At 31.8% G+C, this 72,089-nt stretch overlaps 4 protein-coding genes across 5 annotated transcripts; 1 reads left to right on the plus strand and 3 right to left on the minus strand.

Annotated features, from left to right (window-relative positions):
* Window positions 1-1,577: 1,577 nt before the first annotated feature.
* Window positions 1,578-10,308, minus strand: LOC134251241 (potassium voltage-gated channel protein Shaw-like). 2 transcript variants are annotated; one of them, XM_062733629.1, is made up of 4 exons: window positions 8,727-10,308; window positions 6,802-7,723; window positions 6,297-6,494; window positions 1,578-1,920 (listed from the first exon to the last, which is right to left on the minus strand). In XM_062733629.1, exons 1-4 carry the CDS (start codon window positions 9,309-9,311, stop codon window positions 1,862-1,864), a joined length of 1,764 nt encoding a protein of 587 aa, XP_062589613.1. In that variant the 5' UTR covers window positions 9,312-10,308; the 3' UTR covers window positions 1,578-1,861. The 2 variants fall into 2 exon arrangements, with proteins under 2 accessions (XP_062589613.1, XP_062589612.1); XM_062733628.1 differs by having other exon boundaries at window positions 6,796-7,723; window positions 8,727-10,304.
* A 2,729-nt stretch (window positions 10,309-13,037) lies between these two features.
* Window positions 13,038-31,376, minus strand: LOC134251240 (glutathione hydrolase 1 proenzyme-like). The gene is made up of 13 exons (XM_062733627.1): window positions 31,250-31,376; window positions 29,053-29,316; window positions 28,794-28,891; window positions 24,614-24,730; window positions 23,277-23,481; window positions 22,577-22,737; window positions 21,955-22,107; window positions 20,797-20,930; window positions 20,521-20,711; window positions 20,334-20,424; window positions 19,514-19,657; window positions 14,619-14,732; window positions 13,038-13,799 (listed from the first exon to the last, which is right to left on the minus strand). Exons 1-13 carry the CDS (start codon window positions 31,285-31,287, stop codon window positions 13,623-13,625), a joined length of 1,887 nt encoding a protein of 628 aa, XP_062589611.1. The 5' UTR covers window positions 31,288-31,376; the 3' UTR covers window positions 13,038-13,622.
* A 5,374-nt stretch (window positions 31,377-36,750) lies between these two features.
* LOC134251243 (lysozyme-like) lies at window positions 36,751-41,637 on the minus strand. The gene is made up of 4 exons (XM_062733631.1): window positions 41,573-41,637; window positions 37,846-37,883; window positions 37,262-37,376; window positions 36,751-37,094 (listed from the first exon to the last, which is right to left on the minus strand). The coding sequence occupies exons 1-4, from the start codon at window positions 41,619-41,621 to the stop codon at window positions 36,889-36,891; spliced, it is 408 nt and encodes a 135-aa protein (XP_062589615.1). The 5' UTR covers window positions 41,622-41,637; the 3' UTR covers window positions 36,751-36,888.
* Window positions 41,638-54,294: 12,657 nt separating this feature from the next.
* Window positions 54,295-63,633, plus strand: LOC134251242 (peroxisome proliferator-activated receptor delta-like). Its single transcript, XM_062733630.1, has 8 exons — window positions 54,295-54,351; window positions 59,990-60,292; window positions 60,405-60,506; window positions 60,801-60,945; window positions 61,052-61,233; window positions 61,514-61,711; window positions 61,852-62,050; window positions 63,128-63,633. Exons 2-8 carry the CDS (start codon window positions 59,993-59,995, stop codon window positions 63,373-63,375), a joined length of 1,374 nt encoding a protein of 457 aa, XP_062589614.1. The 5' UTR covers window positions 54,295-54,351; window positions 59,990-59,992; the 3' UTR covers window positions 63,376-63,633.
* The last annotated feature ends 8,456 nt before the right edge of the window (window positions 63,634-72,089 follow it).

The following is a 72,089-nucleotide window of genomic DNA, read 5'->3' on the forward strand; positions in this document are numbered from 1 at the left end:
GTAATGATCGAGAAATAACGAATAATCCGTCGTCAATTCAGGGTGTAAATAAAGGACTAACAATTAGAATGGAAAACGTTAGTCGGCATTTGATACAATGATAAACTGAATTTGCTGACAAGGTCGTTGTATCGACCAAAGAAATTACAAAATAATATGACTTTAAACGAGACTGCTGATGTTCTTGTCTTATCAACTTGTTTGTCAAAAATTTACCTCATTTTAGAAATTGTACATACGTTGAGCATGCTCCTGCGTATCGAATCAACTGAGATATATTAACTACGTATTCATTTGATGAATTTATACTGCTGCATAAGATATGGAAGTTACTTACGATTGAAAAGTTAAAATAATCACGTTTATAATTAAGTTTGGTTGTTAGATTACCATTAACGTCTACCATTAACGTCTTTTCAAGTAAAATATCAAAAAATGAAACAGATGTGTCAGAGTCTGTGGTATCTTTTATCTCAAGCTCACTGGGATATATCGTATCCACATAAGAATGGAAACAACCATTGTCAATTGACAATGCGTCGTCGATATATCAAAATGTCGAGTTGAAGGCCACAGCAAGTATTTTCATCACTTCAAGTGTAAGATTTTGGACAAAATCTGCTTCATATGAATACAAAAATAGGTCTGCTAATAACGGGGCGCAAGTGGAACCTATTCGATTCCAGTAGATTGTAGGAATACCTGCTGAAGAAAACCACATAGATATTGTCAATCAGAAACTCTTGAAAGCATCTTTTTGTCAACTTCAGAGTTTTTGTGTGTACAATCAGAATCTTTTTTCAGCAAAATAATTTTGTAAATGACAAATGTAAGGAAATTTTAGAGTTCTATTTTTATTGAAAAAGCAGCTGTCTTTGATTTAAAAAAGCATGTTCTTTAATTTATCGCGGGGAATGGTTGTGTATAAAGTTAAAAAGTCGTACTTTTTTACGCTGTTGATTTTGGTAAAATCTTATGGTTTCAAAATTTTCCCAAAGTTCCTTGGAATTTTAAAGTATTCACATCTGACTTACACCACTTCTCGAATATATTGTTTAACAGTACTTCTGAAGTTTCTCCTTCACTACTGTTAATATTTTAGTGAGGAGTACAGAAAGAGGCTTGGTTGAACATTTGCTGGAACCCGCTATGTATCTTTGTTTGTAAGGTTTTTATGATTTTTTTTTCATAGAAGATCAAGATTGTCATATCTATTAGAATGATAAAAATAGTTTTCACACTGATTCGCCTATTGTACATTTGTACAATGTGTTTATTGTTTATTTTTTCAATTATATCTCGAAGTGGTCATACTGTATATTTTGATTATCCCAATCAAGAGAAATAAACAGAAAAATGCTTCTAGAAAGGCTTTCTCTCAGAATATGCTGTTTCAGGATTGTATTAATTTTTCTAACGACATAAAGTTAATTATTTTACATTCAAAAATATAAAGCTGTGATATAAATCTTTGCTAAAAATAATTTATGCTTTTAGGGAAAAAAAAGAGTCAATTATTTTTAATCAAATCTACCGCAGTTGAGTTGATGTAACTGGATAAAAAAACACTGAGGAGATATGATTTATGTGCTGTAACATAAACTTTATTCTGAAGTGGATAGTATATTTACATTATTATCACAGACAGCGAAATTAGTGCGGAAAACAAAGTAATGATTATTCGGACGATGACGGCAATTATCAATACAAGATTTGTAATTATAATTTAGATGGCATGTCTATTGTGCCACGATCAAATCCACCTGCTAACAATTTGTGCAACTCCAGTATTCCGTATGGATTTGACGTTGTCACGTGACCAAGTACAATCCCTGACAAGCAATTATGACGTCAGAGTTGATCAGAAAACAGTTATGGAACGCCGCTTCGATGCAGGTGTCATTCGCAGAGATCCAGTTCCTAAAACATCAATATTTACAAGGTTATCAATGTAAGTAATGCAGATTCAGTTTAGTATTATAGTCACCAGTTCTGACCATATCTATTTTTATACGTTTGATATACATAATTAAACTATAAAAATATCAAATCATTAGAAATTCATTGATTTTATTTTATTCCGAAATGTGTCAAAGTTTCTGTGTGTAACAATTCTACATGTCATCTACAAGAAAAAAAAATTACAGCATGCATACATGTATTACTTTTGTTGCAGAGATCTTTTTGGAATGATATAATTGTTCTCGCGTTTCAAGGGTGGTCAATGGAAAACCGATTATGCTGATGATTTATTAACAGTGTGTAGATATTCAGCTCTAAAAACAGGCGGATAACACCTAATGCATTCCCAAATACCCAGGTAATGGCCCTAACCAATGTGAAGCATCTTGTAAAACAATCAACTCCTGATGTTTCGCGACTAGCTATTTGTAAACATGAAGGAAAAACCCTGCTGGAGAAGGGATCTTTTATGTCCATTGTTATGTACACAGGAAACTGAACATTCATTCCAATATTCCTCCAGATCTGGCATATTGAATTCCGTGAACATATTCCTGCACTTTATCGCACCTTAAGAAATGCCGCTATATTGTTTATATGCCTCGTGAGAACATATTGTTTCAAGACAATCCCCCCAAAACGAGCTTGATGAAAGTTATATGGATCTAATTTCTAGCTTAGCATTCAGTATGATCTTCCGTATGATCTGATCAGATCTATTTTTAAGAGCCCATGATAATTAATGTAAAATGACTTATCTTCTAATCTTTCCTTTTTTTTTTTGCTGTGCGCTGCATTTACTATCTTACGTTGTGTTTTGCTAGAAAACTTTCCGGAAATGAGTAAAGAAAGGTTTTATGACGTCACAGGAGGCACTTTGAAAAAACATTTAAATAAAACAAATGTGTGCGAGAGAGATGTAAAGGCGTTTGCTTTGTTAATGAAAAACAAATTGCTTGTACGTAACGTACACTATGAACCATTCCAAAAATTCAGTCAATGCCATTTTCTGCACTCTCGAATGACAGAGAGCTATTCGCATTATTTGATTCCTCTGCTTTACCTGAATTATATAACAAAAATTTCTTAATTCCTTCTTAGGGTGTACTTTAGTCAGACAATCATGCCAACTAAACAGCTATCAGACAACACTGCTCAACAGATTTCACAGGAACATATATATGAGTTTTGAGAATTAAAAAATCAGGCTCAAATACGAATTATTCCTGACTTAAGATTTGTCCTTCTTGGTAGGGAGGCTATATTTAACACTCAGTTTTGGGGGAAAAAATATATATTTCTTTTGTTTAACTCTTTTTATTGAGCCTTGACTTCTTCACGAGTTTAGCTGTACATATCTCTCACTTATGGACGTAATCGCCAATCTTAATATTGTTTGATCGTGATAAAATAATCATATTTATGCAATACCGAGTAAACCAATTCCAAAAAATAGAAACATCAATGCACAAGTCAATGCATCAGAATTTAAACCAAAAATGCACGTAAAACAGTGGGATAAAATGTAAATTCTAGATTACATGCAAGGTAAGAAAAGTAAACGTAGGCCTTGAGTTCCAGGTGTGCAATCAGGTGTAACGAATATGAAGTCTTTATATACCCTGTGCTTATATCGAAGAAAGGAAAAATAATATGGCGTATGGCTATTTACGAGTCGTGTTCAGTTTTAAATATGAAATAAAGTTTTAAAGCGAAGTATTTTCTGATAAAAAGTTCGATTTCTGAACGTGTAGATGAGATTATAAAAAAAAAAAAAAAGAAAATTCAACGAATTTATTTTTTGGAGGATGATCTCTTTTTAGAATTAACGAATAAAACAGTAATCTGTATTTATTTTGTTTGCGACACGATAATGCACCAAATTACTTCTTAAGAAAAGGATGACTTCGTTTTTACAAATTAATCTTAAATAATTTTTTTTTTATTATTATTAAATTGCCCCAAAGGTTCTTATTATTTTTGTTCATATATTTACGCTCCAGACACAAAATAACTTTATCGCCCTCCCTTCCTATTAAATGTAAATGTATTTGTAGTTTTTCATTAGTTTATTTCAATCAGTCAATTCTAGCGCTATTTAAAATGTATTGTTTCTGCATAAATATGACTGTCTTAAAACCATGTCTCATCCTGAACCTACATTTTGTTTTATCTAAGACATTGATATTCCTGATGTTATTGGTAAATTTTAAGCTTACATTAATTCATACTTGTACATGTTGCAAGTTATTTACATCACAGATTACAAGCTGCTAAATTGCTAAAAGAATAATAATTATTCTAAAGTAATTGTATATTTCTTACTAGTTTATCAATATGACTGATTGAAAGCCGATATGCAATAATTCAATCAATACTTAGTTCAGTCAAAAAAGGGTAAATCCCACCAACATACCGAATTCGTTCAATAGATGATTTTCCTGTGCTTTTCGTTAAGAATTTTTATTTTGCGTGTTCTTTAAAGCTGTCAAAGATCCAATCATTTCGAAAGACGCCACATCAAGAAAATGAATAAAAGTAAAAATTGTCATTTTGTTTGTCGTTTTCATTATCCTCAAATGCTTCGGGCCTAAAATTGGACACAATAATTTGTAAGAAATTGATGAGAGTTTAGAGAAACTGGGCTTTTGTGTTCACTAATTTCATTTGATGGCCTGCGTTGCTTCTTGCAATTCAATAAGAAGCCTGCGTTTATAGTTTTCCAAAATAATTCTTTTTTAACATGATTTTTAGCCCTCTTGCAATATGGTTTTAATTGAAAAAAAAATGTGAATTTGAAAAATTTGCAGACATGTTATTTCTTTTTTTTTTTAAAAAAAGATAACGAATGGATCTCTCGGTTTGGGCAAAAACGTTTTAAAATTTTAACGCAATTTAAGTCAGTTACCATGATCCGATATGTTTTGTTTATTATACAAAACATATCGGATCATGGTAACTGAATTGCCATAATCAATTTTTGAAGGGAGGATCTCCTTGCAAATAATTTTTATGACATTGTCATACAGATGACCCCAGTTTTTCCATCGCAAACCTTCCTTATTTGTGTAGTATATCAGAAATATTTCATTATATATCACCTTCTAATGGTGTTTATGTCTTCCAGTTTTTTTACCTCTCAAGAACTTCCTCTGAGCATGTTCAATTTTTAACCGAGGCATGATACTCACTGATAAGTTGATGTTGGAAGGATTTCAAATACCCCGTTTAAGGCCGGTATTTCGTAAATTCTGTAGTCATTATAATGACCGTGGTAACAGATACAACTTATCATTGAGTCGTATTTTGGCTGATTTGTTTCATGTTATTATGCCTTTCCTTTTATCCTGAATTTGACAACGGAATGTTCCATCTACCAGATCAATACAAAGAGCACACGTGGATGTGACTGGACAACAGGGGATGCTTACTCCTCCTAGGCACCTGATCCCATGTCTGGAATTTCCAGGGGTCCAAGTATTAAGTACTTTAAATACAAGTATTTATATTGTTAATAGATTTTTAAAAATCGATTACTGTTCATTAACCTTCAACATTCTTTTACCTTAGCCAAAACCGTATTTTTTTTAATATCATAAGACATATTTTATGGCAAAAAGTGAACGCTACAATTGTATCACTTTCTATACCTTTATACATGTACATGTCCTTTTATCAAAATATAAATGTTCTTCAAGTGGAGAAGGGATATTGTTGTTCGAAATACTCGTCAAAATGAGAAGTGATTAGAGGAAAAAGCAAAATGAATCAATTTTTTTCTTTTCGGAACAAAAATTATATTTGATGAATTTGATAAAAAATGCAGGAATAAAAAAAAATCCTTGTTTGTTTTGACCATCCAAGGTAAACATCAACTTCTTCAAATCTTAAAATAAACAAAGTGAAATTCCCAAGAGATCTTCAGCCCAGAGTAAGACAAGACCACTTAAAAAGTTTAGGAAAAAGTGTGATCTATTGCAGAAAGCATAAACAATTTATCCACACAGAAATGAAAATACTTAGGTGTCACTGATAGGTGAAAGTGTATATATAAACTTTCAATAGGTGTTAGTGATAGAACCAAATGAAAACTCAGATTAAATATCTTTGGGTGCTGTTGAATCCATTCAAATTAATGGAAAAAAAGAATTGTTCGGATGGACATAAATCACCACCCAGAACTGAACTAGGTTATCATAGTAATCTAGACGATAAATCGGAAATAAGCATGTACCTTTTTAGAAAAATGATTTATTCTAAGATGATGATTACCGTTTACTTGTTTACGTTTAATTATAAAAAAAACTTAACAAAGAGATGTACGCAACTCTTACCAGAGCGATTAAGTCTGTGCATCGGTGGGGTTGCAACCTCTAAACTACTACAACGTCGACCAGGAATCTCATTGATGTTCGACAACTTCCGTTTTTGTCCAGGTGACCCGGAACTGGCAGGTGACGTGTTTCCGGGTGGGTTTTCATCTGTAAATATTACGCTAATACCGGTCTGTTCTTTCACACTTTGAGGGGACTCTGAATAACAATACATGCATATAAAGTACTTTGAAGAAAGAAAAAAAATAAAAAGTACAGAAAGAATAGTCAGAAACATGCAGTTTCGAACAATAAAATTAAAGAAAAGACATGCTTTGAAATTTAAAAGCAAAATTTAGTTTAGAGTTTTACATGCAATCATAAAAATGAAATTATGGTTGAAAAATGTTCTTTCTGAAAACCTTCTTTATTAAACAATATACAAATGCAGCAAAATTGCTCTTAATTCTTCATCTTGTGCGGAAAGACCGGAATTGGATGGAAGAGTAAATTAAGTTACCCGTACTATTGCAGCTGCCCAGGGCACTGTCGTTACTATTCCGTCGAGATTCTTTACTGGAATCCCCGCCCGAGGACCCGCTACACTCCACTGGAGTCAAAGTACCAAAGGAACTCTCTTTCAGAACATTAGCGGCCCCGACTAAAACGTTCTTATTTTTCTTCGGTAGTTTCATTTTGGCTTGTGCATGTGAATAATATAGTGTAAAATTGCTTACGATAATCGGAACCGGAAGGGATAGCATTAGCAGACCGCATACTGCGCATGCACAGCCAATTATATAGCCTGTCATTGTTTTTGGCACTATATCGCCATATCCCAGCGTTGTCATTGTTTCAACCGCCCAGTAGAAACTAATTGGAATGTCAGAGAAGCTATTTAAACTGTCTTCTTGAATCTGTTCAGCAAAGTAAATCAGCACACCGAATATCAAAACTCCAATTATGAGAACCAGGAATAATAAAAGCAGCTCTTTGGCACTGGCTCGAATTGTGTGTCCAAGAATTTTCAGACCGCTGAAATAGCGTGTTAATTTAAGAATACGGAAAATTCGGATGAAACGCAAAGCATTTATAAACAATCCAGTATCAGTCATTACAAAATCCGGTGATATGCAATTCGCAATAATGAGAGTGTAGAAAGGAATAACGGAAAACAGTTCGATCCAGTTATAAAAGTCTTTGATAAACTTTGATTTGTTTGGACAAGAAATGAATCGGACAGTCACTTCAAAGGTAAAAAACACCATACACATGTACTCCAACACAACAAATATGATGTGGGGACGGGAATTCCGGACCTGTTCGACTATGGTTCTGGGTTTTACGGAACTGTTTCCGGAAATGTCGTAGCGGAACTTGGAGTGGGTTTCCAGACAGAATGATGCGATGGACAGTATAATGAAAAATACGGAAATGATGGCAAATATCTGAAACAAGAGAAAATAGAATAAGAGAGAAACATTGGCAATGAAACTATAAACATGTCGTATACATGTATATCTGAAGGGTTATGCAGAATAATAAAAACAGTACAATGACGAATTTCTGGAACAAGATTAATGCTTTTCAACTATTCTTAAATATGCTAAACATTTGCTAAGATTCTTTTTGTGTATAGGAACTCGAGCTTATCCCCAAATACTACACAATCTTTTGTATTTAATTTGTATGCACATTAATCTTTAAAAAAATCTGACATTAGTTTTATGTATTCTATAATGAACTAACGAGGTAGATCAAAACTGTATGTGCTTAAACTGTGAGTTTTGTATATAATGCATGACAAGGTTACCCACCTACATATGATGAAAGAAATAAACAGACAGGGCGTTATATTAAGAAACATTACCAAACCTCAAACATTCTCAGAAGAATACCGGTAATTAGACGTACATATCGCTGTTGGAGAAAATTTTATTGCTCATATATTTCGCTAAACACAATGCCTAATAAATAACTTATCTAACAAAGAGGTAGATGTAAGTAAAATTCTATTTAAAAGCCTGGCATTGCTTTCAAGTTTTGCATACAACTTTCTTCAATTTTTTCACGTTATGAATTTCATTCGACATCTCTCCCTTCTGTCTAATGATTTAGAATGCATGTTATTTAAAGAGAAAAATATCTTTTATAATTTTCAGCGTGCTTTTTTTTTTTAGCTTAAAAACCTTTCTTTGTAAATATAAAGGCATTTGTATCAGCAAATACTCAAAAGCATCATGGTTAAATGCGCTGATCACAAAACTATTACGGTATGAAAAACAGCATTCTGTAGCATACCTAGGAAATGTTTTCCAATTCTATATACCAAATAGTCTGGAGACATTTTACGAATGCAGAACTATGGCAGGGTAAAATTAGAAGTTGCTATTTATTCAATTATTTTTTTGTTTAGGCTGTTTAATTTTTGAAAGCTTAAATTATACATACACGTGATAAGCTGTTGGCTCTGGGTTCGTCTACAATATTCCAGATCCGAATTTTCCATCTTTCCCAAACGGATTTCTTCACCTCAACGAAATCCTCGGAAATTCCGAATCTTTCCCTCATCGCCGACTCTTCCTCATCGTCACTCTCCGTCCCGGGGTCATGACCCTCGAACTCTGCCAGAGTCTGCTGGGCGTCCCTATGGGCTCGATAAGTGTTCCAACAACATGGTTCTATCTGGTTCTCGTCCAGACCCCAGTAAGCGAGCTCTTCCTCGAACGCCGGGCCACACACGTCCATTGGAATGTGGAGTTTCCCTGTCCGGTAGTAATTCAGTATCATATGAAACATTCCGGAATGTCTGTCGAAGAAAAACTCTCCCGTAATCGGGTCGTACTCCGGTGTGTTTCCGGTGGAGTCCGACAGCCATGATAGTCGGGTATCTGGAATGCTTTTCAAGGTGGTTTTATAGGTTTCGAACTTGACACCTCCTACATTGAGCACAATCTTATTTTCATTCCTCCTTGATTGTGGAATCGGAATAATGGAAGTTTTTGGAGCAAAGATCGAACGTCTAAAGCTTTCCATTTAAAACTAAATCTAAAGTAAAGAATCATCTGATATTAACGAGTCAGAGAAATAGAGCAAAACTCGCACTGTAGCATCGGTAATAACATGGTCTGATAGATGGATGGCGATGTACCAATGACGTCTCAGCTTACTTCTTGGAAAGCAGATGCCCGATACATATTAACACGAATACTGTCAATACACGTCTCTTTGCATATACTTATATACCAATCGCAGATGCAAACACCGACAGCCCAATCCCACCAACCACAAATACTTTTAGGCAGTTCGCACTGAAGATGGAAAGTTGTTGAAAAAACACTGCAAGTATATATTACAACGATTAAAATGTTGGCATATCTTATAAACAGTTTATACTGTGTAAATACGAATCAGATCAGGCTCTTTATACAAGTAAAATTTCTCGATATCATCAGAATCGAAGTGAGCTCTCGTTTATAATCCTCTTGCATCTGTGTTAAGCCGGGGCACTGGAAACAAAAATAGAAAAATATACGGCAGTTTATAAGAACTCCATGAAACCGTTTATGTTTACAAACTTTGTGAGTTTAGAGAGTTCGATATTCTTCTTGTGTAATTAATATATTTATATGTATACAAGCAGGAATAGGATGTCTATCCTCTGTAAAGCTCCACGTAGATTTGTTTTCTGGCGACAAACACAGAATCCTCAGCGATATAGATCAATTAACGGAAACTGTTCACATTTAATTATACAATATGCACCTGCGATTTGTGTAAATATTAAGTAACGGAATCCGGGAAGGTTGAGGAGCTTATTAATAATTAAGTCTGATTAATGATGAATCTTATCTTGTAGGAAGACTTGTTTTATCTCTGATTTTCCAATTAAGATCGACGGAGTGACGTGATCTGCTGGTCTGTTGTGAACAAAGCCGCTGTCAATTGTCCGTTTATGTTTAAACAGAAGGAAAGATGTTCAAATAATCTTCACTGCTCACTACAAAGCGCGCGCTTTTCTTGTGACCACGTGGGAAAAACATCATCCGGTTAGGGAGGAACAAGGAATGGGGTTCTGGAACAGATAGAGTACAAACAAATTACCCCTCTGACATGCCTATCAGCAGTTTTACTGAGAGCTTTCAAACCCTGTCAGGGTTTCGTTTCTCCTTGTACCAATAAATTCAGGGTCGTTACTGGAAGGAAATCACAATATAATCTGTCTACACATTATTTTCACAAGATAAGCTCATGTTGAGCTGATAAAAGGAATCTTAAATTCGGTTCAGATTTTATTGAAATTGACATGCACAACTCTTAAGAAATAGATTTAAGCATTTCAGAAGTTAATTTCCTTCCGACTTCTGTTAACAATGGATATAAAAATTATAAATAAAGCGTCCTTTTTAATGTTTACATTTCGCTTTATTTGTTTGACTGTATTATTTATATATACCGGTATATAAACACCACCCACATAGGTTAACTTTTTTGTGAACTCTTGCAGAAATATTTTAATATTCGTAAATCTGTATACGTGCTTTGTTAATATTAATATGAAATATGGAGAAAACGATCAGTTATCAAGCGCAGAAGTTCAATTCGTTGAAACAATACATATCAGAATCAGATAAAACACAGACCTCTAAGAATATAACATTAGATGGGATCAGATGCCATTGATGAATAAGCACCCCCACCCTCCTGTGCTCTCTTTCGTGATCGAGAAAATGGAAAAAAAAATCATAGGCTGTTCAGTGAGGACATGTATATATTGGCCTAACAATTTGTATGAAAAAATGAAAAGGCATTTAATTTATGACAGATGATTGTATTTGCTGTCAAGGCCATTGTATCGATAATAGCATTTGCAAAATTTTGACTTTAGATTGATGTTTGATTGTTGATATTTGCTATGTGTTGACTTGTTTCATCAACTTGTTTGTCAATAAATTGAATTGTGCAGCCAAATAAATTTTATGTTATTTTATTTAACAAACTAATCAAAATTGTTCCGTGTTTTGTTCTATATTTATTATTTATTTTGCATGTCTGTTAGGGAACTTCGTTGATTTGGAATGCCAAACTCTTCTTATGTCTTACTTTCATTGATTCATAAAATCGCCGATTTATCTATAATGTACACTTTCAAAATCTTATGATAACAATTCCTGTAACTGACATAGTTTTTAGTCTGTGAAATTCACACCAAAAAGGTTATAGAGGAGATAAGTAAAGAAACGATAACCGATATCTGAGATTACCTAGATTGCGTAATTCTACACATCAGACTTTAAAGTTTACAAATACACGATTAAGATTCGTATATTTTTATAGGGCGTTGACATTGCTAGCTAATATTGCCCTCAAATAAACCTCAATTTTCAGACAGACTTTCAATTCTTTGATGAAACATTCGAACTCGAGAAAACGTCATAGGTCTTTGATGACGTTTCTCTTCAAGGTTGTAAGGTCATGGTGTCGATACGTTAGCGCAAGTGTAAGCAGTGAATTATTAAAAAGCACCGTCTTAAAGATCTGAAATCTACTAAATCTTCAGATAACGGGGGCCAATTGTGCGAGCACGCCATTCCCATAAACTGTCAAATCAGCCGCTCAGAATCAGGATATTGAGGTAGATTGTGTTGTTTCCGTAATTCTGTATTCTGATTGATAACCAGTAAAGTACATACTGCGAGATAATCCAGCTCTTTGATCCAGCACTCAACGTCAGCAGACAAATCTCTCACTCACACAAAGGCAAAGGACGTATAGGGTCTGGAATTGGACTATTATTTTGTAATACAAAACAAAGATAATTTTGACTCCCGCAAGATAATCGTTAGAAGAAAGTGAAAATAATCGTTGATGCTTCTTAAATTCTTGAAGGAGTTTTGGGTAAACGACTCGTTTCATATGAGGAAAAAGAAAGCATATCTTAAGTGTTTTTGCTATTTAATAAAATGAAGACTAGAACGCTGAAAACCATAAAGAGGAAGAAAATATAATATTCTTAACACAATTTGTTCAAAACGATATTGCTTCTTAAATAATAAATATTCAACAGATTATTCTGAAAGTTTACGAAAGTATATGTATGAAATATATATGGAGATAACTTAAACAGTATCAAAGCTCAAACGTCCATTAAACAATACAAAATAGGAACAGAGCAAACACGGACCTCCAAAACATCAAAGGTGGGATCAGGTCACCGGTCACCGTGTGTTCCTAATCATGATCATAATTTAAAGAAAAATCTGTGGACAGAATGCAGTGTGTAAATAATGGACTAACGATAAGTATGAAAACGTCAGGCAGCATTTGACTCAATGATAAACTGTATTTGCTGACAATGGCATTATTTCGACCATAGAACTTACGAAATAATGACTTAAAACGAGAATGCTAATGAGTCAAAAAGGTATATTGGCCAGTGTTTTAGATAATATCAAAAATATGTAAAAATTGGCCATCAACTTCGCCAGGTTAGATAAAATACTGGCTAGAAACAATATAGCAGTTTCGGACAAAAAAGTTTTAGAAGTTCACATCTCGATGGAGTGAATAATCTGTAGTTTGAAATTCATCTCTGTACCTATAATTTTTGAACATGCAAAGATACAGGGATTTACACGGGACCAACATGTAAAGATATTTCAAAGACATGCCAGAAACCCGACCATTACCCTAAGGGTCACTAAAATTTATTAACTTTCACATCTTTTAATGAATATATCTTTGTAAATAAAGAAGTGAAAAGGCTTGTTTGGCAGGCATTTTAATCACTAATTTAAAAATTGGCACATGATAATATTCTTTGATCATTCTTTTCTTGTATTTCAGCGAAACGTAGGACATCTCAAGTAATTTCTTCTTGCATTGATATTAAGATATAATGTTGTTTATAATCTAATATGATTAGTATTGAAGAAAACCACACATATTCATATGTCATCAATGATTTAATTCATATAAAAAGAAATTAAGGTGAGAATGGAATACTCAATAATTGTTGCACTCGTTACAGTAAAAAAATAACTACGACAGTGGATAAAAATTATGCATGCATATAAATATTTTTTTTATTAAAATTCATTCCATATTTTTGCAATCTTTCTCCGACATGTAAAGACCAATATCCTTTACATGTAATAAGATAACACAGAGATAAGTAGTGCAGTTAATTCCTGTTTGTTTTTCAAAACTGAAATTCTTGTAGGAAATTCTTTTATCCAATTAAGACATCAACTGCTTCATGAATATAAAATTCTTTTGTTTCCTCTTCTTTTGTGTCGCGTCTTGAATTTTATTTCCCTTGAAATTGAATTAACCGCAAACTATTTATTAAATTAATGTCGTATTTTGTACAAAGCTAGCCCACCCAGGAAGTTTCCTGATGTCTGCAAAAGCAAAAACTTGTCCCGTTACCGGACACCGCTCTACCCCCTCCGCAACTGCCATGTATCTGTCTCGCTCCTTTACTTCATGACCGTACTTATTTTTCAGCTCCGACAAAATATCCTGCAAAAAAACAAAGAATTTTTTGCCAGAGAATGTTTGCAATATATATAATTATATTTATGATCAACCAAAATTTATTGGTTGTACTTATTACATTTATATAGGATTGCAATATAATTAATTTGTTTTGAGCTTAAAAACTTTTTGAATTCCAAATTAACAAATGCGAAAGAACCCGTTTCTTTCAGATATATGAGGTATAATAATATTTTATTGCTTCAACTTAAATTAAACCCGTTTTATCTTTGACACTTTCGCCGAATAAAAATGTTTTCACACTTTAGTAATTGAGGTCACATACTTGGAGGAATGCTACAGAATGGAATATGAAAATGAATAATTGGCTCCCTTTCTTACAAATACATTTATAAATGAATTCCTTCTCTTTGGAGTGCAACATCAGGCAACATATGCCAGGTACATCTAAGCTGTTATAACAAGGAGCGCGATAAGAACAGATACATTGGTCTTATTAATTCGTTCTTCTTCTACCTGCCGGCTTCAATTTGTCAGAGATTTGTTATTGGTTGTTACTATGATGCAAAACCTGTTATCCTAGTTATAGAAAAACTCAGTTTTCCAGGAAACACGAATAGGCTACGTATTTATGACATCTAATGACACGTCTTGCCGAATCCAGCTTACAAACAACATGGATTCATTATGATTAAAATTTCTGTTGTCATTTTTATTCACCGTTGCTGGTTTTACAGTTTTGCCAATTTTTAAGTAGCAGAGGAATCGCTCATACTGAATGGGTAGCAGATGTTTTGATAGATCATTGCTTTTGTATGAATAAAGTCAGCATTAAGCACCCACCTGTGGAAAACCAAACTCGTACTTTAAGACGTCAGGCGAAAAGTGATGGTGGAATCGCTTTTTTCGTATTGCCTCTTCAATTGTTTCTCCAAATAATAAAACTCTGGCAGATATCTGTAATTGAAAATTGTATTTAAGAGTCAGAAAAAGTTGAAAAAACTCAACGTAACATGCTTTTGAAAGGAATGAAAAAACATCATATGGCATGAAACGATTTTCAGATGAAAAACTCGCCTAGCGCTAATGTTCATATCCTTCATTTAACAAAGACAACAGATGATGATAATCTTGTGTGATATGATAACGTACGCCCATATTTTGATCTTCAAAGGAGAAATTTTTATTTACGATTTAATCAATTGATAATCAAAGTTTTATGCATTGACACCCTGTTGGTCTTGTACTAGTATCTACATATATTACCAGTGGTTTTAAATTCCATGATTTCAACAAAAGTTATAATTAACACGGTCATTTGTATTCTGTAAAAGTTTGTAGTATAATTGTGCTGAAGAATATGGTCTTCAAGAGCGCTCATTTAGAAAGGAAACTTAGCATAAAAGTTCATGTTTTCCTCTTCAGGCCAGTAAATGTCAAATTAGTATGTTAAAAGTCACTTCGAAAATAATGACCACCATGCTGTTGAAGTGATGGAACATTTAGACATGTACTCAGTACAAATTTATTTTACATGTTTATCATACAGAAGAATTATATAAGATAAGCTTTGGCTTGGTCATTGGCCAGGCTTTCTTCAGTGTACATGTATATAACTCTCAAACACTTCGAAACTATTTTATTTAAGAAATCAAAGGGATAGTGTGAGCAAATCAAGTATGATTTACAAAATCTATGACTTAAAATAAGGTTAAGCAACATGAAACAGCTAAACACAAACGAAACCTTTAAAACTTTACCAATCTTTGTAAAATATATAATCAGTGCAAAAGAAAATCAATGTTCATTTTTGAGGATGTTGTTTTTTGCTGTTAATGAATGTTTAACGACTTTTTAAAATATTTTTATTGATTGGTGGATGTGCAAGTTTCATTATAATCAATTGTTAATATTTGTAAATCAGTGTTCAGTGTTTTAATTGGCAAATGAAATCAGCACATTATCAATCTAGTAATGAAAGACAGCTCATTTATGAGCAACATATAATATGGATGTAAAATATTAAGTATTTTTCGACTCTTCTATATTCTAGCGTACCCTTTACAATGTTAAAAAGAAAAGTCAAGGTAATATTTTTTCGTAAATATTGAAATTTTAGTTCTTGCTTTCAAGTAAACGCTTCATTTGACTGTTTCAAAACCATGTTGAAAGTCTTACAACTTGTAGTGTATGCATATTTTAACCAGTCGACTGATGTGAATTTGAAATCTGTCAAATAATTCCGAAGTGTTTAAGAAAACTTGGAAAAACAGGAAAACGACGAAGACAAAGACTTTCGATGTCTATACCGTTAGCTATATAAAAGTAATGCCATGAATTGTACCTAATATAAACTTTAAATATAGCCATATATTTGATGACTTACACCCCTGACATATCAGTGCCCAACTCAACCACAACTACCGAAAGGCATTTCATTTTGAAATAGCCTGTTCTTTCGACGATGTTGTAAATGCCCAAAGAAGACCCTGACTCATGAAACATCTATGAAAACGGCTTTAAATTACATGCTGACACGACGTCCCAAGTAAGTAAAAAATTTGGTCAGTTACATTTATCGATTTTCTTCCCTAAAGTATTTCTACTGGATAAGGAAATCGAAAATAATTGGCATAGAATATAAGGATCAATGCCAAAGCTCTTTCGCTGGTCCTCAGACCACTGGCAATAGAGTTTAAATCACAAATTCAAATGAGAATAAGTTTAAATATAATGTAGAAAATAAAAAAAAATATCGTGTTTGAATATCCTATAAAATCTGTAGCAAGCAATTAACAACAAACATTTGCTTTTATATTTCGACTTGAAATATTGAAAAAAAAGACACTACAAAGTATGTCACGCCGGTTTCATGTATGTTTTACTGTCTTATAGAATATAATGACCATTTATGACTAATTTATATGACAAATAAGACGACTCCAGCTAGTCCATCATCAGCTTTCCTTATTTATGTAGTATTATTCCGCTTTCACCTGCATTCAGAGTTTATGTCTCCCATCTTATCCGATATTCAAATGTATGATCTGAATATGGCCAGTTCTTTGTTAACTTCTCATTCTCTCCCACTCTATCTCATAAATCTTTGCTATAAATATGATTATTACAATAGATACGATACTTGATATTACAACTTGTTTCCATTAAAACGCTTCCATATATAGATTTTTGCAACGCCAAATTAACATTTATTCAAATATTTGAACATATCTTCAAATAATTGTACATATGTTAATTGAACCTTCAAATGAATTAAAGATATGTGTAATGAAACAAATATAGAGATAATGAACAGCATTTGTAATCAAACCTATCTTTAAACATTAAATCTGTGCTAGGTTCAAATAAATTTTACCTATCTTTAATTGAATTATATCTATCTTCAATTCAGTTGAAGATAGGGTCAAATGAAATATACATATCGTCAATTCTTTTGAAGATGGGTAGAATTGATTTAAAGATAGGTATATGTACAATTGAATTAAAGATAGGCACAGTTGATGCGTAGATTGGTACAATTGATTTGAAGATAGATTCAATTGTATCTAGGTTCATTTTTTTCCTGTTATTGAATATAAAGAAAGGTCCCCTTGACAGCGACTTGAACACAGAGAGAACAGTTCAAAGTATTTTTGGAAGTACTAGTAGTTGTTATTGTCAGTATCTTTATGAATAAAGATAGGTTCAATTCAATTGCTCCTATCTTTAAATCAATTATTTCTATCTTTAATTCATAGGATTGGTACCTATCTTCAAATCAGTTGAACCTATTTTCAACTCAATTATTCCTATCTTCAAATTAATTGTACCTATCTTCAAATGAATTAAAGATAGGTATAATTAAATTCAACCTATCTTTAATATATTTAAAGATAGGTATAATGGATTTGAAGATAGGTATACAAATTTGAAAATATGTTAGTTTGGTGTTCCATACAGATGCTCTCTGAACATACGCTGTATGAGTGTACGTTTTTGCTAGAATTAGTAATATGACCTTCTGTATATTATTAAAACGAATACTTATTGCCTGACGTCACGTCAATATTTCCTAGGTGCGAAGCTAAGAGGTCAGAGTTAGCCAAAGTTAGCCAGCAAAATTTTGTGCATGCTGATTATCATCGGAATTTGTTACCTGCGTTTCAACAACAACAGTTAGCAGAAAAATAACCATAATTCTGATACAACATATTGATGTATTTATTTAAGAAATAAGGTATCATTTTTTGAGTTTTATTGAGATGTAAAACAGGTTGGTCACGTGATGGGCTTTATGGAAGATTTGTTCAAACCCGTTTTACAAAAAACCTTTTACTTATATTTACATTTGTGACTTATACATACTTTAAATTTGCCTTATTGTTACTTTTAACGTGCGAAATGCGTTATTTTTCAAACCCAAATGTATGTAATCCATAAATCGACCTTTATGACGTCACACAGAGATTACGTCAAACGTTTATCCAAACGCACATCTATGACCTCTTGACCCCGTACCTGTATTTATACAGTTATAAAAACGCTTGCTTTCGGTAGTGTTATATAAAGGAAAACACTTGCAAATGTAAATATTTCCTTTAGTTTTTTTGCATGCAGCTATTTATTTCATGCAAGTTCCTATACGGACATGTCCGTTTGACCTTTTTCATTTGTCTTCTAGGTAAGGGGTGTCACAATCACTTCGAGCCAAAAGGTCACGTGTAAGTTTTTGCGCCCTTTCCCTGGACTATTCTACTGAATGGAAATGAAAACTGCATGAATTATATAAAATCTGTTCTTTTTGGCGGAATCTTGATCGAGCTTTGAAAAAAACATATCGGTGATATTGTGAAGTGAGTTAGAAGTTACATCTTTAAAGTAATAAAACACGAGAGAGAAGAGAGAGAGAGAGAGAGAGAGAAGAGAGAGAGAGACTGGCCAAATATAAATCTGATCATACCCCCCCTCCAGATGTTTCCTCCTAAAAAAAAAACAAAATTTAGACTTAAAGAGGCACCGTGACGCACAACGTGGAAAATTGACCAATGTATAATCTTTGCACGACCCGTGTGAATTTTGTTCAAATCCTAAAGGTATAAGATTTCAGAAAATTACAGGTTTCTGATCCTAAAAATTCTAATTTTAAGGAGAAAAATAAAAGTAAAAATAATTTCAGTATGCCCCATAACGATAATATTGCTTTAAACTTCTTGTACAAATTAAGTTTCATTAGCATATGACCTCGCGTTCCTACAAAACAACGCTTGTCAACGGAATTTTGGGACCACCCTCGTACATGTACTCTATACTCATAGTTCAAATGTTATCCACATTCATGTACATGTACTGTACATTCCATATTTTTAAATTTGAAATACAAACAACATATATATTTTATATAAAATTTGTTCTTTTTCCATTGCTCTGATACAGACAACACACAACTTAAAATGAATGCATGACGTTTTGCGCAACATCTTCCTTAAATTTACTCTAGTGAAATAATTTACCCCCTCCCAATGTAAACGTTTATAACTTATAATGCTTATAGGTTCTATAGATATTGATGGCGTTAGTCAGGCAAGCTTTTTGAAAACCTATTACTTGTCACATTGAAAAATAACGTCGACTCGTCAATTTCAATAACGTTTGAAAACTGCAGAATGCATATGAAATTATGCAGTTGTTTACTATTAAGATGAGAGAGTATCTTTTTGTTCAGTTAACCTATGAATTACCTGGGCAACGGTGGTTGTAATCCTTGAACCTCCAGCAGCACCAATCACCAAACGAACTTTCCCGCTCTTTTTGTTAATAAATATGGCGGGGACCATGGAGGATAGTGGCTGTTTTCCTGGTTTTACCGAGTTCACTTTAGAAACCTTTTAAATCATAAAGATATAAAAATCCTTAAATGTAAAATTGACTGCTGTATTGCTTTGATGTTTTCATAAAGATTGTAAGTTAAAACATATATTTATAAAAAAATGTTTCGATTTAGAAAAGTCGTAGAACACTAGAAGCTTGTTGATGACTGAGGCTTAATTATAAAACTTTTTTTCAGATATTGCTGAAAGTTGGAGTCGCTTTACATTTTTCAGTTTATTACTTAAATTATGTTGGACAAAAATTAGACACTGACATAATTCTGGGTCTTAGATTTGAGATTTTCTTCAAACGTAATGATCATGGAGGAATTACAGATATCTGAATAGTTGTAAATATGCAGCCTGTAAATCTTACTAACACAAAAAGGTCAGAGGTATGAGACAAAGTTGTAGTACATATAATTATATAATATTTTAACGATTTTCAATTTCTAATCTTGTTACAGTTGTCTTCCTTGAAAAAATAAAACTTTTCAAAAGTACAAATATTTTAACTGACAAATTGAAATGATTTGTTTTGTAATGTCGATCCGCCTTTTCTTTCTCAAATGAAAAAAATATTTATACTTAAATTTATCTGAATAGGGGGAGGAGTCTTAAAAATTAACATGGGTTTAAAGGACACTTGTCTACCTAGATAAATATTTATTTTTATATTTTAAAATTTTACCTCCTGCTGTGCCGTGCGTTTTATGGAGAAATCACACATTTCATTGTTCCAAATTATGCCCGTTGTATTTGACATGAACATTGAACCAAAGCTGGATTAAATAAAAAGCCATTAACATTAATTATGATTATATCACGAGAGAGAGAGAGAGAGAGAGAGAGAGAGAGAGAGAGAGAGAGAGACTTACTAAAAATCTATTGTGCTAGTAGCTGACATCGCATCCCCATTTGGCGCTAAAATAGACACGTGACTGGTCCCTTGATCGTCATGTGATGTCATGGTAATGTTTGTGTAATAAGACTGAGGATGTGTTCTTTTTCTGTCTATAATTTTTGTAATGTTTGAGGCCAGTGCATTTGATACCAGACGAGCTACTATCTGTGTAAATAAAAATTTATATTCTTATATTTCTTATAAATAAATGCTTATTAAATGATTCAGTGTACACTTTCATATTATTTACATTTTTGACTTGCGGTTCAAAATCACCATCTCCGAGCAAAGGTCGTAACGAGTAGGCAAATTTTGTAGCTTCTATCATCAAATGGTAGACCTTAGCAGGATCTTTTGTCATAGCACTTTTAGACAATTTCAGTTCTGAAAATTTCTACAAAGGATTAGTAAAAATAAACTTCATTTCAATGTATTCAATGAAACATATGGCGATAACAAATAGTATTCAAGATCAAAAATCCATTAAACAATACAAAATAGGAACAGAGCAATCACGGACCTCCAAAACATCAAAGGTGGAATAAGGTGCCCTGGAGGAGTGAGCATCCCCTGCCAGCATGTCACACCCTCCATGTACTCGTTGCTATGATCGGGAAATAACTGAAAGATCCGTCGTCAATTCAATGTATATATAATGGACCAACAATTAGTATGAAAAACGTCAGTCAGCAATTGACTCAATGATACATTTTGTAAATTGTTTTTGCTCACAAGGTCTTTGTATCGACAAGAGAACTTACCAAATTATGACTTTAAACGAGACTGTTGATAGTACTCTTTCATCAACTTGTTTATCAACAATTTACCTCAATTTAGAAATTGTTCATACAAAGAGCATGCTCTTGCGTATCGACTCAACCGAGATATATAAAATCTGTATGCAGGTGATGAAGGTATATTGCTGTATAAGTAAGGGAAGTTGACGATTGTAAAGATAAAGTCATTACTTTTATCATAGAGCTAGGTTGTTAGATTACCATTTACGTCTTTTCAAGTTATATATCCAAATATGAAACAGATGTGTCAGACTCTGTGGTATCTTTTATCTCAAGCTCACCAGGATATATCGTATCAACATAAGAATGGATAGTACCATTGTTTATTGGCAATACGTCGTCGATATATCTAAATGTCGAGTTGAAGGTCACTGAAAGTATTTTCTTCCTTTCACGCATAAGATTTTGGACAAATTCTTCAATTATGCACAATACGAAATAATAGAATAAGATTTTAACTCAGTGTGAAGTTTAAATTAGGATACCCCTTGAATGGTGCTGATGGTCATTTATGTTGTCGAATATAGTCCCTCTACTTTATTGAAAACTTCCATTTAAGAATCAGTAGAGGATAACGTTAAGATTTCTTTACTTTCAGTGATTTATAGTACCTTTGAATATGTTCATGAGAAGAGCCAGTATAGGCCCTCCGCTTGGGTCGGGGACCGTGTGTAGAATCCACTGTCCCAGGTCCACTGAGAGAGACGGACCCTCCTTGGCATGGTAGGTCTGTAAATCACCTTTCTCCCAGAACTTCATGGAAACTGAAATCATGAAATACTTTTTGTTATTAATTACAGGTTGTAACTTAGCCTATAAATGTAAGCTACACTCTATTGATATTCGACTAGAAAAACACATTTCAAAAATCCTTTGCTCACATCAGAGTTACACTGAAATAAAATGCAATATTTTGCTTTTTTAAATTTATAAATATGTGAAATATTTTAAGTAATTTTTAACAAAAATGAACATTTTAAGGAAAAGAATGCATTGTCTAATTTAAAACGGGTTCTTTTTCTTACACCATTCAGACTCCTGGGCTAAAAAACTTTTCACGTAAGCTCTCACTTTTGATCTCAGTCTCACTTTTACAAACGGAATACTAGTACATAGTGGAAATTTGAGACTGAGATTAAATTGATCTCGTCTTATAGTCCCGGGGCCAGATTCTATCATCATGGATGGTAAGTCGGAATACTGATCTTCCTCAGTATAGGTTCTTTATTTTACCTTTATCATTGATCTCCTTGACGACGACGTCTGTTAGTGAGCTGTTGTAGAGGTAATCAGCTCCCCTCTCTCCAACCTTCTCCAGGAAGTCTGCCAGTCTGCTGTTCCTTATTATGGATCCTTCTGGTACTATGTTTCCTTCCTGGTCACAAAACACATCACTTTGAAAAAAAAAGAATTTAAAAAAGTATACCATAATAAACTGTGGTTACATAACATGACAGAACATTTTATTACGACATTGTTTCAAATTAAAAAAGAAAGAATTTAAAAAGTCATTTTTTTTCTTTTCAAAAAGTAACCATATTGATTGATGTTAATAAATATGGAAGGTATTGAGGAATTAAAAAGCTGATAAGTTTTAAACTAAATCAAGCGTTGGAAATGCAAGATTTGTGGCTTTCTTATCCAATACACCATATTTATCTGAAAAATGACATATCTATTTTCTCGGACAATATTGAATCCTCTACTTTACATTTATAAAGCAATGTCCAAAAGACTACATTTATATGACTGAAAATGCCTAAAACTTTTGAGGTAATGGATGGAACATGGTTATTAAATACTAGTAATTCAAGCAACGAAGAAAAAAAAACCCTAAACAAACAAATGTTTTGGAGTTCAATCTGTCAAGGTATTTGAATCATTGCCTTTTGACTATATATTCAATGTATATTGCTTCATGAAGAATATATACCAGAGAGGTGCATGGTCCTGCAGATTTATGTTGAATGAATTTTTCATGTAGGACAGAGCTTTGTGGACACTGTTGGCGAGGTAGAATCCGTGTCTGGCCAGATGAACAGCTGGTGTGAGGAGGTCCTTCCAAGGTAAACGGCCGTATTTTCTGTGTAACGTCCAATACGCCCTTAGTTCTCCAGGAACTGCTATGTAGAGTCCGCCTAGAGAATGATAATTATCACTTGAAGTGTAACTTTTCTGATAAACAGAAACAATTTACAGACTACAGCTAACATAGAAAGAGCGGGGTTTTCTAAGGACCTTAATTGCACCTGTACGAGTATATAAATCAAAATTGTTAAAATTTAGATGAAAAGTAATCAATTAATATATGACCTCTTGTACTGCTTACTAATAGTTTTTTTTCTTGAAAAACGATCTACTCTTCTTGTTTTTTGCTAGTCTATACATTGTGAGCTCAGGGTCCGACGTCATAAAACTTTGAGAATTCTCAAGAAAAAATCTCAACTCAACTCTTGAAAATTACTCAGCTGAGAATTTGAGAATAAAAGGGTATAAGGTATTCTTATTTTTCCCAACTTTTTTATGACGGTCGCTGACTGAGAATTTTGGATTTGAAAAAAATTCTCAGACTCGAGAGCATTCTCAGACTTAAGCATGTTTTATAACGGCGGACCCTGATATTGTGTCATTAATGATAAATACCTCAATTTCAGTTAAGTTTTTCAAGATACTGTAAATCACTTTTATTCGCGAGAACTTTATATTTTTGCATTATATCGCGAATCTGTATGCTCTCGCGTAAATGTGTAATGGTAAGGATAATATGCAACAAAACCGTTACTGGCAAATATTTTGTCTCGCTTATAAATACCATATACATTATAGCTCGCTTGCGAAAATAAAGTGTCACGAAAATATAGTGATCTACAGTATCAAATAATGCAAAATTTTGAACCAAAAAGTATAAAAAGTACTTATATATATATATATATATATATATATATATATATATATATATATATATATATATATATATATATATATATATATATATATATATATATATATATATTGAAGAATAGTTACTAGAAAAAAGTGCAAGAGATTTCGAGGAATGTACCAAAATATACATAATTTCTGCAAAAAGCAAGAGATTTCAATCTCACATAATGATATATAAGATATTATCTGAAAATTGATAAATGTTAAATCAACACAAGCATAATATGTAAGGCAAAAATAAATTTCATTGGATCTGAGTGTTATTGAATCATATTGACATACATTTTTATTTTGCAATGATGATATGATTACGAAAAAAGTTCTTACCAAGGCACCCAGATTTGTTGACGTAAATATCGCTATGGATGTTTTTGGGCGCCCTCTCGCGGCCGCTGATATACACAGATTTTTGTGATTTGGCATCGTAGTATACAATGAATAACCCTGAATGCAATTAAAAAATTGAAAATGTTAGAAAACTGCTTAATTTTGCTAATTTTTATAAACATTTGAAAGTAAACAAAAATGCAAAATAAATTTATCGTATTCATTTATTTTGTTCAATGAATTATAAAAAAAGTGTTCTTTTGCCACTGGTTACTATTTCTATTTTTAAACTAAATAAAAAATGAAGTATTTTCATAAACATTTTACTGAAAAAAATCAAAGAATTTGTTAAAAAAACATATTCAAAAGAAAAGATTCCTTTAACCACTAACTTTTATATTACTTTGAATGGTCACCGATTTTTATAAAACTTTGCTATAATTACTACGTAAAACATCAATGCTTTACAAAATGGTGTCTTTGTGTCTTTTTTGACATAATAATAGCAAGAAAAGTTTGAAAAATTCTTATCCTTTGTACATGTTACAAGGACCATTGTTAGTTGCTTATATTTTTACGCAAATGAATTTATTAACATGGATAAACTGAATTATTACGTTTGAACAATCTGATTCCATGGTGACATACATGTATGAAATTGTTATTTCCCAAATATGTTTATCATGCATGAAATATATGGAGATAACGAACAGTATTCAAGCTCAAAGTCAATAAAACAATACAAAATAGGAGCAGAGCAAACACGGACCTCCAAAACATCAGAGGTGGGATCAGCTGCCATGGAGGAGTGAGCATCCCCTGCTGACCAGTCACACCCGCCGTGTACTCCTTGTCATGATCGTGAAATATCGGAAAAATCCGTCGTCAATTCAGTGTGTAAATAATGTCAATGATTTACTTCGTGTTAGAAATTATACCTACGTAGAGCATGCATTTGCCTATCAAATCGATTGAGAGATATAAACTCCAGATGCAGGTGATGAAAATATATTGCTGCATAAGTAAGGTAAGTTGACGATTGAAAAGTTAAAGTCATCACGTTTATCATGAAGATTGGTTGTTAGATTATAATTTACGTCTTCTTCAATTAAAATATCCAAATATGAAACAGATGTGTCAGACTCTGTGGTATCTTATATCAAGCTCACCAGAATATATCGTGTAAGACATTAGGGATTCAACTTTTGAAAACAGTCATTGCTACTTCCTTTCATTGTTTGATACACTCGTCACCAACTTGAGGTCATTGACATGTTTAAAAAAATAATCTCAAAATTTAAAATATGTTGCAATATTATCCACAAAACTAAATAATCAAATTTTGCCTGATTTGAGTTTACGGTATCAAAGACTTTCATCATAGAGAGCTTAGAAAAATTATCAGACAATGCCCGCCTAAGTTCCTATATAAATGTTTAAACCAGTACAGACTGTCGCCTTAAAAAAACAATTTTTAACATTGGTTACATGTAGAAAACTGATTTGTTACTATATTGCAATTCATGCTGGTAAACAATATTATTACGCATAAACAAAAGACACATTACATTGTAAGTCATTTTTGTCCAGGTGGCGTTAGTAAGGGTAAAATTCCTTTGTATTTTTGTTTATGCATCATGCAAAGAAAGGCAATCCAACCCCTCTATGTGTTGATTGATCAAATGATGAGAAACACATTTTCTTGGGAAAAATCTTGTCTGCATATGGGATTATCATATTCATTGAGTGACAAGAAAATTGATCAAGTGTATGTTAGATCTATCAACAATATGTTATATCTAAGAAAAATTCCTCGGTAACAAAAGACACGATTCAAGGACGATCGAGTTATTCAGTGCAAAATTTAGAGAAAAGGTTTGGTATTAGAAGAGTCATTATTTATAAAACAATCCTCTGACAATTTTTTGGAAAAGATTTTTACAAAATCTTTTCTCAAAGCTGCAATTTATTGCAATGAATGGAAACATGTTTTAAATGTGAGTCAGAGAGCACAAATAATGATGCAAAACCTACACAGAGTTTACATCTAAGAAATTATAAGGATTTCACGTACTTGAGTTTTCCTCATTTTAATAAATATTATCCATTGTATCAGGAAAGAAATTCATGCCTTTCATCATCTATTTTTGCAAATAATGACACATTTAGGCAAGATGTGCATTCAATTGCATGATAGATTTCAGTTTACATGGGTCGTTCAATAAATATCGCAAGATACAGTTTAATATAATAAACAAAGAAATATAAATTTTAATTATATATTTTACTGTTAAAAATACTTTTAAGGTACTATTCACAAAAAACTCCATGATTTTTCCTATTGCGTCTGCAAGAAATCTTTAAGGTTAGCATGTTCTTTACAACTTTCTACTGTTTAAAATGTTTTTTGGGCATACCTTAAGATGAGTATGCCGAGGTTTTTTGGTCATGAATTCTAAAAATTAGGACACGTGTTAAAGGTAACAGGGAATTCTTTGAGGGATTTAAAATTTAAAAAAATCTGTTTTCCGTACTTTTCTTATTTTCATATGACCTTTTGCAGAATTTATGACACGACTCATGTACCTCAAAATATTAGGTTCCAGTACAAGTTTTCTTCCTATCAATTTAATTATGTTCAAAGAGTGCCGTAAAAATTGTAGACTCTTGGAATCCTGGGCTGTTTTACAAAATAACTCACGCCTGATATCTAAATTTGATTCTGCAGTAACTTTCTTATTTATATTAAATAAAAAAAATGGTTTAAATATTTTAAAAGGTAAGTAAAAAAACTTTTATTTGCTAACAACTTTTTAAACAAAATCATTAATTTATCAAACGTGTACAACCAACAGAACATTTTTGGTCTTAATCGTAGGTTCTTTTGTAAAACAGGCCCCTGTATCATCGGAATAAGGTATGAATAAGTCCAGAAAGTCTCTCCAATTTTTTGTTTACTCAGATAGGGTAAGATAGGCTTAGAAAATTTCTCTCTTGTCGGACTGTCAAATGGACCCACTGATATAGGTCAGACGTATATACATAAAGCTTACTGACAACATACCATTCAACCATACACACAGAATCCATCAGAAATATATGCAAAATTACGGGAATACATCAAGGAGATGCTTGTTGATGGAGCTTTTAGACCATCCTAGAATCCATACATAGTAATGATCAGAAAAATAGATTGTAAGTTATTTTCTCTTGACAAATTTTAAATGTTTTCATCAATTAGATTACAGAAATTAGAGTTATGAATCTAAAGGTTAATAGGTTAACAATCTCAAGAGCCACATTTCTGTAATTTATAAAGGAATCAAAATCTACATCAAACCTCAAAATCAAGGACATGATTACAAGAATATATAGCATACATTATCGAATATATACGTACATAATTACAAAATAGACTTTCTGCCATTCACGAGAAATTTACCTTCAAGTATTAACCCTTTTTGCTACATCTGCATACATCCAAAACACTTTTTGCAAAACTTTCAAATAAATATAAGCATACATTCATACCTTATCTGCAAAAAGCATGAAAATCTTTTGTAAATGAACACTATGGAGTCGCGAATCAAAGCCAGTAAAAGTTTCACCAAAAAAAGGAAAAATGATTATAAAATTCAAATAATTGTTCAAGCTTTAACAAATTTAATATATTCATGTCAAAATCACAATTTATGTGTTTTATAAATCAAATTTACAGGTCTGATTTATTCCTATATTCAGTGTCTGATAGAAGACCGTTTTATGAGCGGCAACTGATTCCATATTCTTGATAATTTATGTAATGACACGGCATCTAGTGTTAAGGTGTTGACATGATTTAATATATTATACCATAAACGTCATGAATTGAATATATTTGAATATATTTCGGATAGGAGACACATTCACTTCTCCTAAAGAGAAAGAAATAAAAGACGGAAATCAATAATATATGATATGGTTTAAGACCATTTTATCCAAAATATTTTTTTTCTATTTTTAAATACATATTTGAAAGGTGAAGACTTTGAGTAAGAAACAAATCAATAAGACTTTTTTTCTCCCTTGATATCTTTGACATACCTATGGTTAGTATGTATAAAACATAAAAGTTAAACAAGTTAAGGGTGGAGGGGGCAAAAAGTAGGAACTCTTCAAGTATTCTATTATGTACAGTTACCTCCTCCTACTCCCATGCTGTGAGGTGTAACGACGCCATTACAAAGAAGCGTTGCTATAGCAGCGTCAGCAGCAGAACCCCCACGAAGCAGAAAATCCCTGCAGCACAAAAAAATCTCAACTTATATTTCAGCAGTAAGTTGCTTATTCACAAAAAAGTGAAAAATTAAGCTTTTAAAATAAATTTTAATGAAAAAAAATTAAAACGGGTTATTTTTACATCGAAAGTTTTATAATTATTTTTTTTTTATAAACCCTACCTGCCTATGTTGGAGCACGCCACATTGTCGCTGACCACAGCACCAGTATTGATGCGCAGTTTCCTACTTTTGTAACTTGTTTTTGTTCTAAAATCGGTAGTTTCCTGAGAACTTTCATCAGAACCTTTAGTTGCTAACCAGATGACAACAATGTACGCAACCAACACATTGAGAATGAGAAATCCAATAAATTTCTTTGAATAGCACACTCCAGTCTTTTTCTTTGGTTTTTTGTCCGTAGAATGTGACTCTTCAGCCATGATACTAAATGTTAAATAACCATATTTCTATTACTTTATTAAAAGAGTGCATATTACCGAAAATAAAAAAGCCATTCCTAAATATAGATTTAGGAGGTTTAATCAAAATTGTTCTTCAATGTGTTTTGCTTGACCAGTATGAAAATAGCCTTGAAATGACTATGGACATAAAAGTCAAAGGCTCTTTAAAATCTAGTCAAAAACTTTTGTACTGGTAACTTTTTTAAGTTTAAGTAAAAGATTATAACAACATTTACTACTTTATTAAGCTTTCACATTTCGCATGCATTAGAAAGTAAAAACCAAACTTTGAATGAAATGTGTGGAGATAACGAACAGTATTCATACTCAAAAGTTCATTAAAACATCAGCGGTCACACCCGCCGTGTGCTCCGTGTCATGATCGGGAAATAACAGAAAAATCCGTAGACATTTCAATGTGTAAATAATGGACTAACAATGAGTATGAAAAACTTCGGTCAGTGTTTGACTTAATGATCGATAGATTCTATTTGCAATTGTATTGACCATTGAACTTAGGAAATAATGACTTTAAATGAGACTGCTGATATTCTTGTTTCTTCAACTTGTTCTTCAATAACTTACCTCATTTTAGAGATATTATTCATACACAGAGCATGTTCTTGTTTATCAAATCAACTGGGAGATATAGACCTAAACATAAAATTCGACACAGAATCTTTTCTGCATTTTTAAAAAACATCAATGCAGATTTTAGAAGCCTTAGCCTATCTTATGTATTATTGTTAAGGTACTAAAGCTTAAAAGGTGAAATCTTCTGAAGTAAAAGTATTGTGTTCTAGTTATGCTACAGAAAAAATGCTAGTACATTTAAGTTCAGAATTGTTCTGAAAGTTTTTTTGTGCATAAATTAAATCTTAATAGAAGTGTTGGAATACACAGAATATTTTTGCCGAGACAACTGTCTCAAGTGTTTGAACTCATTTTCCAAGTCAAATGGAAAAGTATAATGTAACTATTTACCAGGAAGAAGGGAAAATACGAAAACTTGTAAAAATCAACGAACTTTTCATTTTAAAACTGAAATTATAAACGAAGTAAGTACACATGTTTCCATGGTGATTAACTGAATTTTCTGGCTTGATCTATATACAAATATTTTATACAAGTTCGCATGGTTGATACATCAACATTGTCATAAAAATCAATTAGTAAAGAAGAATGTCAATTGACGTTCTTCATTCATGGCTGTAAATTAACAAATTGAATTGTCTACTCGATCATCTTAAGGAGAACACAGCGGATGGGACCGGGCGACAGGAGATGCTTTCTTCTGTATGGCACCTGATTCTTCCTTTGATATTTAAGGGTCCGCGTTTCTGCTGCTCCCAATTTGTATCGTTTCAATGAAGAAATAGCTTATTAATGTTCCTTATCTTTACATCATATTTTACATCATTCTCATCTTGAGAAAACGTTTCTATATAATTACTTCAACCCTGATAAAAATATTACAACACGAAATGTTGAGGATTTAATGCAAATAACAATGCCAAAATAAAAGTTTAAAATTGTAATTCAGCACGCACATATTATTGACAGTTTGATGACCTCCTTCCTAGCCAATATAATCAACATTATTAGTTTTTTAATTGTAAAAATAAACCCATCTTTACACAAATCCAAATCTTTTTTCTATTTTAATATGGTCCATAAACGATAAATCTCTTTCTATTAAAAAGTGTCATTAACTCTTTTGAAATAACTTGAAACCTTTAGAAACAAATACAAAGTTCGTTGACAAACACAAAATGTAAAATAAAAAACCAAACAATTTCAACGGAATCTCAAAAATGTTGATCGTAGTAAATAAAGGTAAACCTCAGTATAATGCTTCAAAAACATATTTTGGACAATCACTATCTACAATATAAAGTTTTCTTTAAATCACTTACTAGTTTTCACCGTTGGAATCTTTTCCAATAGCTGCCATGTCCAATAAACAACTTATGTTACAAGTGTTACAAAGGGCCAACAGACACAATGCGATGCGGACGAAAATTGCGCAGGAAGATTTAGATTTCACCCGACACCTGACCATACAGCGACCTTGTTTATCCTAAGATATGCAAAGCTGGTACAAAGACACAACAGATTAATTTCTCGTCATGTTCTGACAGCATTTCTTTTTGTGCAGGATGAATACATTCCAAAATCAGACCATCACAATGGCACGTTAACTGCACGTCATTGTATGAAATACTATACTTGATTTTGAATAGACAACTAGATGCAATTTTAAGATCTTTAAAAAGTGTTAAATCTGGATATTTAGCAGAAATATTAAAATTTCAAACTACGTAGGCAGTACTTCTTAAATGTATTGAACATTTGTTTGTTTGCATCGTAACTCGTAACTTAGAATTGAATATTTATATCTGAAAAACAATAAAAGTGAAAACTTTTCAAGTAATGATTGAATATTTTAAATAGATTTCTTTCATTGAATAAGCCATTTCATAACATTTTAAAAATATTTTATATTAAAGATCATCAGAACAAAGGAAACCCATGACCGAGTTTCATGTATAGCAATAAATGTAACGTCCTACGAGATGTTTTGCCTTAGAATGGACTTTATAAATGGGCCGCTTTTCTATAAATCGTTGTTAATTTGACATCTGCCGCTGACTTTTATCCTTATAGTGACTATTTTTCAAAAACGGGGCTAAGTTATGTTCGGAAAACATGTACTTGATACATTGTACGAGTTTATAGGCTAAAGAGTTTAAGAAAAGGGAAGGTACCATTTGAAGTTCTTGTTAAGTAGCAATTCCAACGTTATTTCATCATATCTAATCTTTGAATTGTTTAAATAAGAATAAAAATGCAACCATGTCGATGTGTATTATTACTTGTTGAAATGTCTGTAAAACTACATTTATGAATTGATTATTTATAACATGCATAATCTGTGATATGGTACTTTGCTTTGATTTTAATTATTTCAATAGATAAAATACGTGTTACATGTATAAAACTTATAATAAAGCTGCCATTCATTCATTTATCATTTATTTCCTCTTTAAAGAGATACAGAATTAAGAATTAAGTTAATCAACACATTAATCTATGTACAATTCAAATGATATTTTCAAATAAATGATAAGCATAAGTGAAAAAAAGAGATACAAATGTCACATTTGCTCTATACAAGTCATGTGCGCGAGAGCACTGCACATAGCCGTTGGTATTGTGCACATGCACGAACTAACAGTTTCGAGTTTAGAATCCTAAAGTTTCTTTCCTGAGGTAAAGGTAAAACGGTTAGTGGTTCGCGCCCCAGGACAACCAGAAAAAGATCCATCTCACAAAGGCCACACAGTCTGCTCCAAGGCCAATATGAAATGAATTGACAATTGTGTTCCACCATTCATTGTGGCAGTCAGAGAGAGCACCGCAGGACAACGTTATGTGACAGAAAATGTCCTCATATGTGGAATTGCACAGATGACAGGTTGAAAGACATAGGTATTTCGTTGATACAATTAACTTGCAAGTGAACTTAAAGTTTCGAATATCACTTGCGTTATCCGCGAATGACCAGATGTTACAAGGTTTGTTATGTTGAAAGACGGAGTTGAAACGTTCAAAGTCGGGATCCATGAGCATTCGTACTTGTCGCTGTTGAATGTGGAAGTCGTTGATCGCGGAGCGAACAATAGTTTTCCAAGAATATTTATGCGGGAAGGTACCTGTGGTCATCCAGGTAAGCAGGTAAGTGTGTATGTTGTATTTCCTGAGAATATCGATGATATCTGGAATAAAGCCCCTTGGATCTGCAGCCAGCTGTGTCAGGAAGGAGAAAAGTCTTGAGATGAAGATTTGTTTTGAGAGGCACAGAGTGCTCATGTTGCATAGTCTTCCTAAAAACAACAGTTTTCTGGCGTCGATTTCGGCATGGATGGGGAGTATACCCATAAGCTGTTCACACATGTCAGATCGAGTGAGCTTGGGCAGATTTAGGACGGCTTTGCAAACCCCATGTTGAAAGGTGCTTAAACGCCTGTGATCCTCTTGAGTTAAACAGGTCCACAATTCACATCCGTAGAGTACAGATGGAAGGACAATCGTTTTATAGAGATGAGTCATAGTAAGAGGATTAACACACGAGATATCGATGTCAGATAGGCCATAGAAGGATTTCCACCCTTTGTTGCATGCGTTCAAGATGCGGTCTTTTGTTTTTGCTTTGTCATTTATGATAATACCCAAATGATTGTATTTTTGGCCGTATGGTATTTCAGAAATCCCAAGAAGTATTGGTTTATCCGGAGAACTACTGTGTTTTGAACGGAATTTTAGAACGCAGGATTTTGATACGTTGAATGTAAAGCGCCATTTGCATGCATATGCGTAAGCTATATCCATCATGGACTGAAGATTTGCTGGGGATATGGCGATGCAGGAAATATCGTCAGCTAGAGTAGGACTCGCGTATTTGGGATCCAGAACGCATTTTAGTGATGTTGAGTTGCAGTGTTCTAGTTCGTCTAAAAGTTCGTTGACAAAAACAAGGTACAAAAATGTCGACAAGACGCTACCTTGCCTGACCCCTTGATGAACATCAAACCATCTGGATTGTTTTTGATTTACGATAACGGCACTTACAGTATTGCAGTGGCAGTCGTCGATAATCTGCCATAATTTGCCTTTAATACCTAGGTTATGGAGTTTGTACATCAGTCCCTGTCTCCAGACTGTATCGAAAGCTTTACTTGTGTCCAAAAAACTGATATATGTGTTGCTGCCTTGTTCAAGATTATGGTTCAATGTTTCATGAAGATTGAATGAAGCAGTTATACATCCTAAATGTTTTTGGAAACCTTGTTGTTGTATATTGAGGAAGGTATATATTGGTTGTTTCTAAGGTAGATATTCTATTAGACAGAATTTTCTCAAACAGTTTGTAAATACAAGGCAGAAGAGCAACAGGCCTGTAGCTATTGCAAGAATTTTTGGGTTTATCACCACCTTTGTATATGGGGACAATCAATCCTTGTTTCCACGTAGAAGGAACAGTTCCTAACGTCATAATCGCATTGTAAAGCTTACAGAGGCATTTTGTGATAAGGTCGCTAGCGAACGCAATGTGCTCGTTTGTTACGCCATCAATGCCTGGAGCTTTGCGCATTTTAAGAGAAGAGATTGCACTTATTACATCATTTTGTGTAATATCATTTTCACTGGAAGATTCAGAAACACTTGTTTTTATGCGTGCATAATGACTCTCGATGACGTGTTTAAAGCGATTGTCAAAATGATCGTCTTCCAATGGGCGGTAAATCTCTTCATAAAATTCTGCAAAAGCATTTGCTACGCCGTCGGGATCGTTGTGGGTTGTACCACTGGCGTCGCAAATTTCTGGATATATTCTAGAAGGTCGAGGTCGCCTTTGTTTGACAAGACGCCAAAATAAACGTATGTCCATTTCCGCTGCTTCATCCAGATCTCGGTGAACAGATAAACAATAAAAGTGAAAACTTTTCAAGTAATGAATGAATATTTTAAATAGATTTCTTTCATTGAATAAGCCATTTCATAACATTTTAAAAATATTTTATATTAAAGATCATCAGAACAAAGAAACCCATGACCGAGTTTCATGTATAGCAATAAATGTAATGTCATACCTATCGGTCCCTCGTTGAGATGTTTTGCCTTAGAATGGACTTTATAAATGGGCCGCTTTTCTATAAATCGTTGTTAATTTGACATCTGCCGCTGACTTTTATCCTTATAGTGACTATTTTTCAAAAACGGGGCTAAGTTATGTTCGGAGAACATGTACTTGATACATTGTACGAGTTTATAGGCTAAAGAGTTTAAGAAAAGGGAAGGTACCATTTGAAGTTCTTGTTAAGTAGCAATTCCAACGTTATTTCATCATATCTAATCTTTGAATTGTTTAAATAAGAATAAAAATGCAACCATGTCGATGTGTATTATTACTTGTTGAAATGTCTGTAAAACTACATTTATGAATTGATTATTCATAACATGCATAATCTGTGATATGGTACTTTGCTTTGATTTTAATTATTTCAATAGATAAAATACGTGTTACATGTATAAAACTTATAATAAAGCTGCCAACAGTGGAAAACCATGCATCATCTTACCACTTTAATGAGAATTTTTACAGAACTTAAACATACATAAATTTTAAGCACTCAGTGAGATTGTGTAACACATATTTTAATTGAATTTGAAAAAAAATATGGATGCAGAGGGTATGTTTTATGAATTCAGCTTCATTTTTTAATGTAAATCACTTTCTTTTAAAATACCTCTTATTTAACTGGAGTAGTATACGTACAAAATGAATATAAAAAGAAAACTGTAATAGTATTCTACGTTAAATTCATTTTTACAAATTTAAGATTTAATCAGTTATCAATTCATATTCCTGGATTTTCCGACATAACTTAACAGAAAAGGATAGGTGAGTAATAGATATCCGTGACCTATTTAACCTATTAATAGCCTTGAAATGATCATCAAACATATCTGTTGTCCCTGAAGACCTCATTTTTCAGCATACTGATGCATTATCTTTGACATTATTGTAACGTCATTATTTATGTTTACAGTATTTAGCAGATTTGTCACCTTTTTCATGCAAATGAGATTTAAATTAATGAGAAACTGTAATCATTCTTTTCATCGGCTAAGAGAATGTAACTCATTCTTTGGATCATACAAAACAGGTAGAACATTCACTGAGAATTACTTCTAACGATACTTTTCAGATCAAATACTAGTACAACTTTCGACATCACATATTGATCATAACTATTGGCATCTTGAATGTAAAAAACCAAAATTAAAGGTGAAGAATCTCTTTAATGCACGGAAATATACTGTATATATTATAAATTATTTGAATATTATATTTTTTTTAGGAAAAAAATAATGTACTTTTCACACCTTAAGAATACATGTATAATTAATTTTTACTCATATTGAGACAACTAACAGTTCGGTGGCCATGGAGAGCTGTATTTTTATACAGGTACTCTACATCAAAGCAGCACCAAGTGCGACACGGGACTTCGGTTTAAATGGTCTGATCCGAAGAGACGGTCTCCACGTCCCACTGTTATATTCGAACCGATGAAGAAAGGAAACACTCCTTACTTCGCGATTGTAGAGAGAAAGCTTTAACCACTATGTTACTTTCATAAATATATATTGTACTAGCAGATCTATTGCAACTTCGAAATCTGACAGTCTTTGGGGAAGAAGATTTATAAAGACAGTTTTCTGTATCTTTAAAATTGGTAAGACTTCTGAGCTTTACTGTGGTTAGAAAATGTTTTAAAATCTAGCACACTTTCCAATCGGATATTTAACACTGAAGCATAATGAACTTATGGTGAACAACAACAAACAATTACAGGCATATTTTCAAATATATTTTCTTAAATTACCAATCGGTAAATAACATACAATGCATTTGTTTGTATGTTTTCTGTTCTTCAAATATGCAATTTTCTCGGTGCCGTTGGAAGAAAAGAAACTAGAGAAGGCTTTAGCTGTTTACTGTACATCCTTCCCGCTTAACATCGTTCCAATAGGTTTTGGTACTCGATTTTCTACACCCCGAAGGCCCGCCGTTATGGAGTCTAGCATAACTCTCGCAGTTGCCATTGCAGCCACGAGAGCCACCGTAACGGTCCATGTAGGAACGCACACATCCAGCGGCACAGTTGTAATCATTGGCACATTCCTTCCAACCTATCAAGAAAAACCTGGAAATGCCATCAAAGAATTTGGAATTACATGTACATACACATTGTTATTAATATATGTACGCACAAACACCCTTCATCCTCACACACACACTCTCTCAAATACACCCTTAGGCCTACACCTTCACACAATCTCTTAACCATTCTTCTTACTTCTCCAAGGTCGACCACAGTCAATCCAGTAATCTTTTTTGATTTGAAAATAACCACAGGATACCGAGTTGACGTCCCAGTTACAACCAATAGCTCGACAGCCGCTTGATTCAACCTGAAGGTATTATAAGGTTTATTGTTTACTGATGATTACATATCAATTTAAGTAATTGTTGATTAACATTTTGGTAAGCCTTATTAACGAGGCGTTCCTCGACTATATATTTTTATCTCTTGGTATTATATAAAAATTATTCATGATTACCATATGCATTCTCTTGTGATTCCTAACTTCTAGTCCATACGTTTTTTATAAAATAACTACACCAAAAAATTGTGAAAATGACAAAAGATAACCCTTAAGGATAATTTAAAGTAATATGATAATTTTATCATTTCTATAATATTCAAATTTTATTTTATATTTTATTTAATAATCTAATAATAATTTAATAAGATTTTATTTAATAAATAATATTAAAATTTCTAAAAAAAAAAAAAAAAAAAATATATATTTGTCTTTACGTGTAGTGAATTTAGTTAGTGAATGGTGTTGGAGAAAAACAGAGCTAACTAATACTTACCTTACAAATGCATCTCAAGCAGTCGTTAGATATGCCACCTGTTTAAAAGTTATGTGAAATATATTCTATTCAACTTATTTAGAATAAATTTTTCTAAAAATGCATCATTTTTTTCAAATTAAGGTAAGATGACCCCCCCCTCCTCCCCAAAAATGAGAGAGAGAGAGAGAGAGAAAAACGAATCATCTTCCATCTTGTATATGTTTAATTCCTAGACATTTAAAGGCACGTAATTTAATGATATATTTATCTAATACATTTAGTTTTTCATATGCCCCTCATAAGTGTCGACCATTTGCGGAATCTATGCAATACAATGTCTAATATTTATTGCACTTTAATATAATTATCGCAACCATTTCAATGCATTACATTTCTTTATTCTATTTCACAACTTTTCTATTCCCAATTAAATTTTATAAATTTAGGAAAATTCAATATTATACCATAGATTTAATCTTAAATTTTATGTCAAACAAAACCAATTAACTAATTTATATTTTATGTAATGGGAATAAGTTATACATAATTGTACCATAGTTAGGTGTGATTTCTTTTGTTAAAAGTGTGGGTTTTCTGTACATAACCCACACTTTTCTATTACTCCGCCCATCAAGTCGGGACAAAAGAACTATTTATAAAACGATCATGCACGGTTTTTAAATGAAACAATCATACGGGCTTGTTATACCAAATTTAGGAGAGTAAAAAGGAGTAAAAAAAATTTCAATTGTATACAGTATTTTGTAATAAATAACAGTTTAAAACGGTTATTAATACTTTAACTTTAGTTAAAAGTGAAGAAAAAAACCCTTCAGAAATCGCTTTATTTTTTAAACTTTTTAAATAGTGTAATGACCAGGTTGACATTAGCTTAGTAGATTCCAATATATCGTTCTTTTGATAACCAGCAAAGGAAACACGGAACATACTTGACGTAAAAACAAGTGTACACTACTGTACTTAAATAACCTTTTCGATTGCGGACTAGCCGATCAAAGATCTAATTTTCATTAAATTGAAATATACATAACCTCTAACAAACATTTCAATCTACGTACCACTCTGCACGGCAAAGTTTGTATCAGGTTTACAAAAATTTAAGTTAAACCAAGTTGATAATAAATTAAAATTACTAGTATGTAATTTTGACGATTGAAATTTACGAGAAAATTATCATATCAATTTAACATATATCATTAAAAACCAAACTCTCTATTTTTTTTTAATTACATAAATCAAACTTTTTAAACAGGTCTAAATATGTTTAATTTTTATGTCGCTTTCGTGGCCCAGTGGTTAAAGCGCCTGCCCTAGAGTCACGAAGTAAGGAGTTGAATCCCACTGTGGGACGTGGAGACATATAAGTATAAACAGAGGTCCCGTGTCGCAGAAGGTGTTGACTGGAAGATCCCTCACTGCTCAATGACCTTGAGTGCCGTGTATAGGGCAAAATTTGTAGCAAAATTTGAAAAGTATTGTATACAAATCACTTACCCTATATTCCATTGACGTGGTCAGAAGGACACGAAGGAGCGTAAAATCATATAAAATCCAAATGCATCTTTGAAACCGAACACTTGATGTTTCAATCACGCGAACCAGTCCGACCGACTCCTAAGCTGACTTACATATGAATGATTTTTGAAAACTATGGTACAAGTCATTTACCCCATATCACACTGTTGATTATGTGTAGATACCCGATGGGCGTGGTCATAATGACAACTCGGGAGCTACGCTCCCTCGTGTCATTATGACCACGCCCATCGGGTATCTACACATAACCAACAGTATGATATGGGGTAACTACTACTTGTACCATAGTTAGGTGTGATTTCTTTTGTTAAAAGTGTGGGTTTTCTGTACATAACCCACACTTTTCTATAACTCCGCCCATCGGGTCAGGACAAAAGAACTATTCATAAAACGATCATGCACGGTTTTTAAATGAAACAATCATACGGGCTTGTTATACCAAATTTAGGAGAGTAAAAGGAGCCTGTAAAAATTTTCAAGTGTATACATCATTTAGTAATAAATAACAGTTAAAAACGGCCATTAATACTTTAACTATAGTTAAAAGTTAAGAAAAAAAACTTCAGAGATCGCTTGATTTTTTAAACATTTTTTTTAGATAGTGTATTGACCAGGGTGACGTTAGTTTAGTAGATTCCAATATATCGTTCTTTTGATAACCAACAAAGGAAACACGGTACATACTTGACGTAAAAACAAGTGTACACTACTGTACTTAAATAACCTTTTTGATTGCGGATGAAGCCGATCAAAGATCTAATTATCATTAAATTGAAATATACATAATCCATAAAGAAAACAACATTTCAATCAACGTACCACTCTGCACGGCAAAGTTTGTATCAGGTTTACAAAAATTGAAGTTAAACCAAGTTCATAATAAATTTAAATTACTAGTATGTAATTTTGACGATTGAAATTTACGAGAAAAAAATCATATCAAATTAACATATATCATTGAAACCAAACTAGTTATTTTTTCAATTACATAAATCAAACTTTTTAAACGGCGAAGATATGTTTAATTTTTATGTCGCTTGCGTGGCCCAGTGGTAAACGTCTGCCCTAGAGTCACGAAGTAAGGAGTTGAATCCCACTGTGGGACGTGGAGTATAAACAGTATAAACAGAGGTCCCGTGTCGCAGAAGGTGTTGACAGGAAGAAGATCCCTCACTGCTCAATGACCCTCATTGCCGAGTATAGGGCAAAGAGGTAGAGCCACTTTGGGCCATATTTGGCCCTGAGAATTTCTGAAAAATCAGAACTGATCAGTTTAGGTTGCAAATGTAGTATTTATCACTTGGAGTGTTGGTGACCACGTATCTATTAATTGTGACGTAATTTTCCATCTAGTCAATGCATTATGACGTCATGAAATGCGTCATTTTCCTAATATCCTGTAAATTCCTTTGAAAATGACCTAAAGTTGAAGCTTTTTTTCAGTATTTCATATAGAGCACAACCTCTGATCCAAAATATGCCAATACATAATGAAAGCTCTGTTTCTGAAGATCAAAAAACATGTTTTATTTTTTGGATCGTGGGCTGTGCTCATATTTTAATTCTTTGCTGAAGGTAGTCAAATACGCATGTTTTCTGCAAATTTCAAGAACATTGCAATTTTTCAAACCTGTTTTCCAATAACTGGATTCTCAAAAACGAAATTTTTTTATAGGAAATGAGAGCACCAAGTGTCTATTTTCTTTTGATATATGAAATGGGAAAGAAGGTGATAGTTAATTTATTGATATACGTACAGGGCCATTTTATGCATAAGATGGCTCATGCTCTTTGAAAATTATTGTATACAAATCACTTACCCTATATTCGATGGACATTGTCAGAAGGACAGGAAGGAGCGTAAAGTCTTATAAAATCCAAATGCATCTTTGAAACCAAACACTTAATGTTTCAATTGCGAACTAGTCCGACCGATTCCTAAGCTGACTTACATATGAATGATTTTTGAAAACTATGGTACAAGTCATTTACTCCATATCACACTGTTGATTATGTGTAGATACCCGATGGGCGTGGTCATAATGACAACTCGGGAGCTACGCTCCCTCGTGTCATTATGACCACGCCCATCGGGTATCTACACATAATCAACAGTGTGATATGGGGTAACTACTACATAATAAATAAATAATACATTATTTATAACAAAAAAAAAAAAAAAACTCACCGTTTGCTACGGATGCCAAAACTGCACAAGACACAAGAAAGACAATCATTCTGCTAGTCTATTGTCGTTATTACCTCTTTCATGAAAAGACTCTCTGTTTTATAGGTTTAGTTCTGGATTAGTCATGTCTTCATCCTTGACGCAGTTACAGCTGTGACGCAATCTGTCACAAATCCACGAAAAACAATAATAATTATGTAATTTTTAAAAGATCTATATGTACATGTATATTTTGAATTGTTTTCATGATTCAAAATTGACAGATATTTTGCAATTAGGTAGTGGGTTTCAGTTCAACATGTTGCAAAATCGAGTGGGTTGCACATCACTGTGTAAATGCAATGTAGAATCAACAAAGGTAGTGTTTAAGGTACTTCGATCCTCAGGTTATGAAAATCAGGCATCCACTAATTGAAAATGCTCTCAAAAATGTCTCTGAATTCTCAAAGTAATGTGTTTTTACCCAAGATAATTCTTCAAACTTCATCTAAAAAATTAATCATATTATATCGGGAAATTCATTAAATCTCAAAAAATTTTCAGGAAATGCAAATAAAAACACACACCATGCATTTTCCAATCAAGCTTTGATCAACAAATACATTTAGAATTAAAAATCATCTAGGCTTTTGAAGAAATTGCTTAATTTTAATACGTATAAGGTATTTAAGTTTCTTCTGTTTACTCTGCTCATTTTACTGAACATAGAATTAAAGATTTTCCTATCATTGTAGAACACCACAAATTACTTCTAATTTCATATCATGTCAACAAAAATGGGTATTTATGATTAGATTAAAAAGATACTCAATTTCTTTCAATATGTAATTTTACAATACTTTAATAAATTATTTAACCTTCTAAATCTGTCAAAGACGTGCAGCTAATTTGGGGTTTGAATGGCAAAGAAGAACACCGAGTTGTTCCTATCCAGAAGTTAACGAAGTAACCTGTATCAGGTAAGCCAATATCTGATCTACTACAATATCTATAGAATTTGCAACGGAATTAAAAATCATGAATTAATGAAATCATGAATGAATTTGTTCTAACTAGGAACAGTAATGTTTATGCTTTTGTGTTATACATGTGTAAATTTTGAAAGAAATTAAATGTGAAGCAGTTGTTGGTGGAAGGATTAAAATAAGAACTCTAATTTAAAAAAATCAACATTTAACTTAGATGTAGAACTATAGTGTTATGGTTTTATAATTATATTAGTCTCTTGATTAAATTTTTTGTTTTGCAATCCAACAGACATTTCAAATAAAGCTAGGTTAATCAAGCATCTGTAGAATCCACTATTAAGGGTTGGGAGGTGGACACAATATGGAGATTGGTTAAATAATTTGTGTAGAAATAGGGGGATGAAAGGTACATGATTGACCCATGCTGGAAATATGAAGAAATATCGATAACGGTGCGCAAAAATTCTTGCGCCGTAAATTGCACATTTTTGAGTAATGGGATATGAAGAGTTATGGTCAAAGACTAATATATAAAACCATATAGCAGTTACTTACTTTCATAATATTTTACCGGTATATGTTCAAAGAAGGATGGCACGTTTCTTTTCATTTCATGGTACATTTTGTTTAGGTAATTACAGAATTTTCCAAGAAAGCAGGCACAAAGGAGTGGAAGTGTTTCATTAAACAAAACCATAAGCTGACTGATCAAGTGAAAGATGAAACCAGTTGTGAAAGTTCTGGAAACACTACAACAAGCAAAAAGAGTAGAACTCAGCAATACCAATTCACCAGGCCAAAAAGTATTTGCAATCTTGAAAACATTTGGCAGCTGAAAATCACACTTATTAATATATAAAATCAAGATCAAATAAGAACATCACAGCAAATTTGTATGCCACAAAAATATTGAAAGCATTAGAGAAATGGCTTATAAGGAATTCATAAATACCCCCTACTTCTTTCTTTTGATGTATTTTTTTAAATTCAAAGTCATTATCTATTCAAATTTGTGCTATGTATGTCTAAATTCTGAATTACAGATATGGAAAACTCCAGAAATTATTTTTTTAATTAGGCCTATTGGAGAAGTTTCAGGTATTTTTATGAGAAGCGCTAACTGTATTTTTGAAAATTTTGATGAAGAAATTTAACAAACTTTGACTTTCAATATCTTCTTTAATGAAAGTTTGCCAACAGCAGTTAAAAAAATGTTAACATAAGTATCCTAAGTAATAAGCAATAAAATTTATTGATTAAAATATCCTCGCTGTTTGTTAAAGTAATTTCAATTCTACCTAAAATTGTCGCTTTTTCAAAAAATTGGAAAAGTGTCGATTTCATGACCTTTTTTGCAATAAAACAAAATAAATGTCAATCATTCTGATTATGCATTTATGAAGAACTTATCTTTATTCTTTTACTAAAAAAAGTATATTTGAATTGTATTTAAAAATGCTTTATTTTTCTTAAAAATATGATTAAAATTTTAAGAATTAGCTCACATTTTGTTGCATAATAGCTATTTTTAGTTACAGGCCATAAAACTTATATGGGTTCGATAAGCCTTATAAAATTTGTCGATTTCATCTTATATATACTAGATCTGGCTCAAAAGGTTTGAAGGCAATCAGAGGAACTTGCTTCCGTACCAGGTTTAATTTTCACTGTTTTCGAGGTATAGGGAATCTTACGAATTTCTACCACGAAATGTAAAATGTGATACCGGTATGCACTACTACTGAACATTTTTCAAAAACGTAATCAAATCCCCATAGACCAATATTTAATGTTAAAATACAAGACACAATATATTTAAAAAAAATACACATAAAAAGATTTTGATTTGTGTAACTCAGCTATTTATTATGAATGTATAACTTAAATCAGCACTTTGCAAGGTAAATGAAGAGATACCAACGTTATTTAGAATAAAATTTAAAACATTATATCCACTATCAATACAGTTACCCTTTGGATTTGTTTATTATCTAAGAACAATTTTGACGGGTAAAACTATATTGTGATTAGAGAAGCTGTTTTGAAAAATCTTTAAGGTACCAATCTGTTTGCCTAAGACTTACCTGTTTCCACATGTCAGTTACACAGTGGAAAGCAAAACCAAAAAACAGCTTAGCTTTAATCGAGTATATCCATGTACCAAATGTGCAATTTAACCTAGCTGAAATGAATTTTAATTTTGAGAAGTGTAGGAAATATAAATATCATTTTTTTCTTATTCTTATATATTTTGATTAATTGTCTTATGCATGCATGTTCTAAGTTTATGTATCTCAGTTGATTCGATACGCAAGAGCATGCGCTACGTATGAACAATTTCTAAAACGAGGTAAATCATTGACAAACAGGTTGATGAAACAAAAATATCAACAGTCTAGTTTAAAGTCGTCATTCCGTATGTTCTATGGCCGATACAATGACCTTGTCAGCAATTACAATTTATCATTGAGTCAAATACTTACTGACGTTTTTCATACTTATTGTTAGTCCATTATTTACACACTGAATTGACTACTGATCTTTTTCCATTATTTTCCGATCATGACAAGGCTCAAACGTAGGGCTTGACCGGCCGGCAGGGGATGCTCACTCCTTCATGTCACCTGATCCCATACCTGATGTTTTGATGTCCGGGTTTTCTTTGCTCCTATTCTGTATTGTTTTATGGACTTTTGATCTTGAATAATGTTCGTAATCTCCATATTTTTATCAGGTAAGCCTAGTCAGAAATTAATGAAAATGAGATTTTACAGAATGAAAATATAATGTCACATAAAAGTGAATTGATTCAGAGACTTTTGATAAAAATTTTCTCCCGTCCACAATGTTATACTTGCATATCGATTTTACACAAGGAAGAGTAATCCATACAACGTTAATCTTGATATGTTTATGTCAAGTTATCCTTCTTAGGAAAACAAATAACAGCAAATATAAATTAGAGTATGTTACTTAATGTATTGTTTATGTAAGTTCAAAAAATGAGATGACAATTTATGTTCAAAATCTTGTATGTGAAAAGAAGAAAACACTTGCTCTGGCCTTCAACTCGACATTAAGATATATCGACGACGTATTGTCAATTAACAATGGTCATTTCCATTATTATATATTCCGATGAGATTGAGATAAAAGATACCTCAGAGTCTGACGCATCTGTTTCATATTTGGATATTTTACTTAACGTAGGTCGCGGGTTTGCTGACGTCCTTAAAACAGGGTACGCAATTTATATGATTTGGGCGACTTTCTTGTGCACATCTGATTATGACGTCACGGTGAGGAAGCGAAAATTTCAGTACATTATCTAGCTGTAACTTTTGTTGAAATTGGTAGTTCAGTGTTACATATTCATAGAACATGCTGAAGTTATAAAAAAAATAATGAAGGCTTATTTTGATTCGAATGACCATCACTGAAAGTGTTAGAAGCGTTTCATTATGTGTTATCAGTCGCATCTTCTCGGGTCTATTCTGAGAGCACATGTACTTGTTTCGGAAATAAATTTTAACCCTTGTATCATGTATGATTTATAAATATTAAATACATGTATTAAATGTGTATAATTATAAAACAGGTTATCTAACTCAGAATTACACTCGATACCCCCTCCTTAGAAACGCACTCATTTTAGTGTACACTTTCAGTGGAAATGCACTAACAAACTGTTTATTACCATTGTCTTCTACGATAATTTATCTACACAACCATATATGGCATGCATGTCATTGTTTTTCATTTATCTCCGTAAACAGCGTCAAAACTTTGCTCACCGATGGAAAGTCGAACTCAATTATGAAACGGTATGTGCTAATCTGGGACAAATCTATATAAAGGTTGATCACAAATTAAAAACTGCTAAGGCACTACCGGGGTAATACTAATGAAACATAAACTAAATTATATATAATATGTATATATATTTTTTTTGAGCGACATTGACCTCTTGTACATAACCACAGGCACGTGTGATTTGACCCCCTCCCTCCTTTCCATTTTTTACATCCTAAAGCAGGGGATGAGTAAAATTTTTCCATTTTTTTAAATTTTAACTCCACCCTATAAGTGCATGCTGATTTAATCGAAATATTTACTAATCGGAGGCACATAGAGAATTATATAAATGGAAATATGAAAAGGAAAAAGCGCGTTTTTCAAATTTATCGATGTCTGCATATTCCATGATTCTCTACGCTTTAGATAGTGATCATGCAAGTGAAGATTGTGAAGACGTCGAGAATAAAAACAAATTGCAAGCTGTCTCTTTTTATGTATCAGTCAAAAAATGAAATACATGTATTTAAAATTAATAACATGCAATACGTATTAAAAATCCAAAATGGGGAAACCCCCAGAAAATAACAGTAAAGGGGGGGGGGGTTCGATACTCCAATTGCCTGTGTAAGTAACGGCACGCGTTGTTGTTAGTTACATGTACATATTTTATTCGCTGCGTTGCTTTCCATATTCATTCAGTACAATTAATGTTATATGTATACATTGAATGTCTAAGAACAAAATAAAATCTGCCTGTTGATTGCGCCAAATAAAATTTATGTTTAAATTATCGTCCCATTCACCCCTCTAAAATTTCTTTTAAGTACGCTTTTTTTCTTTCCTTATACGTATATTAAGCATAAAATAAAATCAAATTAAGATTTATTTTAGCTATTCGCTGCCTCTTTGTAAACAAAAACATTTTCAATATAAACACTGAATGCATTAATACTTATACTCGGGGGGGGGGGGGGTGTTATTTGGTGGAAATGGATTCATCAGAAGTTATTGTTGATTTGATAGCCTTGCTGAATTTTCTAATGAAAAAGGATATATACAAAGCGTAAAAAACATATTTCGGGGTTGGGGGGTGGGGATGTTAGTAGTCCATGACTTCTAAATTATCTTCATACCTACGACTTTTCAAACAAACTTAGATCACAGATCTGCGATTTCAACGGGGATGGGAATACAAGGTCACTTTCATTTTGCAAATTCCGGCGAGAATTCGTGCATGAATAAAAGAAAAAGAAACGAAAAGAAATAAACACATAAAGAAAATATTACATAAGAAAATAAAGGATGATTGTTGGTTTACGTCTTTTACGTGAATTTTCACTAATATTAGACGTTATAAGCTGAAAGGGAAAAATGTCTAATACTAGTAGTTATTTTATTGAATTATTATGATACTGGTCATTTGAAAGAAGATATACGTGAATTTCCTTTTTCTTAAAATCCGTATAATTTTTTTTTTGTGCTCTGTATACCGGATCGATATTAACGACGTCAAGCGTGATGTCGCGATATTTTATGACGTTGTTCTTAAAAATGCTACATTTGTCAATATAAAAGCAATTATCTACAATTTAATTACGAAAAAATGAACCCGAAGACATATTAATTTTTTTACATAGATTTATTTCAAATCAATTCTATTTTTAAATGCCAAAGGATAAACAAATTCGTCTGCACGATTTGAAAGTTATTGATATTTTTTAGATCAAAACCTTGCCTGAAAACAAGCCAAAAATGACGTTTTTCCTATACAATTCAATAGAATACCGTTGAAAATCTAACTACAACAATGACATCTTTGGAATTCAATTACATAAAAAACGGTGCAGACGAATTTTATAAAATTTTCAGAGAATGAAAATCAAAAGTAGAGAAATCATATAGGTAATTTTCATGGTATGTTTTCGAACACTTTTAAAAGCCCTGTAAACCCGCGACCTACGTTAAAAAGCACGTTTAAGGTAATCTAACAACCAAGCTTTATGACAAATACGATGACTTTAACTTTCAATTGTTAACTTCCCTTACTTATGCAGCAATTTACCTTCATCACATGCATACGGGGTTTATATCTCTCAGTTGATTCGATACGCCAGAGAATGCTCTACGTATGAATTCTTTTTAAAAACGAAGTAAAGTTATTGACAACCAAGTTGCTGAAACAAGAATATCAGCAGTTTCGTTTAAATTTCGTAAATTCTATGGTCGATGCAGTGTCTTTGTCAGCCAATACAATTTATCGTCGTGGCAAATGCTGACTAACGTTTTTCATACCAATTGTTAGTCAATTATTTACACACTGAATTGAGGACGAATTTTTCTGTTATTTCCCGACCATGACAAGGAACACACGACGGGGGTGTAACGGGTCGGCAGGAGATGCTTACTCCTCCATGACACCTGATCCCACCTCCGATGTTTGAGGTCCTTGTCTACTCTGCAATTTTTAAAATTGTTTTATTTTTTTTTTGATCTTGATTATACTGTTTTTTTTTTTATCTCCATATACTTCATGTACAAAATATATAATCTATAGAATTCAGATAGGGCCATGTTTATCTTTTCATCGCACCATCGAGGTTAAGGTTGATAGTGCCATAACGCCATAATGCGATGACGGTGAAACGATGTGCGATAACCATGAAACAATGGTGCGATGATGATGATGCAATGGCGCGACAATGCGATAACGATGGTGCGATATCAGGATGGAACAATTGTGTGATAACACGATGGTGCGATGACGATGGCGCAATTATACGATGACGATGAAACAATATTCAACATCGCTCCATCATGCTATTGGACCATCGTTATCGCATGGTTGCGCCATCGCATCATCGTCATCGCGCTATCGCACCATAGTTGCATCACCATTGCACCATCGCTTCATCATTATTGCGTCATTGCTTTATTGCACTATGCTCGATGGTGCTATAGTAAACTTAATTTATGGCCCTATCCGGATTCTAAAATAATCAGTGAGTTGATTGAATTTCTTCAACATATTACTTTAAAGAATATACTTAAAAATTGAAAAGAAATAAACAAGATGAATACAGCTTATTTATCAAAATACTTTTTTATAATAATTTCATTTATGGTAAGCCGAATGCGAAAAAAACCCAACTATTTCATGCTTATGATATCTCTTGGCTTACCCAGAGGAGACCGTGAATTCAACCTGCGAATAAATACTCTGAACATAGATCTTCAGAATCACTACAAGCGTGACAATTCCGTCGTTCTTTGTGACAACAGCAATTTATTCTACAGAGGCATGCCACTCAGATGCATCTTGCGTGACCAAAAGCACTTGTCCAAACAAGGTGTTTTCCTTTTCTCCGAGAATCTCCGAGAAGAACTTGATTGTCTAGAATAATGCGATTGGAAGTTGGAATATAAATCAACTGAAATCTTCAGTTCACAATAAATCGAGAGACAAATATTTCCTTGCAGAGATTAGTAGATATGATATATTTGGTATATTAGAAACAAAACATAGTAAAGATGACCACTTTGACTTCAATCAAGATTTTAGCTCTATTTCAGTTCCCCGCCCTAAAGAAGAAAAATATCCTGTATCAGGGGGGATCATAATTTTGTTGAAAAACTCTATTAAACCAGGAATCAAAATTATCAAAAATACCAGTAGTGAAATACAGTGGATCAGATTAGCTAAGGAATTCTTTGGCTTTGAAAAGGATCTTTACATTTGTTTCACATACTTTGCCCAGTCTAATTCATCATATGTCATAAGAAACAATCTGGATGTCTTACAAATATTAGAACATAATGTCACAGAATATAGCCAAATTGGGAATATTATAATATGTGGCGATTTTAATGCAAGGACCGGGACTGAAATAGAAAACACAGATTTTGATTCTTATGTTCCAACTTCATTTGACCATGTTGATTATCATTTGCCTGTTAGATCTAGTCATGATTCTTTTGTTAATAAGAGGGGAAGAGATCTCATTGATTTTTGTATACCCCATGATTTGCATTTTTTGAATGGGAGAACTGTTGGAGATTTAAGTGGAAAGTTTACGTGTTTTCAATACAATGGTAATAGTATCGTTGACTATTGTATAATATCAAATTCACTGTCAAACAACATTTTGTATTTTATGATTCATGATCATGTACCAATTCTCTCAGACCATGCAAAATTAACATGCCAGATTAAAGCCAATTTTCAGGAGTTTGGCAAAGAAAATCATGTATCGAACTCGAACATATTAATTCCATCCTCTTATATAAATAAATAAAATGGTGTTTTCCTTTTCTCCGAGAATCTCCGAGAAGAACTTGATTGTCTAGAATAATGCGATTGGAAAAATGGAATAAAGAATCTATTATACATTTTCAAGCTGCGCTGAATAATAATGAAGTGCAAAGAATGATAAAAGAATATTTGGAAGATGATTTAAACGTAATTAATTATAGATCTGTCCATCCTTCAAACAGTTCTTGTAACGAGCATAAATCTGGACGTGATCATGCTTTAATGAGATTTAATGATATTATTAAAACAGCATGCGACAAATCGTTAAAGACATCCCTTAAGGTTAAAGTAGGTGTGAAAAAAGATAAAATTCATAAAAATAAAAAATGGTTTGAATATGATTTACACAAAATGAAGTTAGAGTTATTAAATAAATTTAAATTGTATTCTAAATATCCTTTTGATCCGATTATAAGAGGCTCTTTCTTCAAGTATCGTAAACATTATAATATACAATGCAAATATAAACAAAGAGAATTTAAAGCAAGTATTATGAAAAATTTAGAGACATTGCATGCGAAGGATCCAAATTCTTAATGGAAATGAATCAAAGAATTAAAAGAAGACAATGACGAACAAGACCCTTCAACAAGAATATCTCATGATAAATGGATATCTCATTTTTCAAACCTACTTTCAATAGATCAGAAGTTTACTCCACAAGACTTATACTTTAGAAATCTTTGTGATCAAAGTCAAAAGAGTAAAACCTTTTCACTCCTTGATTGTAGAATTACAGAAAAAGAGATAATTGATGCAGTAACTAAACTTAAAAATAACAAGTCAGCTGGCCTTGATGGAATTAAAAATGAAATGATTAAAGCTGGATTATCCCAAATAGTAGGATGTTTGTTAAAACTATTTAATATAATTCTTTCTACAGGAGTTTATCCCTCTGATTGGAAAATTTGGTACTTAAAACCATTATATAAATGTGATGATCCATGTGACACCTCAAATTACAGAGGATTAGCATATATGTCTTGTCTCTCCAAAGTGTTCAATAGTATATTAAAAGCAAGACTTCAAACTTACCTAGATGACCATAAAGTTATCAATAAATGCCAAATAGGATTTCAACCCAAGGCTAGAACATCTGAACATATGTTTGTACTGAAAACACTAATTCAAAAATATAACTCCTCTAACTCAAAATTGTACACCTGTTTTACTGACTTTTCAAAAGCGTTTGATACAGTACGAGTACTTCACTCGGCCTTATTATATAGACTATCTCAGATTGATATTAGAGGTCCTTTTTACTATGTCATTAAGAGCATGTACACCTCGAATAATTTACATATTCGAATTGGTAATAAACTTACTAAAAGCTTCATCCCTGAATTAGGGGTAAGGCAGGGGGATAATTTGAGTCCAAACTTGTTTAAAATCCTTATTAATGAACTACCAGATATGTTTAACAGTGAAGATGATCAAGTATATTTGAATAATGAACCTCTTAGTTGTCTTCTCTATGCTGATGATCTTGTTTTATTATCATCTTCTCCAAAAGGCCTACAGAATTGTTTGAACAAGCTGGCCACTTTGTGTGATAAATATTGTCTTACTGTAAATTTGAAAAAAAAACAAAAGTTGTAATCTTTTACAAAAATGCACGACTCACAAATTTACATTTTATATATAAAGGTCATGAAATTGAGTGTACATTGTCATATAAGTATCTAGGGGTTTTATTCAATGCATCTGGTTCATTTGCTCAATGTCAGTATGATTTATATAAGCGTGGTTTGAAAGCTTTCTTTAAATTGGTAAAATGTTTTGGTAATACCAAACCAAATGCAAATATTTTGTTACATCTTTTTGATCATACTGTAAAACCTGTTGTTTTATATGGAAGTGAGATCTGGGGCACTATAAACACAGAATCTGCAGTTGTTAAAAGGACAAATTATGAAATAGAAAATTCCTTAAAAAAGTTATTTAGTGATAAACTACATATCAAAGCTCTAAAATATATTTGTGGGGTTCACAAGAAAGCTTCTAACCATGCTGTTATGGGTGAATTAGGCAGACATCCATTGTATATTGAAATCTTGTATAATTGTACCAAATATTTGCAACATATTTATAAATCAGATAGTACTTTACTAGCAAGTGCACTACAAGAAAATATAATATTGAATAATAATAGAAAGAGCTGTTGGTTGAGTAGTATTCATCTTATGCTAGAACAATTAGGAATATCCTGTGACAACATCTTGGCTGAAAACCTTCCATCAATAGTTTATAATGAACTAAATAGAAGATTTACTAATATATGGCAAAATAATTTATCAGAGTGTGTTAGAAATGAAAAAGGCAAACTTTGAATATATGGATTATACAAAACAAGACTAATAAAAGAAAAATATTTTTCTATGATATCAAAACCAGAAGTTCTTAAATGTTTTACAAACTTCCGCATTAGTTCACATAAGCTTGAAATTGAAACTGGCAGATACAGAAATGTGCCTGCCACGGATCGAAAGTGTAAACTTTGTGCTTCAGACTCTGTAGAAGATGAAATCCATTTTATATTTGAATGTTCAACTTATAAACTATATAGGCAAGTATTCATTAGTCATATAAGTGAAGAAAATAAAAATTTCTCCTCACTTTCAAATAGAAATAAATTTATATGGCTAATGTCAAATGAAAGTAGTGATATAATAAATAGTTTTGCAGAATATATATTTAAATGTTACAATAAAAGATCCAATGTTGTCTCAGGATGTTCTTGAAAGTCGAGAATGATATAATATGCAGACAAGGTAGATATCCACTAAAATTTATGCATGATGTGGTATAATATTTGCGTTTGTGTACTTTTATCATATATTATACATATTCATCGTTGCATATGAATTCAACTATCATTTGGATCTCTTCCTCTCTTTAGCTTTATATTTTATTTATGTTGTATTTTTCTTGAATGCCCTTCATGGGCCCAAAATTGGAAATAAATGATATTCTATTCTATTCTATTCTATTACAGATAAATATCCTTTCTCTGCTCTTCGGTCTACACCCCAAATGGAACCCCACAATGGTGTTTTCAGGTTGGGTCAACCTGATCTGTGACCTTAAATGACCCAGCAAATAACAGTTGTCCTCATATAAACTTGCCGGTCACCGACCGACGAGCGAGGAGGCACCCGTGGGAGTCTGCAATTTTTATTAAAAAATAAGTAATATTTTATATTTAAACATTTCTAAACAGACACTCTCTTCCCTCCTTCCCAGATTCGCCGAAAGAATCATTCTTCCGATGTATCTACCACAATCTTAATAAAGGCAATATTTGTCTTAGACAAAGCATGAAATCCATTTGATATAAAGGAGAAAAAGGCTTTTCCTAAAATTCACCGAAAGAATTATATTACACTATCTATCACACTCTTATAAGCCAATCTTATAAGCCAAAATTTGGCTTCGACAAAGGAAAAAAAAAAAAAAAATTTAATTTGTTTTTTGAAAAAAAAAATTTTCGAAATTATTATAGATTCAAATATTCAAAGGAAATTTGAAAAAATCCTATGTGGAATATGAGCAACATTATCCGAAAAATATCCTGTATGGGTCCCCTACGCTTCGTTTAAAAGTATAGCACATTTCAGAATAAGAATGATGGTAGTTATTGTGATGTAATGGCATGCAAGGTAGCGGATTGTCTTTTATAAATCATCTTTAAATTTCCAAAACCAGTAAGTCAATATTTACGTCTTTAATATTATATTCAAAATTTTATTTTATTATCAGACAAAAATATAAAAAAGTATTTACTTAAGAATGATATTAACACTTTTCTGCTCTGTCATTGTAATCTCGAGATATATATTCGTTCATCAAATATTGATATTCCTAAGACAAAATGATGTATCAAAATGATTTTTCAATCTCAGAATAAAAATATTCATAACTGATAAAATATATTTAGAATACTTTGAATTGAATTTGAGATGAAATGGTATTCTTATGCATGTAAACCATTTTCATGTTGATTTCATAAGGTTATGTGATATGTATACTCTGCAATTAATCTTAATTAAACAATAGTTTATTTTGAACTAGACCAGTATTAAAATCATCATGTATTTGCAACTGCAAATATATATTCGTTGATCGATGGACACTACATTTTTTTTAAGTTAAATGTATTTAATGTACTTAATTTCCCTTTTATTGATGATTTTTTTTAATTAAAATTCGATTTGAGAAAATTACATACAATATAATGGACACGGAAAATTACAAACAATGTCTACTAGAAGTTTAATGTGTTTGTTTTACTTGCTAAGATGCATATGTATAAAAAAAGATAATAAAACTTGGATGTTATTATCTGAATAAATATATATGTTCTTTATGTTCTTTTCTATTCAACACTATATTTTTCTCCTCTTACATATAGCCATGTTTATTTCGTAGAAACAAAGAGGAGCCTATTAAACTAATACAGACCGCTCTTCTATTTAAATTATATTGTCACAATATGCAAAGAAGCAGTTGTTCGTCATTTTTTTTATCCGATTTTCATTGACCTGCCAGAAAAAATACGTTTCCAAAAGATATTTTCTTGAAAAGATCGATTAATTAATTTATAGACAAAACCTTTCTGAAACAAGGACTCTTGGTCCAAGCCTTGTTATATCAAATTTTATTGTTCTATTTAATAACTGAGTAAACTTTTGTTAACCTTTCATACACTTTTAGCAGAAATTAAAAAGAAGTATATTTCAAAAATACTATTCACTATCTGATTTAAACAAAAAGGAAATGCTAAATATTCCTCATAAACATAGGTGGCCATAATGATCATTTTTGTGAGAGTAGATCGGTTAATCGATTTCAAAAAATTCTTATTATTTGATTTTATAAAGGTTAGAATATGTAAAATAAAAAAAAATATTTACTTTTTTCAAATTTAAATAAAATGAACTGTCAAACTTTCATAATTTAGTTGAATTATATGTAACATATTTCAAGACTTCCGAAGTATTTATATACATGTATATAATTAAAAGGCAATTTTCCTTTGGTACAGAAATGCCGTACTGCTGTTGATATATTTTAAATGTAGTGTTGTTTTAATATAAGTTGAGCATATTTTGTATAATTTTTCAAAGAATCCCCAATTTACTTTCACTAAATTAAATCAAAGTCATAAGACTGTAAGGGGAATGCCTTTGTTGGTAGTGGACAGAAAATGTCCTGACTTGAACTCAGTGCAATACAGGGTGAATGTACGCTGAATCAGTAGGTAATTTGATATTATTATCAGGCTACGACAACCCTAACTCAGAGTTTTGTACATTCCGGTAATTCGTTTTTTTTAAATGTCATAATTAGGTCAAGGATTTGAGGGGTATATCACTTGGGGGATATTGACTTTCGCTGTTTTTGTATAAAAAATGTATATATAGTTATATATTATAAAGAAATCTCATTAAAACATATAATGATTCCTTCTAAAATAATTTTTATAAGTTTATATTTGAAAGAATATTCAAAATAATCTCAGTAGCTTTATGGGAAGAATAACATGTTAAAACTTAGTCAGGACTGCTATGTAAAATATTAATATATGAAAATCTTCTGTTTATATTATTTAAAATTCTAAGCGTTAAGAAGTCTGAAACACACTATACTTAAACGCTGGATGAACTCCGTGCTATTTTTATCAGTCAAGATATATAACACGACTGGGGAACATTTCAAAATATGCAAAATTACTTATCGAATCAGGTCATCAATAAAAGTACTCTAAAAACTTTGTCTCTTATCATAAAACGGGATAAAATTGAAGAAATCCCGAAGCAATAAGATTCTAAAGTTGTTTCTCGAAAAGGAAAAGTGAAATTTACATTACAAATATTCATAAAAATATTGAAGTTTAGCTTCAGTTAAACGTGTAGTATACAATGTTTATCTCAATTCTGACACGACAAGGGAGAAATAATTGCATTTCGTTGCTTCTGATGATACATGTATGACGGACATATGTTTTGTGTTACTGTGATTAATTTTTTTTTAAATTTCAGCTCTTATATGGAAATCAGAATTTAAATAAACGTACATTTTGTAATATAAACATGTTATATGTATGCAGACTGTATATGTTTACTTAAATTTTCGCTACCAGTCATATTGTTTCAGTAAAATATTCAGGTATAATTGAGATTACAAAAGCTTTTGGGGCATGGCAGCGTGTTCAGTGACATACCTAAGCGCGAACTGTGGTATCGTAATAATTCACCGTGCAAGGCGATACATTTCATTGTAAAAAGCATTTTTTTAGTTCTTTTATGGTTAAATCAACATTATTCAGAAACTTCTATATTTAAGCCAAACAGTCGAATAGGGTAAATAGGCTAGTATAAAAGCTTGTTTCAGCAAAGTTTTGAAATTGAGGCTCAATTCAGATATACAAGTTTTGGTGCAAACACGGACCAACAATGAGTATGAAAAAGTTCACTCAGCATTTGACTAAATGATAAATTGTATTTACCGACAAGATCACTGTATCGACCACAGAACTTACGACAAGAGACTATGGATATTCTTGTTTAATCAACTTGTTTGTCAATGTCAACAACTCCCTCGTTTTAGAGATTGTTCATACGTATATAGAGCATGTTCTTACGTATCGAATCAACCGAGAAATATAAACCCCGTATGCAGGTGATGGTATATTGCTGCATAAGTAAGGGAAAGTGACGATTGAAGAATTAAAGTCATCAGGTTTATTATAAAGATTGGTTGTTAGATTACCATTAATAACGTCGTTTTCAAGATAATATCCAAAAATGAAACAGAGGTGTTAGATTTTGGGCATCTTTTATTTCAAGCCTACAGTCACAGATAAGTCGTATGGGCATAAGAACGGAAATAAACATTGTCGATTGACAATACATATTCGATATATCTAAACAGGTCAAAGCAAGTGTTTTCTTCTTTTCACATATAAGACTTTGAACGAATTGCGCTTCATATGAAAACAAAAATAGGTCTGCTAATAACAGGGCACATATGATATCCTTGAGAATTTCAAAAGATTGTTGTTAGACCCGGTCTTCAGAAACAACAAAGATATTGTCAATCAGATATTCATGCATCTTTTCAATATCAATTTCAGATTACTGGTGTGTACATTAAGAATTTTTTATTTGAAATAATAATTTTCATACAAGTTTCAACTTTTCTGGTCCAACTTTTCTTGAGATCTTTTACAATTTTTGCCAATATATTATGATGTAAGTCTATTGTGTCCGTACCCCAGAGACCATGATCTGAGCAATTAACAATCCACACTACCTGAATATTTTTTGGCACTTTGGTTCCTGAGACTTGTACCATAGTTAGGTGTGATTTCTTTTGTTAAAAGTGTGGGTTTTCTGTACATAACCCACACTTTTCTATTACTCCGCCCATCAAGTCGGGACAAAAGAACTATTTATAAAACGATCATGCACGGTTTTTAAATGAAACAATCATACGGGCTTGTTATACCAAATTTAGGAGAGTAAAAAGGAGTAAAAAAATTTCAATTGTATACAGTATTTTGTAATAAATAACAGTTTAAAACGGTTATTAATACTTTAACTTTAGTTAAAAGTGAAGAAAAAAACCCTTCAGAAATCGCTTTATTTTTTAAACTTTTTAAATAGTGTAATGACCAGGGTGACGTTAGCTTAGTAAATTCCAATATATCGTTCTTTTGATTACCAACAAAGGAAACGCGGTGCATACTTGACGTAAAAACAAGTGTACATTACTGTACTTACATGTAAATAACCTTTTCGATTGCGGACTAGCCGATCAAAGATCTAATTTTCATTAAATTGAAATATACATAACCTCTAACAAACATTTCAATCTACGTACCACTCTGCACGGCAAAGTTTGTATCAGGTTTACAAAAATTTAAGTTAAACCAAGTTGATAATAAATTAAAATTACTAGTATGTAATTTTGACGATTGAAATTTACGAGAAAATTATCATATCAATTTAACATATATCATTAAAAACCAAACTCTCTATTTTTTTTCAATTACATAAATCAAACTTTTTTAACGGGCCTATATGTTTTAATTTTTATGTCGCTTGCCTGGCCCAGTGGTTAAAGCGCCTGCCCTAGAGTCACGAAGTAAGGAGTTGATATCCCACTGTGGGACGTGGAGACATATAAGTATAAACAGAGGTCCCGTGTCGCAGAAGGTGTTGACTGGAAGATCCCTCACTGCTCAATGACCTTGAGTGCCGTGTATAGGGCAAAATTTGTAGCAAAATTTGAAAAGTATTGTATAAAAATCACTTACCCTATATTCCATTGACGTGGTCAGAAGGACAGAAGGAGCGTAAAATCATATAAAATCCAAATGCATCTTTGAAACCGAACACTTGATGTTTCAATATCAATTTCAGATTACTGGTGTGTACATAAGAATTTTTTTTTTGAAATAATAATTTTCATACAAGTTTCAACTTTTCATATCACACTGTTGATTATGTGTTTTACAATTTTTGCCAATATATTATGATGTAAGTCTATTGTGTCATTATGACCACGACCATGATCTACACATTAACCAACACTACCTGAATATTTTTTTTGGCACTTTGGTTCCTGAGATGTATCTCATAGATTCTCTGTTGTTATCCCATCCTTTTCCTTATAGGATATTATCTGATCAATTTACATTCTATGAATTATCAGGAAGGATTCACATCAATTTCAGTTTTTCGATCCAGTGGTTCTTCAAAATAATTTAATAAGAGGGATTATTTTAATAATGTAAATAAAAATCTTCCATAAAATTAAAAGAATCCGTTTTTTTTAAAGATTTGAAACGTTTTCAGAAATGTTAAAGAATTCCAGCATCCATTTATTATCAACTTTAGAGGGCTTGCTTGAAGAATCTTAGTGATTTTTAACACAATTATATTTTGATTACTAAACACATTATTATTAAAAATCAACAATATCATAAAACATCAACAAAACTTAATGAAATGTTTTTCTAATATGAATCACATTTACATCAACACATTTTTATTATTACTTTCTTTCCTAGAACGACAAACAGGAGTGGCTTTTTATGATTAATATTTATACGTACCTTTGTCAAAATTTTCTGCAATTTTTTTTATCGTTATACACATGCATGTCAAAAATAACGAGAATGTTCTCGTACATGTAATAAAAATTTTTGACATTTCTAAATTATTATTTTTATTAAGATCATATTTCAAATGAAGACAAAATTACACGCTATGTAAATAATTTTTCTTAGAATTACTATAAAAATTTGTAATTATATTTATTTTGATTTAAGGTAAGGAGATGGAATTTGAGGACATATCGTGTAACGTGGACTTTATTTTACATGACCTTGACCTTATAGAGCCGCTCCCTGGGGATCTAAGGTCCGCAGGTCATGGTGATTTAACGTCCACTGGATCGTCTCCCGTGCATTCCAACTCTTCCTCACTCTCTCCAAATGCAACAGAGTCACCTGATTACAACCCGGAAATTACATCAACAAGCATTGATGACGTGTTCGAATCGCAACCTTATAAACGACTGCCAACTTCCAGAAGTAAACTAAGAGACTATCGGACAAAACCGTATCAAGAGGGAAAGGTAATAGAATAATACCAAAAAATCACAAAATAGAGAAAATATGTAGAAAAAAAATCACCTCACTACATTCTTTTTTTTAAAATTAAATTTATAAATAAGGTATGTTTTGCAGAACAAACAACAATACACTCAAGAACTGGATGTGTTCTGCCGTATCTGTGGAGACAAGGCCTCTGGTTTTCACTATGGAGTACATTCATGTGAAGGCTGCAAGGTACAAATAAAGGGAGAAAAAATGAAAAATTTAATCTCCAGTTATCAATATAAATAATATATTTTTTTATCTTCTGAGAAAATTAATATCTATTATGAAGAGAAAATTAAAATACCAATTTGTCCATTTAACATCAGAAATATGTCCCGATAAATCTAGTGACTCTAGATGTAGCAAAATCGTATTCATTTTACTTCTCGGGAATAAATTAATTTTAACTGGAAAGCAAAAATTATTATAGCTATTTAGCTCTTTTGCTTAAAAAATATTTAAAAATTACATTCCTCTTAACAGGGATTTTTTCGAAGGACATTAAAGAAAAATCTGCATTATCGTCCATGTTCTGAGCAGAGTAAATGTAAAATTAACACTGCATCCCGAAACAAATGTCAGTACTGCCGTTACCAAAGGTGTATCAACGCTGGAATGTCAAAAGATTGTAAGTAGTTTACGTGATAACCAGTGAAATGACATGATTAGCATGAAACAAATAAATTTGAAATAATGTTTTAGATATCTCTAGTTCTTAAAATGTTGATTAATAGCTGTGCGCTTTGGACGCATGCCTAAAACTGAAAGAGAAAAGTTGATGGCAGACAAGGAAGAAATGACGAATAACAGAAGTGATTACGTCATCGAACTGAGAACCTTCTCTGACGTAATCAAAACAGCCTTTCAGCAGCACCTTTTCCCGATCATTGAAAACTACAAAGCACAACAGGAAAAAGTAATTCAGCATTCTTCAATTCTAATTCATTACAACACTTTTCAAATGTAAGAAATAAATAATTCCGTATTCCCTTTTTTGTATCAAGGTAAAATCAAATAACTTAAGAAACCATCTGTTTTGTTGGATATAAATTTAAAAAATACATAAATAAGTAAGATTAAAAATATATTATATTGAAAATAAATATTTTGATGAATGGGATAAAATAGTGAAATATTTGTTAATAGTAAATAAAGAAATAATTAATATGATTAAAAAAATAAACTTTTCCTTGTAGCTAGAGCCAACATCTACCATAGAAAATCTTGAAAGTAGTGACACTATTTACCTTTTCCGACTCTTCCAAGCAGTTTTATCTCCGTGTTGCGATGCTGTTATTCGATTCGCCAAGTCCCTTCCAAACTTCAATGAGATTGGAATGCAGGACAAGGTCCACCTCATGAAACAAGGCGCAATCACAGTATCCGCGGTTATGGTAATTTTTCTCTTTATGTATTCAAGAATTTGATTCAATTTAATTTAATGACGTCTTTCCGAAAAAGAATTAAAAAAATAAACATCGTAACATAATTTGAAAATATATTATTCCAGATTTTTTGATTTTTGATTTTTCAGCTACAGTCTCTGATTGGTCCAAAATATGTAAACTTTATTGACCAGTCTGACTATATACGTGTGACGAGGAGAGCTATCCATGAGAACAGAACGTCGAATGTTCTCATGAACGACGTTTTAAGAATAGTGGACAAGTTAGCAAGTTTGGAATTAACAGAAATGGACCTGTCATTGTTTTGTGCGTTACTGACAATATCCGGTAAGATAGTATTGAAAACTTTATGAGGTTTGAAAGAAATTGATTTTCGTGAAACAAATCATAATTAATAAAGATAAATTATGAATAGAAAAGGGAGTTTTTACTAGTGTTTGTGCTTTTAAATTGATTGGAACGACATGTTTATTTTACTATTCTCGCTTGTGAAAATTACCTTTTGTACGGAAGCCCATTTAGGACCTATCAAAAAATATTTTTGAATTCGTTATAACGATTTTCAGAATTCGTTATAACGAATTTAATTTGTTATAACAGATTTTTAGAATTCGTTATAACGAATTTAATTTGTTAAAACAGATTTATTGAATTCGTTATAATGAATTTAATTTGTTATAACAGATTCATTGAATTCGTTATAACGAATTTAATTTGTTATTACAGATTTATTGAATTCGTTATAACGAATTTAATGTGTTATTACAGATTTATTGAATTCGTTATAACGAATTTAATCTGTTATTAAAGATTTGTTGAATTCGTTATAACCAAATTCTTGAATTGGTTATAACCAATTCAACAAATCTGTAATAAAAGATTAAATTCGTTATAACGAATTCAATAAATCTGTAATAACAAATTAAATTCGTTATAACGAATTCTAAAAATCGTTATAACAAATTAAATTCATTATAACGAATTCAATAAATCTGTTATAACAAATTAAATTCGTAATAACGAATTCAATAACTCTGTTTTAACAAATTAAATTCGTTATAACGAATTCAATAAATCTGTTTTAACAAATTAAATTCGTTTAACGAATTCTTATAACAAATTAAATTCGTTATAACGAATTCTAAAAACCGTTATAACGAATTCAAAAATATTTTTCGATAGGTCCTAAATGGGCTTCCGTACTTTTGTTAGTTCTTTATGTTTTATGCTTTCTTGTATTCATGTTTGCATACATATATGACTTGTTTGATTTTTTAATTAATTTCTTTAACGAAAATAATGACCCCTTCCTTTCTTATCCTAAAATTTAATGTCTTTTGATGAAAAAGAAGGTTATGTTAAACCAGCGATCCATAAATTATGAATCGTTTTTATTATTAACAGACACAAAAGGCTTGAGTGATGATCCCATGATAAAGAGTATACAAAATGACGTTTTGGAAGCATTACGAATTTCTATGAAGAGAAACCATTCCAAAAAACCAGCATCGTTACCGAAGCTACTCATGCTTGTGACGGACCTTCGGCAACTGGTGGACGACTTTTCTCGGAACATGCAACTTCATTTCTTCGACGAAACCATAGAGTACTCGAATACAGACCCGTTGCTTCGAGAACTACTGGACCTTTGAATCAAACAAATATATATTTCAAAAGTGGGCTCTGTCTTGTATTTGATAAGTTCATTTCTTGTAAAAAGTACATGTTCCTATATCTAGTTGACAAGATTTAAAAACTTGTAAATGAGCTTAAAAAAATTAATGAAGTAATCTATTTAGTAATTAAATGACCAGGTAAAAATGATTATCTTTGCGTCAACCTGATACTGTTTTTGTCTCGTTACGCCTGTGTTAACTAATTATTTTCATTATTATTTTTTTAACTTTCAGAATGAACAATTGTTAGATTCAATTACTTTGTTTTTAGAATCTAACAAACTACTGATTTCATGAATATGTGCAAAAATGTAAATGAAACCCTGTGAAATTATTTGATGTTTCAATATGAAAAAGAAAATAATTTGTTTAAATGTATTATACCAAGAACATTGTGCCATATTTTTGCTGAGAAGCATTTTACATGTCTATTTTTAGAATGAATAGATTTTATTGAGTGTGAGGTTGTGAAAGGGTTGTTGACCTTGCTTTACACTTGCTTTGAAATACCCATGCTGCTGAACCCTTAAAAACCCGGTTATTTTTTTATGTGAATTAATGTATACATGTTTTGTTTATAACAGATCTTTATTTTTATGAAAGGTCTGCTTATTGATTGTTTATAGACCTTTTTTTCTATCAAAACCGGTGATTGTTTTGTTAAAATGCTCAATTGTTTTATGTAAGCTTCAGATTTTGTTTTTAGATGGTTTACTTCCTTGCTTTACCGGTGAGACAGCGAGGTATGTCTTGAAATGTAGACGCATTCCAAATGATTTTAAAATAAGATTTCTTCATATGGGCATTGTATATGTATGTGCATATATGTGTTTTGTTTTTGTGCTTTGAATTTTCCTATGAAATACAATATGTAAAAACTTTTGAAGTAAGTACTTAAAATGTTATTTTGTAAAATGTTGAATTATGTTAAAACATGTACGCACCATAATTATATGAAACAAAATCAGAAAAAAAACTCATGAAAAATAAGGCTTGATAACGCCATAAATTCAATAAAATTTGTCATTTTTACTCATATCATCTTTGTTAATCTGAATAGGAATTATTTTCACGTAAAAAAATTGCTGATTGAAGATTCATATCTTTAAAGAAAACAGTGTAACATGTAATAAATTAGAGGTTTTTAAAATTGTCCTATTTTTATAACTACATACATCTATTATTTTTAACAGAGGCTTTTTGGAATCAAATGACGGGAAAATTATCAAAGGCGTCTTGATGTTGTAATAACATGAAAAGATAATGCCTTTTATAAAAATGTATTTACATGAATAAAAAAAGAGGACGCATAGAGACCAAGCCTTTTTGTACCATAAGTTTTATGATATTGCCCTTCACTTATTTGTAATTTTAAAATAAGATATCAAACACAAAAATTATCATGATGACAATTCTGGTTCATGTAATCAAATCTAAGCTCTGTTTACTTACACAAGTATTTATTTTTGTAACTAGTGTATTAGATTGACTGATTGATTGTATATTGTTTAACGTCCCTCTCGAGAATTTTTCCTTCATATGGAGAAGCCACCATGTGCCGGTGATGGGCTTCAAATTTAGACCTATACTCGGCACTCATATGTGCTGAATATTGTCTTGAATCCATATTTTTTCAAACCTCAACTGATTTTTAATTGAATATAAATACGTTGAATACGCCTATCACTTTGGACGTTAGTATGAATATATATCCAACATTTTTTTTAAATTTTAATTTTATGGTCTTTTAACAATAAAAAATATTTGCATATACATAGATTTATCACAAATGTTTAAGCTTCTTGTTTTTTTTTTGCCCTTTTCAACGAAATATTAATCAACGCTAGTTCCTTTTTTCGTTTTTAGCCTTTTCAAGGACATATTAACCTTTTATTCCGTCTTTCATTACTGCACCTTTTTATTTATGCCATAGAGCCTACGAGTTTTCCTGTAGTTTAATTCCGTTAAGGTTTTGTAACTTCAACAAAAAGTAATAATATTAATGCATTATTATATAATGTCTGGTTACCTCATAGTATGAAATTATTTGTCATATATATTAATACAATGAATGTATATTATTTTCGATTTAATAAATAAATTTAAAATTAATGACGTGTTCGTTCTTCCTCTTGACATCTCACTGATTGCTTAAGTAATCCTATGGTGAATTAATTGACCTTCACTAGGATTAGTCAAGTGAATGCATTAAAAACGTTTATCGCAAGACACAATGAAACGTGACGTATTAGTTCTTGGAAATAAGAGATTTTATCATCACAAAAAATACTGATTGCAAGATCAAAGCATTGACAATAATTAATGTCTAAGAGTAGAATATCACGTACACATAATGGTTGTATACGCTTTCTCGTGATTAATAAGGAGATAACGAACAATATCCAAGATCAAGGGCAGAGCAAACACGGACCTCCAAAACATCGGAGGTGGGATCAGGTGTCATGGAGGAGCATCCCATGCTGACCGGTCACACCTGCCGTGTGCTCCTAGTCATAATCAGGAAATAACGGGAAAATCCGTCGTCAATTCAGTGTATAAATAATGGACTACATGTAACAATTAGTATGAAAAACGTCAGTCAGCATTTGACTCAATGATAAATTGTATTTGCTGACAAGGTGTATTGACCATAAAACTTACGAAATGATGACTTTTAACGAGATCGACTGCTGATATTCTTGTTTCATCAACTTGTTTGTTAATAATTTAACTCGTTTTATAAATTGTTCATGCGTAGAATATGTTCTTGCGTATCGAATCAACTGAGATACATAAACTCCGTTTGACGGTCTATGATAATCACAGACTCGGCATCATATTTGTATTCCATCTTATTGTGACAATGAAAATGATTTATTCTCTTTAATGTACAAAATATATTGTAGAGAGGAGGTAAATGAAATGGGAAATGAATATAATAAACAGTGCAAAATAGCATTTTAGGATTCAAATTAATTATTCCCAACTATGATTTGTTTGACATTCAAAAAGAATTTACTTAATTTTTTTTCAGTACTGAACAATTTGTCATTGAAAAAAAGTTGCATTTTTAAATTTCTCTTTATTTGGTCTGCATGTGATATAGTTTGAGATATATCATAACCTAGCCTCTTTAAATAAACATATGAAGATAACGAACAGTATTCAAGATCAAAAGTCCATAAAACAATACAAAATCGGAGCAAAGCAAACACGGACCTCCAGAACATCAGAGGTGGGATCAGATGCCATGTAAGAGAGAGCATCCCATGCCGACCAGTCATACCTGCTGTGTGCTCCTTGTTATGATCCGGAAATAATAGAAAAATCTGTCGTCAATTCAGTGTATTTATAAGGGACTAACAATTAGTATGAACGTCAGTCAGCTTTTGACTCAATGATAAATTGTACCGGTATTTGCTGACAAGGTCATTGAACCGACCATAGAACTTACGAAATGATGACTTTAAACGAGACTACTGATATTATTGTTTCATTAAGTTGCTTGTCAATAATTTACCTCGTTTTAGAAATTGTTCATACGTGCTCTTGCGTATCGAATCAACTGAGAGACATAAACTCCATATGCAGGTGATAAAGTTATATTGCTGCATAAGTAAGGGAAGTTGAAGATAGAAAAAAATAAAGTCATCACGTTTATCATCAAGCTTGGTTGTTAGATTACCATTAACATCTTTTTCAAGTAAAATATCCAAATATGAAACAGATTTGTCAGACTCTGTGGTACCTTTTATCTCAAGCTCACCAGAATATATCATACCGACATGTTTTTTTCCCTTTTCATGCATAAGATATTGCACAAAATCTGCTTCATATAAATACAAAAATAGGTTTGCTTATAACTGGTACCCATGGGAATTCCAATACACTGTGTATATTGTTCGAAGACCTTTTGGTCACCAAAATCAACATAAATTTGTCAATCAGAAACTCAAGCATCTTTTTGATGTCGACTTCAAAATACTTGTGTGTATAATCAGAATGCTTTTTAACAAAATAATTTTGCAAATGACCATTGACAAGGTAAGTAAATTCATGAGTTCCATTTGTATTAAAAAAGCAGCTGTCAATGGTATCGAAAAGCCTGGACTTAAATTTATAGTGTGGAATGGAAGTGTATAAAGTTGAAAAATCGTAAGTCAATCTCATTTATGTGCAAAAAATTATTAAGGTTCAAATATTTTGATTTTAAGTTCCAATTTTTTGTTATTTTTTTTATTTTCGGCCATAATTTACAATTCAAATTCAGGTAACAAAAACGTAACTATAAAGTATGCATTTTCTTCAAGCTTAAAAGGGATATTACCTATCCTTAAAGACATTGTAAGGCATGGAAAACAATAAAAATTATGGTCAGTCTTGAAAAAATGTAGTAAGATGTATTATTTTGAAAGGAGTTGCTTTATCTACTCCTTAATTGGCAAATTAACTTAAGCGTTAGTAATAAACTTACATAAATTTATATGTTTCTGAGATTATCATATAGAATTTGCAAATGTTCCTGTGCATAAATTTCGATAATTTATGACTCCTTATACGCAACACAGTGACATATAACCTTGTCATTATCTTTAATTGCTTCCGTAATTAGCGTTTATCCCGACCCACAAGTCTAACTTACATGTAGTGCTTATATTATTCAAAATACCTGCACTTGTCTCTTGCACTTAGTCTCACTAATCACTATGAATGTAACACTCTTAATGTATTTATAATCGTTCTTTGATCTAGGATGATACATTAATGACTGATTCATATCCTTTCTGTATCAATACCTAAATAAACCGGAATCGTATAGCTGAGAGCGTTTTACCATAGAAAATTCTAGGTATTCATTAAGTCCTATGAATAAATAACGAAGATACTGCAACTTGTCTTGTCTTGATCGAAATGAATGTAAGATTTCACATTTAAATAAAAGTACATATAATTGATTGAAAATAAACATGCAGGACACATACATATGGTTCCTTTTCAAACACATTGAATTTAAATGTTACGTAAGTAATGTATATGTATATATAAATATATATAAAAGCAGAGAGGTGTTCCATAATCAATGGTAAAGAAAAATTTATAAAACAGCCAACAAATGTAAACCTAGAAAGTCTGAATAGGTTGTTGATTTTTAATAGCTCGACTAGATATATTTTTGATTTTCGCAACTTCATATAAAATCCATCATTGGATTAGATAAATGATCATTACGTTACACCTCTGCATGAAGCATGAAGCCTTATGACCAACACTAGATGAAACAACACCTTAATCCATATTAGGACACAAAGCCTTACAACCAATACATGAGGCCTATACATATCCAAGGCAACCTAGAGGAAATCACTAATCAAAAACTCAGCTTAGAGACTTGGTGAAACAACTTTTTTACCTCGTGTAAATTATTGGCATTTCGTAATCATTTCTTTACCTAAGTTGTGACATTCCTCATTCAAGTTTAAATTTATTCTAGTCATACCTGCACATTTGAATACGTATAATTAGGAAACAGAATGTTTAGCATCAGATAGAGCATTACAAGATGTTTCTTAAAATATTGTACTAAATATAAACATCTTCTTTTAACAAATATGGTGTTGTGTATCATTGTCAGATACAGTACATACTCAGTACTTTAACTTTTTGTCCTTCTTCACATGTTTTCACTTGCTATTGCAAATTGGTCTAAATTATAACAAATTAAGTGATTACCTTTTAGGAGTGTATAGATAGCATAGAGTGTATAGAAAATACGATATTTCATGTTTAGCAGAAACGATGTTAAAAGACTCCTCAAAAAATCTTCCCAATCAAGAAAATTAAAAAAGGCAGACTTTCAGGTGGTCTACGCACATACATTAAACCTACTATATATAAAAATTTCAGAAAGATATATCAAAGTGAAAATGACATATGAATTGAAAACAACTTTAAAATCTCGAATCAGAGTCAAGAAATAAAAGCACACAGCTTTTGTTATATCAAACCCTGTGTAATAAAAACTAAATGAGAGAAAATTGTGCAGTTCTAATAAATGAAAATGCAAGATTTATAGATGCAAAGGTGAAGCATTAATAGGTGGATATTTTAATGCTAGGAAAGGAGGGCTTCAAGATAATACAAAAAATGATACAATTACTGACACCTTATCTGATTGCCCTTTACCTATAAACATATAATATGAAAGTGGAATATCATGTAAAGTTACCAACTTGATACCAAATCAAGCCTACGTGGACAATTGTTAAATATTAAATACCCTATTCAAAACCTATGGATCGGCTATAGTTAATGGAAAATTTCTTGGAGATTCGAATTGTTGTGGATATTTTACTTTTCATAATGTTAATGGTTTTAGTATAGTTGATTATTTGTTGGCATCATGTCATTAATATCATCAGAACTTTCTGATCATTGCCTTATCAAGATATGCCACTCTTGAAATTTGTTATATCAAGGAATATTGAAAAGTATATTTTGGATAAGTAATCACAGAGGCCTCAGTGTTAAAAGATGTCTTGGGAAACTCTTTATTGGAATTTTACAACAACGATTGAATTACTATCTGGAATCTAATAATCTTCTTAGCCAAATTAGGTTTCAGGAAAAAACCAGAACAACGGACAATTTCTAAAGAACACTTACTAGTAGATACGTACTTAAAAAGAAAAAGAAACTATTTTCCTGCTTTGTGGGCTTTTCCAAAGCTTTCTTGACATTGTGTGGATATCTGCATTTATATATAAGATTAATAAAAAGACATTGATGGCGATTTTTTGAAACTTTTTTTATACAATATGTATACAAATAATTATTACTCCTGCAGGAAAGACAATCAAATGAGTGAAATTTTATTTTTAGCAAATAGAGGAGTGAAACAAGGTGATAAGTTGAGTCCAAAAAATTTTCAATATTTTTATTGATGCTCTTGTTAAATATTTCAATACTACAAACACAGATCCAGCATATTAAGATTAAATGCCTATTAATCATATGTATTTTGCTGATGATTTATTCTTGTATCTGAGACTCCTTGTGGTGTACAGAAATGTATAGACATTTTAAGTAAATATTGTCATGATCATGATTGAAAACTATTTGTGAACATGGAAAAAAAACAAATGTTATGAATTTTCTCAAAGTACAAATAATGAAAACGAGTATTGGTTTTACTAAAATCATAGCCGTATAAAATACCATTCAGAATAAATATTTCGGATTAGTATTTAAATCTAACGGAAAAATGAAATTATCAACAGGACACCTGTCAATTTTGTGATTTATATTCTAAAAGTTGATATATATATTTCTAAATTTGTCATTTGCAAATATTCATATAAGTTAATCGTGTGATTTATATGCCATCTATAGTCCTGTTATGTAAAAACAGCGATTATCTTGTAATTTACGAGGGCCGTTCAAAAATTACACGGACTTGTTGCACAGAAAAAATATATTTGACGACATAATAGGGCAAAATGTCTCACATTATATAAAAGAATTTACTCACATGATCTTCAAAATTTCATATCAAAATGTTGTAAATTGGTCAAAAGAGTCAGAAAGACTTACATGCATTATGCTATTGAAACCAATTTCCCAGCAAATATAATTTTTTCTGTCGAGACAATGCTAAAACTTTATGGATCTATGAATACTCCAAACTTAACTTTTATGGCTCTGGACTGTTGACTACAAATCTGATTTATTATCCTTTGATAATTTTCCATTCGAAATTATGCAACTCTAGATTTTTAAAGACATTTTGTTTTTTCTAAATCTAATATAATTGCTTTTCTATTTGTGTAAGGACAGTTCCCACTATTTTTGTGTTATGAAAATATGTTGAATTTCATTCAATATTGAAAAATTTAGAGGCAGAGAATGAGCATAATGACCAATTAGTGGTGTCTGCATCTAAGGAAGATAAAATACCTGGATCTAGAATATTTTGGAAAAGAAAACTTTATACTCCACTATAAAAATTGTCCTTATTTTCATTAGACATATCACATAAGACTTGAAGATATAAATTATATGAACATTATAGAAATAAAATCAGTGAACAATTAAAAAACATTTTCAAATCAGGTCCTGGGAAATTAACATTTCATAGTTACATAGTTCATTAAATGAATATGAATAACAAAACGATCTACAATTACCTTTGAAGAAATCTGAAAGAACAATTTTTACAAACTAAGCATTAGTGCTCATACATTACATATCTAAATGAGGATGTACTAATGACCACCTTATAGAAAAACGTGTATGTCATTCTTGTAAACTTTTCATTGAAAAAGGAAGCCATTTTGTATTTTACTGTTTTGGTTATGATCAATGTAGATTACAATATTTCAATATATTTAATGCTCAAATGTTACACGAAGGAAAACCCTATTATTGACAAACAAGAGAACGCTCTTTCTATTAACAAAGTTAACCATAAATGCGGTACAGCTGTTGCAGTTAACTTACACTTACTTAAAACAGCATCAAACATGACTTCACAGATGCATTCCGTTATATGCTTATACGTAACTTAAAGTATATGTTTTTAAATAATAATAATAAGAAAAAAACGTTGACTCTAGAGGATTCACTTGTATAATTTGGAAACGGTTCAGTCGTATAAACAATAAAACTGAAAAAAATATTACTCTTGTGTAGTG

This window comes from Saccostrea cucullata, unplaced genomic scaffold (genome assembly GCF_032062105.1).
Source record: "Saccostrea cucullata isolate Sc308-1 unplaced genomic scaffold, CSIRO_AGI_Scuc_v1 ctg1709, whole genome shotgun sequence".
Taxonomy (NCBI): domain Eukaryota; kingdom Metazoa; phylum Mollusca; class Bivalvia; order Ostreida; family Ostreidae; genus Saccostrea; species Saccostrea cuccullata.

Excerpts from the sequence above, each read along its gene's own strand:
- LOC134251241 (XM_062733628.1), bottom strand. The coding sequence starts at position 9,311 with ATGGAAAGCTTTAGACGTTCGATCTTTGCTCCAAAAACTTCCATTATT. Across the intron at positions 7,724-8,726 it reads GAGCCAACAGCTTATCACGT|ATATTTGCCATCATTTCCGT; the intron begins GTATGTATAATT and ends CTCTTGTTTCAG. Across the intron at positions 1,921-6,296 it reads GCACAGACTTAATCGCTCTG|GAACTGGATCTCTGCGAATG; the intron begins GTAAGAGTTGCG and ends TTGATGTTTTAG.
- LOC134251240 (XM_062733627.1), bottom strand. The coding sequence starts at position 31,287 with ATGGCAGCTATTGGAAAAGATTCCAACGGTGAAAACTA. Across the intron at positions 20,931-21,954 it reads TCTCATGAACATATTCAAAG|AACTGAAATTGTCTAAAAGT; the intron begins GTACTATAAATC and ends AGAAATTTTCAG. Across the intron at positions 19,658-20,333 it reads AACGCACGGCACAGCAGGAG|GTTTCTAAAGTGAACTCGGT; the intron begins GTAAAATTTTAA and ends ATGATTTAAAAG.
- LOC134251243 (XM_062733631.1), bottom strand. The coding sequence starts at position 41,621 with ATGATTGTCTTTCTTGTGTCTTGTGCAGTTTTGGCATCCGTAGCAAAC. Across the intron at positions 37,884-41,572 it reads TTTGGCATCCGTAGCAAACG|GTGGCATATCTAACGACTGC; the intron begins GTGAGTTTTTTT and ends ACTTTTAAACAG. Across the intron at positions 37,377-37,845 it reads GCTTGAGATGCATTTGTAAG|GTTGAATCAAGCGGCTGTCG; the intron begins GTAAGTATTAGT and ends TAATACCTTCAG.
- LOC134251242 (XM_062733630.1), top strand. The coding sequence starts at position 59,993 with ATGGAATTTGAGGACATATCGTGTAACGTGGACTTTATTTTACATGAC. Across the intron at positions 60,507-60,800 it reads ATTCATGTGAAGGCTGCAAG|GGATTTTTTCGAAGGACATT; the intron begins GTACAAATAAAG and ends TCCTCTTAACAG. Across the intron at positions 60,946-61,051 it reads CGCTGGAATGTCAAAAGATT|CTGTGCGCTTTGGACGCATG; the intron begins GTAAGTAGTTTA and ends GTTGATTAATAG.